The sequence below is a fragment of the Ixodes scapularis genome, unplaced genomic scaffold, assembly GCF_016920785.2.
Source record: "Ixodes scapularis isolate PalLabHiFi unplaced genomic scaffold, ASM1692078v2 PGA_scaffold4__175_contigs__length_147842914, whole genome shotgun sequence".
Lineage (NCBI taxonomy): Eukaryota > Metazoa > Arthropoda > Arachnida > Ixodida > Ixodidae > Ixodes > Ixodes scapularis.
The window spans coordinates 17,520,038-17,592,126 of record NW_024609879.1 but is presented as its reverse complement, the minus strand read 5'-3'; the positions used below and the strand labels follow the sequence as shown (position 1 = coordinate 17,592,126).

The 72,089-nt window shown below is 46.5% G+C and overlaps 2 protein-coding genes and 1 pseudogene across 2 annotated transcripts; 1 reads left to right on the top strand and 2 right to left on the bottom strand.

Annotated features, from left to right (window-relative positions):
• Positions 1-48,406: 48,406 nt before the first annotated feature.
• Positions 48,407-56,381, bottom strand: LOC115330958 (thyroid adenoma-associated protein homolog). The gene is given in 6 exon segments (XM_042293510.1): positions 48,407-48,508; positions 48,546-48,638; positions 49,161-49,229; positions 49,231-49,284; positions 50,804-50,911; positions 56,163-56,381. Coding segments are annotated over 6 exon segments (645 nt in total).
• A 27-nt stretch (positions 56,382-56,408) lies between these two features.
• LOC120849448 lies at positions 56,409-57,277 on the top strand (annotated as a pseudogene).
• A 301-nt stretch (positions 57,278-57,578) lies between these two features.
• LOC120849456 lies at positions 57,579-61,930 on the bottom strand. Its single transcript, XM_040221673.3, has 2 exons — positions 61,688-61,930; positions 57,579-58,307 (listed from the first exon to the last, which is right to left on the bottom strand). Exons 1-2 carry the CDS (start codon positions 61,928-61,930, stop codon positions 57,579-57,581), a joined length of 972 nt encoding a protein of 323 aa, XP_040077607.1.
• Positions 61,931-72,089: the final 10,159 nt, after the last annotated feature.

Genomic DNA, 72,089 nt, shown 5'->3' with positions numbered 1-72,089 from the left:
GCAGCCATACGATGCCGTTTGGTGTCCGAGTAGAACTGATACGACCTGTACCAGGAAACAAAATGGGTTGCTGAGCATGCTGCCGGTTGTGCTGCCGCCAAGCCCACTGAGAGAGTCCGGTGTCGCTGGCGCTCTTGTAGCTTTCAGGCGAACCACGTGATGGGACGTCACCGATGTCGACACAAACGAAGACTCGCTGATGAGGGGCACGAAAGGCTCGACGATGACGCAGCGATCGCCCAGAGCAGAAGATTCGGAGCCAAGCCCGTCGTTCCTATCGGGACTTACGATGCCGTTTGGGGTCCGAGTAGAACTGATACGACCTGTACCAGGAAACAAAATGGGTTGCTGAGCATGCTGCCGGTTGTGCTGCCGCCAAGCCCACTGAGAGAGTCCGGTGTCGCTGGCGCTCTTGTAGCTTTCAGGCGAACCACGTGATGGGACGTCATTGATGTCGACACAAACGAAGACTCGCTGATGAGGGGCACGAAAGGCTCGACGATGACGCAGCGATCGCCCAGAGCAGAAGATTCGGAGCCAAGCCCGTCGTTCCTATCGGGACTTGTCGCTTGAAATCAGCCTTACGATGCCGTTTGGTGTCCGAGTAGAACTGATACGACCTGTACCAGGAAACAAAATGGGTTGCTGAGCATGCTGCCGGTTGTGCTGCCGCCAAGCCCACTGAGAGAGTCCGGTGTCGCTGGCGCTCTTGTAGCTTTCAGGCGAACCACGTGATGGGACGTCATTGATGTCGACACAAACGAAGACTCGCTGATGAGGGGCACGAAAGGCTCGACGATGACGCAGCGATCGCCCAGAGCAGAGGATTCGGAGCCAAGCCCGTCATTCCTATCGGGACTTGTCGCTTGAAATCAGCCTTACGATGCCGTTTGGTGTCCGAGTAGAACTGATACGACCTGTACCAGGAAACAAAATGGGTTGCTGAGCATGCTGCCGGTTGTGCTGCCGCCAAGCCCACTGAGAGAGTCCGGTGTCGCTGGCGCTCTTGTAGCTTTCAGGCGAACCACGTGATGGGACGTCACTGATGTCGACACAAACGAAGACTCGCTGATGAGGGGCACGAAAGGCTCGACGATGACGCAGCGATCGCCCAGAGCAGAAGATTCGGAGCCAAGCCCGTCGTTCCTATCGGGACTTGTTGCTTGAAAGCAGCCATACGATGCCGTTTGGTGTCCGAGTAGAACTGATACGACCTGTACCAGGAAACAAAATGGGTTGCTGAGCATGCTGCCGGTTGTGCTGCCGCAAAGCCCACTGAGAGAGTCCGGTGTCGCTGGCGCTCTTGTAGCTTTCAGGCGAACCACGTGATGGGACGTCACCGATGTCGACACAAACGAAGACTCGCTGATGAGGGGCACGAAAGGCTCGACGATGACGCAGCGATCGCCCAGAGCAGAAGATTCGGAGCCAAGCCCGTCGTTCCTATCGGGACTTGTCGCTTGAAAGCAGCCATACGATGCCGTTTGGTGTCCGAGTAGAACTGATACGACCTGTACCAGGAAACAAAATGGGTTGCTGAGCATGCTGCCGGTTGTGCTGCCGCCAAGCCCACTGAGAGAGTCCGGTGTCGCTGGCGCTCTTGTAGCTTTCAGGCGAACCACGTGATGGGACGTCACCGATGTCGACACAAACGAAGACTCGCTGATGAGGGGCACGAAAGGCTCGACGATGACGCAGCGATCGCCCAGAGCAGAAGATTCGGAGCCAAGCCCGTCGTTCCTATCGGGACTTGTCGCTTGAAAGCAGCCATACGATGCCGTTTGGTGTCCGAGTAGAACTGATACGACCTGTACCAGGAAACAAAATGGGTTGCTGAGCATGCTGCCGGTTGTGCTGCCGCCAAGCCCACTGAGAGAGTCCGGTGTCGCTGGCGCTCTTGTAGCTTTCAGGCGAACCACGTGATGGGACGTCACCGATGTCGACACAAACGAAGACTCGCTGATGAGGGGCACGAAAGGCTCGACGATGACGCAGCGATCGCCCAGAGCAGAAGATTCGGAGCCAAGCCCGTCGTTCCTATCGGGACTTGTCGCTTGAAATCAGCCTTACGATGCCGTTTGGTGTCCGAGTAGAACTGATACGACCTGTACCAGGAAACAAAATGGGTTGCTGAGCATGCTGCCGGTTGTGCTGCCGCCAAGCCCACTGAGAGAGTCCGGTGTCGCTGGCGCTCTTGTAGCTTTCAGGCGAACCACGTGATGGGACGTCGTTGATGTCGACACAAACGAAGACTCGCTGATGAGGGGCACGAAAGGCTCGACGATGACGCAGCGATCGCCCAGAGCAGAAGATTCGGAGCCAAGCCCGTCGTTCCTATCGGGACTTGTCGCTTGAAAGCAGCCATACGATGCCGTTTGGTGTCCGAGTAGAACTGATACGACCTGTACCAGGAAACAAAATGGGTTGCTGAGCATGCTGCCGGTTGTGCTGCCGCCAAGCCCACTGAGAGAGTCCGGTGTCGCTGGCGCTCTTGTAGCTTTCAGGCGAACCACGTGATGGGACGTCACCGATGTCGACACAAACGAAGACTCGCTGATGAGGGGCACGAAAGGCTCGACGATGACGCAGCGATCGCCCAGAGCAGAAGATTCGGAGCCAAGCCCGTCGTTCCTATCGGGACTTACGATGCCGTTTGGGGTCCGAGTAGAACTGATACGACCTGTACCAGGAAACAAAATGGGTTGCTGAGCATGCTGCCGGTTGTGCTGCCGCCAAGCCCACTGAGAGAGTCCGGTGTCGCTGGCGCTCTTGTAGCTTTCAGGCGAACCACGTGATGGGACGTCATTGATGTCGACACAAACGAAGACTCGCTGATGAGGGGCACGAAAGGCTCGACGATGACGCAGCGATCGCCCTGAGCAGAAGATTCGGAGCCAAGCCCGTCGTTCCTATCGGGACTTGTCGCTTGAAATCAGCCTTACGATGCCGTTTGGTGTCCGAGTAGAACTGATACGACCTGTACCAGGAAACAAAATGGGTTGCTGAGCATGCTGCCGGTTGTGCTGCCGCCAAGCCCACTGAGAGAGTCCGGTGTCGCTGGCGCTCTTGTAGCTTTCAGGCGAACCACGTGATGGGACGTCATTGATGTCGACACAAACGAAGACTCGCTGATGAGGGGCACGAAAGGCTCGACGATGACGCAGCGATCGCCCAGAGCAGAAGATTCGGAGCCAAGCCCGTCGTTCCTATCGGGACTTGTCGCTTGAAAGCAGCCATACGATGCCGTTTGGTGTCCGAGTAGAACTGATACGACCTGTACCAGGAAACAAAATGGGTTGCTGAGCATGCTGCCGGTTGTGCTGCCGCCAAGCCCACTGAGAGAGTCCGGTGTCGCTGGCGCTCTTGTAGCTTTCAGGCGAACCACGTGATGGGACGTCATTGATGTCGACACAAACGAAGACTCGCTGATGAGGGGCACGAAAGGCTCGACGATGACGCAGCGATCGCCCAGAGCAGAAGATTCGGAGCCAAGCCCGTCGTTCCTATCGGGACTTGTCGCTTGAAATCAGCCTTACGATGCCGTTTGGTGTCCGAGTAGAACTGATACGACCTGTACCAGGAAACAAAATGGGTTGCTGAGCATGCTGCCGGTTGTGCTGCCGCCAAGCCCACTGAGAGAGTCCGGTGTCGCTGGCGCTCTTGTAGCTTTCAGGCGAACCACGTGATGGGACGTCATTGATGTCGACACAAACGAAGACTCGCTGATGAGGGGCACGAAAGGCTCGACGATGACGCAGCGATCGCCCAGAGCAGAGGATTCGGAGCCAAGCCCGTCATTCCTATCGGGACTTGTCGCTTGAAATCAGCCTTACGATGCCGTTTGGTGTCCGAGTAGAACTGATACGACCTGTACCAGGAAACAAAATGGGTTGCTGAGCATGCTGCCGGTTGTGCTGCCGCCAAGCCCACTGAGAGAGTCCGGTGTCGCTGGCGCTCTTGTAGCTTTCAGGCGAACCACGTGATGGGACGTCACTGATGTCGACACAAACGAAGACTCGCTGATGAGGGGCACGAAAGGCTCGACGATGACGCAGCGATCGCCCAGAGCAGAAGATTCGGAGCCAAGCCCGTCGTTCCTATCGGGACTTGTTGCTTGAAAGCAGCCATACGATGCCGTTTGGTGTCCGAGTAGAACTGATACGACCTGTACCAGGAAACAAAATGGGTTGCTGAGCATGCTGCCGGTTGTGCTGCCGCAAAGCCCACTGAGAGAGTCCGGTGTCGCTGGCGCTCTTGTAGCTTTCAGGCGAACCACGTGATGGGACGTCACCGATGTCGACACAAACGAAGACTCGCTGATGAGGGGCACGAAAGGCTCGACGATGACGCAGCGATCGCCCAGAGCAGAAGATTCGGAGCCAAGCCCGTCGTTCCTATCGGGACTTGTCGCTTGAAAGCAGCCATACGATGCCGTTTGGTGTCCGAGTAGAACTGATACGACCTGTACCAGGAAACAAAATGGGTTGCTGAGCATGCTGCCGGTTGTGCTGCCGCCAAGCCCACTGAGAGAGTCCGGTGTCGCTGGCGCTCTTGTAGCTTTCAGGCGAACCACGTGATGGGACGTCACCGATGTCGACACAAACGAAGACTCGCTGATGAGGGGCACGAAAGGCTCGACGATGACGCAGCGATCGCCCAGAGCAGAAGATTCGGAGCCAAGCCCGTCGTTCCTATCGGGACTTGTCGCTTGAAAGCAGCCATACGATGCCGTTTGGTGTCCGAGTAGAACTGATACGACCTGTACCAGGAAACAAAATGGGTTGCTGAGCATGCTGCCGGTTGTGCTGCCGCCAAGCCCACTGAGAGAGTCCGGTGTCGCTGGCGCTCTTGTAGCTTTCAGGCGAACCACGTGATGGGACGTCACCGATGTCGACACAAACGAAGACTCGCTGATGAGGGGCACGAAAGGCTCGACGATGACGCAGCGATCGCCCAGAGCAGAAGATTCGGAGCCAAGCCCGTCGTTCCTATCGGGACTTGTCGCTTGAAATCAGCCTTACGATGCCATTTGGTGTCCGAGTAGAACTGATACGACCTGTACCAGGAAACAAAATGGGTTGCTGAGCATGCTGCCGGTTGTGCTGCCGCCAAGCCCACTGAGAGAGTCCGGTGTCGCTGGCGCTCTTGTAGCTTTCAGGCGAACCACGTGATGGGACGTCGTTGATGTCGACACAAACGAAGACTCGCTGATGAGGGGCACGAAAGGCTCGACGATGACGCAGCGATCGCCCAGAGCAGAAGATTCGGAGCCAAGCCCGTCGTTCCTATCGGGACTTGTCGCTTGAAAGCAGCCATACGATGCCGTTTGGTGTCCGAGTAGAACTGATACGACCTGTACCAGGAAACAAAATGGGTTGCTGAGCATGCTGCCGGTTGTGCTGCCGCCAAGCCCACTGAGAGAGTCCGGTGTCGCTGGCGCTCTTGTAGCTTTCAGGCGAACCACGTGATGGGACGTCATTGATGTCGACACAAACGAAGACTCGCTGATGAGGGGCACGAAAGGCTCGACGATGACGCAGCGATCGCCCAGAGCAGAAGATTTGGAGCCAAGCCCGTCGTTCCTATCGGGACTTGTCGCTTGAAATCAGCCTTACGATGCCGTTTGGTGTCCGGGTAGAACTGATACGACCTGTACCAGGAAACAAAATGGGTTGCTGAGCATGCTGCCGGTTGTGCTGCCGCCAAGCCCACTGAGAGAGTCCGGTGTCGCTGGCGCTCTTGTAGCTTTCAGGCGAACCACGTGATGGGACGTCACCGATGTCGACACAAACGAAGACTCGCTGATGAGGGGCACGAAAGGCTCGACGATGACGCAGCGATCGCCCAGAGCAGAAGATTCGGAGCCAAGCCCGTCGTTCCTATCGGGACTTGTCGCTTGAAATCAGCCTTACGATGCCGTTTGGTGTCCGAGTAGAACTGATACGACCTGTACCAGGAAACAAAATGGGTTGCTGAGCATGCTGCCGGTTGTGCTGCCGCCAAGCCCACTGAGAGAGTCCGGTGTCGCTGGCGCTCTTGTAGCTTTCAGGCGAACCACGTGATGGGACGTCATTGATGTCGACAAAAACGAAGACTCGCTGATGAGGGGCACGAAAGGCTCGACGATGACGCAGCGATCGCCCAGAGCAGAAGATTCGGAGCCAAGCCCGTCGTTCCTATCGGGACTTGTCGCTTGAAATCCGCCTTACGATGCCGTTTGGTGTCCGAGTAGAACTGATACGACCTGTACCAGGAAACAAAATGGGTTGCTGAGCATGCTGCCGGTTGTGCTGCCGCCAAGCCCACTGAGAGAGTCCGGTGTCGCTGGCGCTCTTGTAGCTTTCAGGCGAACCACGTGATGGGACGTCGTTGATGTCGACACAAACGAAGACTCGCTGATGAGGGGCACGAAAGGCTCGACGATGACGCAGCGATCGCCCAGAGCAGAAGATTCGGAGCCAAGCCCGTCGTTCCTATCGGGACTTGTCGCTTGAAAGCAGCCATACGATGCCGTTTGGTGTCCGAGTAGAACTGATACGACCTGTACCAGGAAACAAAATGGGTTGCTGAGCATGCTGCCGGTTGTGCTGCCGCCAAGCCCACTGAGAGAGTCCGGTGTCGCTGGCGCTCTTGTAGCTTTCAGGCGAACCACGTGATGGGACGTCATTGATGTCGACACAAACGAAGACTCGCTGATGAGGGGCACGAAAGGCTCGACGATGACGCAGCGATCGCCCAGAGCAGAAGATTTGGAGCCAAGCCCGTCGTTCCTATCGGGACTTGTCGCTTGAAATCAGCCTTACGATGCCGTTTGGTGTCCGGGTAGAACTGATACGACCTGTACCAGGAAACAAAATGGGTTGCTGAGCATGCTGCCGGTTGTGCTGCCGCCAAGCCCACTGAGAGAGTCCGGTGTCGCTGGCGCTCTTGTAGCTTTCAGGCGAACCACGTGATGGGACGTCACCGATGTCGACACAAACGAAGACTCGCTGATGAGGGGCACGAAAGGCTCGACGATGACGCAGCGATCGCCCAGAGCAGAAGATTCGGAGCCAAGCCCGTCGTTCCTATCGGGACTTGTCGCTTGAAATCAGCCATACGCTGCCGTTTGGTGTCCGAGTAGAACTGATACGACCTGTACCAGGAAACAAAATGGGTTGCTGAGCATGCTGCCGGTTGTGCTGCCGCCAAGCCCACTGAGAGAGTCCGGTGTCGCTGGCGCTCTTGTAGCTTTCAGGCGAACCACGTGATGGGACGTCACCGATGTCGACACAAACGAAGACTCGCTGATGAGGGGCACGAAAGGCTCGACGATGACGCAGCGATCGCCCAGAGCAGAAGATTCGGAGCCAAGCCCGTCGTTCCTATCGGGACTTGTCGCTTGAAATCAGCCTTACGATGCCGTTTGGTGTCCGAGTAGAACTGATACGACCTGTACCAGGAAACAAAATGGGTTGCTGAGCATGCTGCCGGTTGTGCTGCCGCCAAGCCCACTGAGAGAGTCCGGTGTCGCTGGCGCTCTTGTAGCTTTCAGGCGAACCACGTGATGGGACGTCATTGATGTCGACACAAACGAAGACTCGCTGATGAGTGGCACGAAAGGCTCGACGATGACGCAGCGATCGCCCAGAGCAGAAGATTCGGAGCCAAGCCCGTCGTTCCTATCGGGACTTGTCGCTTGAAATCAGCCTTACGATGCCGTTTGGTGTCCGAGTAGAACTGATACGACCTGTACCAGGAAACAAAATGAGTTGCTGAGCATGCTGCCGGTTGTGCTGCCGCCAAGCCCACTGAGAGAGTCCGGTGTCGCTGGCGCTCTTGTAGCTTTCAGGCGAACCACGTGATGGGACGTCATTGATGTCGACACAAACGAAGACTCGCTGATGAGGGGCACGAAAGGCTCGACGATGACGCAGCGATCGCCCAGAGCAGAAGATTCGGAGCCAAGCCCGTCGTTCCTATCGGGACTTGTCGCTTGAAAGCAGCCATACGATGCCGTTTGGTGTCCGAGTAGAACTGATACGTCCTGTACCAGGAAACAAAATGGGTTGCTGAGCATGCTGCCGGTTGTGCTGCCGCCAAGCCCACTGAGAGAGTCCGGTGTCGCTGGCGCTCTTGTAGCTTTCAAGCGAACCACGTGATGGGACGTCATTGATGTCGACACAAACGAAGACTCGCTGATGAGGGGCACGAAAGGCTCGACGATGCCGCAGAGATCGCCCAGAGCAGAAGATTCGGAGCCAAGCCCGTCGTTCCTATCGGGACTTGTCGCTTGAAATCAGCCTTACGATGCCGTTTGGTGTCCGAGTAGAACTGATACGTCCTGTACCAGGAAACAAAATGGGTTGCTGAGCATGCTGCCGGTTGTGCTGCCGCCAAGCCCACTGAGAGAGTCCGGTGTCGCTGGCGCTCTTGTAGCTTTCAGGCGAACCACGTGATGGGACGTCATTGATGTCGACACAAACGAAGACTCGCTGATGAGGGGCACGAAAGGCTCGACGATGCCGCAGCGATCGCCCAGAGCAGAAGATTCGCAGCCAAGCCCGTCGTTCCTATCGGGACTTGTCGCTTGAAAGCAGCCATACGATGCCGTTTGGTGTCCGAGTAGAACTGATACGTCCTGTACCAGGAAACAAAATGGGTTGCTGAGCATGCTGCCGGTTGTGCTGCCGCCAAGCCCACTGAGAGAGTCCGGTGTCGCTGGCGCTCTTGTAGCTTTCAGGCGAACCACGTGATGGGACGTCATTGATGTCGACACGAACGAAGACTCGCTGATGAGGGGCACGAAAGGCTCGACGATGACGCAGCGATCGCCCAGAGCAGAAGATTCGGAGCCAAGCCCGTCGTTCCTATCGGGACTTGTCGCTTGAAAGCAGCCATGCGATGCCGTTTGGTGTCCGAGTAGAACTGATGCGACCTGTACCAGGAAACAAAATGGGTTGCTGAGCATGCTGCCGGTCGTGCTGCCGCCAAGATCACTCTAAAGCTTTCTTTTTACTTCTACCTTCCGGAGCGAGTAATATAGGAGCCTAAAGTACATCATTTTACCCGGCCAGGTGGCACAAGCTGCGGCCTGTTACAAGGTCTGTAGCCAATATCACTGCATTGGAGCAGAAGGGGCGTTTTCAGCGAACTATTTTCTCGACTGCGGAGGCATTCGAAGCGGGCGCATCAATCTTGTGAGGGGGAGCTCCCACTACAGTGAAACCTGTTTAGAACGAACCCACGTACATCGAATTATTGTCGACATCGAACTCACGAAAAATTGAAATAAAAATGCATGTAAAAAGCCCTTTTTATAGCGATCAACATATTGGCTATATCAAACTTTTCCCCACGGGAAGTTCTTCCAAAAACGCGCAAACAATCGTCTTCTAGCCAGCCCCTTCCCCCTCCCCCTTCCCCCAAAAGAAATAAGAAAAAAAAAGGTAAAAAAGAAAAACAATTCCAAAGCTCAAGCCGCGAACAAAAGTGAGCGAAGAAAAGTAATTCCGAAGGGGTACAGAAAAAAAAAAATTCAGCGCGAAGCGCTTGCTTACGAAGAGAAGCGATTCAGAACGAGAGATAAGCTAAAACATTATGCACGCATGCGCAAGTTAAATGAATGGATTTCTTGAGTGCTAAGTGGCACGAGTTTATTAGTTTACTTTTGGCGATATGGCGATATGAACCGTGTATAAAGAACGCGTCGGGGAATTTCGTTGTAAAGGTTTTTTTGCTATATCGAACTACTTGCTATATCGAACTGACCGCGGCGTTTCCTGTTGTTCGTTATAAACAGGTTTGACTGTACCTTCTTGACTTGTAACCGACTCTATAAATACATCACCTCAATTAGAAAATACAAACATACAAGAAAACATAAAGGGTTAGGACAGGCAATCCCTCCCTTTCAGTTAGAAATAATATTTAATGGGTACAAGGAGCAAGAAATTCACTCCCAACACGTTTTCATTGATTAAACTATAAAGTACTACATATCTTGTTCACCGCACAGGAATGCATAGCATGGATTCCTGCCATCAAATATCAACTGTCGAATTTGGCAAGACTGCACTCACCTTGCTTGCTCTCGGATACGACGGTTTTGACGACAAGCCCCAGTCCTCTGCTGGCGGTCACTCGCCTTCCGGGATCCTGAGTTGGCTCCGAGCAGTTCAGCAGTTCCAGTGTCCAACGCTGAACAGCCATCTTCTCGGACAATCCGACGACATCGTCCATCATCTGAAACAGAAAAGAACTGTGTCAATGACTGGTGCCTTAGTTGGTTCACTGACATAAAAAGAAAAAAAATGCCAAAGGAAAACCTAAGGTAAATAAGACAAGGACACGTGCTACAAGCGGCAGAGAATGTTAGCACAAACCAGCTCAAAGCATCTGGAGCAAAAGCTCGTGCTGCCGAACCCAGGGACCCTAGAATAATCCCGACCCCTGCCCATTTTCCATCTGAATGAGCATCGCATCGGCATGCGGTCGTGTGTCGCTAATGCATGATGCATGTTAGAGACCCCAGATGGCAGCGGTATTAGAGTGGCTAAATTTCTCCTCCACAGTGTAGACACCAGGCGCCAACTTGGGCTCACTAACTCCCTACTGCATACATAGACAGATACATGACGCAACTATACTTTTTCTTATATGAGTTGAGACAGACGGTGAAACGACCATCGTAGCTATATCATTAAACTTCAAAGAGGAGCATATACCAACATGCTCGGAAAGAACAAACTAAATCATATTTTTGCGGTGCATAGTACTTATATGTGAGTGAATCATCTCTTCAGCAAGGTTGGAAGACAGATCCTGTAAAGACTGCTTGTTGTGCTTACTAAAAATATAAGAAAAATAAATAAATAATAAACAGCGTGATGAATTGAGTGGCATTTGGATATGTCAACACGCCTTATCTTTGCTTTGCTGCTTTTCTTGCTATATTATGCAGTTATTTTTTGTACCACACAGAATCTAAAGCAACAAAATGATAATGTTAGAGACAATCAAAGAACGCTAAACAATGGAATGGAGGTTACATACGTAAAATCCTGCCGAAGCTGTAACGATAGATTCTCTAGACGGTGATTTAAAAAGCACGAATGATTAAGAAGAGATGAAGGGTACAGGACAGACCGCTTACTTACAAGTTGTAACTGTCAGTTTAATAGAGTATGTAGAGAAACACAAGGTGGATGTGAAAAAGGAGAAAAGAAAGATAAAAATAAACTCACTGCCGCTACTAAGACAATATATTTAGTTTTAGAAATAAAAACAAAAATGATTTTAACTTCACCTAAAAACAAAGTACTACTTGTCAGGTAAAAAGTGTCTATAAAACAAAAAGAAAACAAGAATAAAAAGAAGAACACACAGCAACAGACTAAAAAGACTTCAAGAAAAACACCGCTAGAACTGAGTTTGTTTTTTTGTGCTTCAAGTCTTCAAGGAAAACAACGAAGGAACTGAAATTCTTCTTGTGTTAGGGTCACTGATGGAGTGCTTATGCATTTTTCACCACCAGTGAGGATGACTTGAGCCTCTTACAGTTCTCTAGTGTTTTTGTCTCAGAACCGCTACTCAACTTTGGAGTGGCAGTAAAAATTATTAGAATTTTACTAGAGCCTGAAGGTCAACTCACAGTGTCAGTGTGTCCATCTGGTCAAGAAGGAGCTCCAGCACCTGCCAAGACACTGTAGCCACAAATTAGGACAGAAGAAATAGTATCATCAACATTGTTTGTTTGCTTGAAGTTTCAAACATACATTTTCAAGTGTTGGGCAGCCTCTCCAGCAAAGCAGAGCATAGTCCGGCTGCTTGAAGCTCGCCAGAACTGCGCAAGCCTAGAAGAAAAGAGATCGCTTTCCTTAAGAAAAATCAATTTAAGTCCTTGATGCTGCATTAAAATACAAAGAGGAGAGGATAAATAAAGAAGACATAAAAAACACAAAAGGGTTGTAGCGTGCGGACTACATAAATATTTAATACATACATATATACATCTGAAAAGCGTTAAGCAGCCAAGTGGCTGAGCTGGGACAAACGTTGTTTCCACTGGTGTCTAGTGCTGCGCGTTTTTTTTTTCGTCCACTTCTCGCGCCCGCTGGCCACTACAATATTCCCCCCCTAACTTGGAGGCGCAGTGGCCAAGCGTTTTCTTTTTAACGCAGAGACCAACAGTGTCACACCTAGTTTTTTGGGGGCCCCTGGACGGAGGTCGGATGAGGAGGTGGGAAATGCGGTGTTGCTGTTGAGTCCAGGTGGGCGGCTTGAATCGGTCGATAGCTGCAACTTGCTCTTCGTTCTTAACAAGGATCGTGAACATCTCTGTATATCTCTGTATAACGGGGAATGGACTATCATATGGAGGAAGAAGTGGCGTCTTCACTCCTTTGTTTCGAAGAAAAACGTGTTTGCACTTCGCGAGATCAGTACTGATGAAAGTGCTCCGTGTGGAAGGAACTCGTGAAGGTACAGGCCGCAAGTCCTGCACCAGGAGCCGCAACCGATGAACATAATCTTCCGCGCTGGCAATCGGGGGATTGGTGGCTTTGTGAAAGAATTCTCCTGGTATGCGAAGGGAACATCCATATACCAACTCCGCTGCGCTACAGTTCAGATTGCTCCTGAACGCTGTCCGAATGCCGAGCATAACCAAGGGAAGCGTCTCTGTCCAGGGAAGTGTTTTATCTTGGGATTTGATGGCCGCTTTCGATTATCGGTGGAAACGTTTGATCATCGCATTGGACATCGGATGGTAGGCGGTAGTATGTATGTGGTGTGCATCCAAGAGCTGCGACAGATTGTGGAAGAGCAACGATTCAAGTTGTCGTCCGCGATCTGTGGTAATGGTCTCGGGTCTCGGCTTATCCACATTTCGGCGAGCGTGCGGGCGACAGTCTGTGCTGCTATGTCTTTCATGGGGGCGACTTCTGGCCATCGAGTAAACCTGTCAAAGCAGGTCAAGAAGTAACGGCAGTCGTGCGATGGGGAAAGCGGACCTACAATATCGACATGAATGTGGATGAATCGCATGTCAGGTGGGTTGAAAGCGATCAACGGGGTCACTGTATGACGTTAAACCTTGCTGATTTGACATTGGATGCAAGTTCTTGTCCACTCTCGCACGTCTGTGTTTATGCGTGGCCAAACAAACCGAGATCCCACGAGTCGTGTAGCACGAATTACGGGATGAGACAGTGAATGGACAGCCTCAAAAACCTTCGCGGCGGAATGCTAGGAGTACAAACGGGCGGCGACGGCCAGTGGACATCTCGCAGGCCACAGTGACAGAAGAACCATGCATCTGGATGTGCTCGAAGGTGAGTGTTTTAGATGATGTTCGTAGTGCTAGAGTTCCGTGTCTTCTCGCTGGGATGCCGTAAGTTCCGTGTAGGATATCTCGGGACAGTCTGAGATGCAGAGGTTGACACGTAGCCTAGTATGTGCATCGGCTGCGGTGTTGTCAAAACCTTTCACGGATCGAATATCAGTAATTAATTCTGATATGTAGAGGAGGTGTCGTACTTCCTTTAGCGTATGTGCCGAGCTGTTTGACGTTAGTACCTACGTGAGGGGTTTGTGATCAGTGAGAACCAGTCTTGGGTAAGTTACTTTTAAATAGCAATTCGTTAAAGTAACAGTTACTTTCAGAAAAAAGTAGCGAAGTTACCATTACAGTTACCGCAACAAAAGAGTAACTCGTTACAGTTAGTTACTTTTCAGTTACTTTTCTATAACAAAAGAAAAACTAGAAAACGCCCCTTACAACGTTTTATTGCATAAAATTAAAAAAAGTACGCTTTTTACTTCATATTGTAACTTAGCAGCAGTAGCTTCTCGAAGTTAGTGTTTGAAAGCTTCCACGTCAGAGTCATGGCGCAAATCAAAATACGAAACATGCGCAGTACCCTCCACGTGTATTATTCTTTCACGGTTGATTCACCCGATTAAAAGCGCGTTTCCACAGAAAAAAGAAAAAAAAAAACACAGCATAGATAGTGCTTCAAGACACTAAGATGCAAGTGTTCAGTCACAAAGTACAAGCGCGTGCGTAAAGATAACTAGATATTTTTTAATAAAATCTACACGTGGCTATATTCGGTTCGTGACTCGCGAGAAAAAACGTATTCACAACTTTGCGCAAGGTCAACTTGACACTTGAAATGTCGGAATAGACGATCTGGAAATTGCAAGGAATGGGTAAATTGCACCCTCATTCAGTGATATATTACTCATAAAACACAGAAAAGTAACGACAAAAGTAACGTCGTTACTTTCATCGTTACCTCAGAAAAAAGTAATAGAACTACAGTTACAAGTTACATTTTTAAAAAGTAACTCGTTACAGTTACAAGTTACCAAAGAAGTAACAAAGTTACAGTAACGCGTTACTAGTAACGCGTTACTATTCAAGACTGGTGAAACATAAAATTGGCGGCCTTCGATGAAGTGCCGAAAATGTCATATGGCGAGGTAAATGGCAAGGAGCTCTCAACCAAATGTGCTGTAGCGAGCTTCGGTGGCACTTAAACGATTCGAAAAAAATGCGAGAGGGTGCCAGGTGTTCTTAACCTGTTGTTGGAGGACAGCCCTGACGGCGGTGTCTGAGGCGTCGACGATAAGAGATATATGAGCACGTCACTTCTGAGGTGCATCAGCATGGTGACATTTGCGATGGCCTCTCTCACTGCCCTAAATGCGTCCTATGCTTTCTGCGTCCATTGCTGCGGTGTTGCCGTCATCTTTGGGTTTTGGAGGACGTTTTATAGCGGTTGAGACATATGGGCGCGGTGGGGTACAAACCGACGATAAAAGTTGACGAGTCCAAGAAACTCTCAAAGTTTCGTTGCCGCTGGAGATCGGGAGAAACTGCGAATTACTGCCACCTTGTCAGGAAGTGGTTGGATCCCCCGAGAATCGACGTGATGTCCCAGAAAACTGAGCTCTTTGACACCAAACTCACACTTCGTCGTATTTACAACCAGGTTATACGTTGTCAGTCTTATGAACAGTTGCCGAAGGTGACTGGCATGCTCTTCAGGCGTGGTGCTGAAAATCAGGATGTCGTCCAGATATGCGAAGCAGAAGGACATCCCAGGCAGCACTTGGTCTATAAACCGCTGGAACGTTTGAGCAGCGTTGCGTAGGCCGAAAGGCATTCACACCAACTCGTACAATCCAAACAGTTGTGATTAAAGTCTTTGGAATGCCTTCGGGTTCGATCGGAATCTTGTGGTATGCTTTAACCAGGTCTATTTTACTGAAGATCGTAGCACCCTAAAGGTAATCCGCCAAAATCTTGAAGATGGGGTATTGGGCAGCGGTCGGGAACCGTAGCTTGGTTGAGGGCCCGATAATCCCCACATGGCAGTCTTGGGTAGTAACGTGTTACTAGTAACGCGTTACTGTAACTTCGTTACTTTTTCGGTAACTTGTAACTGTAACGAGTTACTTTTTAAGCATGTAACTTGTAACTGTAGTTCTATTACTTTTTCTGAGGTAAACATGAAAGTAACGACGTTGCTTTTGTCGTTACTTTTCAGTTCTTTATAAATAATATCTCATTGAACGAGTATAATCTAGCTATTCCTTGCACTTTCCAGATGGTCTGTTCCGACATGTTGAGTGTCAGTTGGCCTTGCACAAACTTGGAAATACGATCTTTCTCGCGAGTCATGACCCGAATATATCCCCGTGTAGATTTGATGAAAAAAAAAAGAATCTAGTTATCTTTACGCAAAGCTTGTACTTTGTGACTGAACACTTACATCTTAGTTTCTTGAAACACTATCTCTGTGTCGTTTTCTTTTCTGCGCACGCTTTTTAATCGGGTGAATCAACCATGAAACAACAATACACGCGGAGGGCACTTCGTATGTTTCGTACTTTGATTTGCGCCCTCACTCCGGCGTGGTGTCAACAGTGGAGGCAAAATTTACTGTTGTTTGCGCGGGGTTTGTTTCTGGCTTGCCCTGTACGTACTGAAATATGTCCGAGGACTCCATGAACCCAGCGCAATCGTCAACGAGCAAGCAATGTGGTAGTGCTACCAAAAATAGGGATATTCATGAGAACAAAGAACTAGCATGAACGGCATACAGACAGTATCTTGCTGTGGTGAAGGGGGTTGCTAACAATTTGACCGCAGTATGCAAACTTTGCAACAAGGAGTACTCCGACAACAAGTCTTCGTGTTGAAATCTGAGAAAGCACATTTGGTTTAATTTCGGACTTTATTCTTTTTATAATATTGACTAATTTTCAAGCTAAACTATAAAGTTCGAATATACTGCTATGGTGGAAGCCTGACTGATTCGTGTCTATATTTTTTTTCAGACACTAGTTTTTCCTAGCTTTTTGTGTTATCGAAAAGTAACTGAAATGTAACGTCGTTAATTTTTGAAAGTAACTGTAACTGTAACGAGTTACTCTTTTGTTGCGATAACTGTAACGGTATCTTCGCTACTTTTTTCTGCAAGTAAGTGTAACTGTAACAAATTATTTTTAAAAGTAGCTTACCCAAGACTGCCACATGGTCGCCAGACACCCCCCTTCTTCGGCATCATATGTAGAGATGAGGACCAGGGACTCGAAGATGGATGCACATGCCCGAGTTCAAGCATATGCTCAAACTCGTGTTTGGCAATCTGAAGTCTTTCTGGTGGTAGGTGACGTAGGCGTGCAAAGACAGGAGGCCTGTGGTCTTAATGTGGTGGGTAAGATAGTGTTGAACCGACCTTTGAACCGTGTTTGGCCCAAACACAGACAGAAACTCGTCTGCGATGCTTTTTCACTTTAAGTCGGTCTCCGCACGTGGAAGAAAACGACTCAGAGGTGGTGCTGGATACCAACACTTGGACGCTAAGTTGCGTCTCGGTGTCGATGAGTTGGTAATGCCGTAAATCAACGGTGAGACCGAGTCGTCTTAAGACATCCACCCCGATGATGGCCTGCCTCACGTCAGCGATCATGAAGATCCAACGAAATGTCCGCTGGAGACCGATGTTCAAAGTCAGTGACTTTTCTCCGTAGGCTTTTATTCTGGATTCATTCACCGCTTGGAGCGGGGGAGTTTCTTGTCGATATCGGTGATCCTCTGATGTAGGATCACTGACTTCGGTGCCAGTGTCTAGTAAGTAAAGAACTTTGGTTGAACGGTCGGTCACGTAAAACAGACCCCAGGCAGCACCGAGTTCTCGGCCAAAACTTGGCTTGCCTCTGGGAGTTTAGGGCATTAAAAAGCCAGAAGAACCCAAAGTAGAGTCAAACCTGACCTCCCTTGGCAACCGTCTGGGTATCTTGGCCCTAATTCGCCAATCAAATGCCAAACTTAGGCTTCACTGCCGGATAGTTCGGCTGTCATCTGGCATCTTCGGGCATAAATCGCCTAACAAATGCCATATTTAGGCTTACTGCCCGGTAGTTCGGCAGATCTTTGGCATTTTGGGCCAAAATCACCAAACTAATGCCAAAGTTAGGCTTCACTTTTTGATAGTTCGGCTGTCACCTGGCACATTCGGGCCAAAATCGCCACAGATGTGCCGGAGTTAGGCTTACTACCTTGTAGTTCGGCAGATCTCTGGGATTTTTGGGCCAAAATCGCCAAACTAATGCCAAAGTTAGGCTTCACTTTTTGATATTTCGGCTGTCACCTGGCACATTCGGGCCAAAATCGCCACAGATGTGCCGGAGTTAGGCTTACTACCTTGTAGTTCGGTTGACATCTGGCATCTTTGGGCCCAAGTCGCCAAACGAGTGCCCAAGTTAGGCTTCGCTTCCCGATAGTTCGGCTGTCATCTGGCAGCTACGGGCCAAAGTCGCCAAACAAGTGCCAGAACTAGGCTTACTGCCTTGGAGCACGGCTGATGAGGTATTTGATGTACGCGGGTGGTCTTCATTTTAATTAAATAGAAATCAAGTTTTATTCGGCTGGCAACTTTATCTTATTTTGGGTGTCTCTTGATTTCTCCGGTCCAAAGGTTGGCTGAATATTTCGACGTGGCTGGACCAGGCTTTGCAAACGCAAATTGTGCCGGATGTTGTACTCGCGCGTAGGTACACAAGCCAATATCGGGACGCGCCGTGAGACTGGTTCGACATTAAGGCGTGTTCACACCGGCGATGCGATCTAGTCGCGCCATAACTTTCATCGCAAAAGCGACCATCGCGGGCAAAATGTGACGGGAGTTGAGCAGTCGCTTGCTGACCCGACTTTTTGCGATGCACTCTAGTCGCGGAGAGGCCGAGCCAATCAACGGCGTTAGGAGCGAGAGTTTTTGAGAAGCGACTCGCCGACGAAGGCGTTGGACTCACTTATCGCGCACGCCAGATTGACCATCCAATTACTTTTTTTTTTCTTGCGATGCAATTTAAGCGGATCGCGCGACTGCTTACATCCCCGGTGTGAATCCGCCTTTACAGAAAGTGCTGCCATTGAGCTAACACTGCGCAAGGCGGATGTGCGCACGTCTCCACAAGAGATATTATTATTAGGCGGCGCATTGCAAAAGCGAGCTTGGCTCTGAGCGTGTTTTGCATTGTGATTGAACACTGTCAAATCCTAGTGATAACAGAAGAGCGGAAACGACCGGGGCTCCGTGGCGCGGCTCCAGCATCACACTTGGGGAATGAAAATGAAATCCCGGAACTTGTACTATCTTAGCGTGTTGATACTTTTTAAACATTAAAACGTGGAGACACAAAAGGGACGATACAGACAGGACAATCTTTCAACTTTAAATCAAAAGGGTGGAGCGAAACGCGTGACCGGGCGTGACCTCTCTACGTAGGACGCGTAGGACAAAAACGTTTGGACGAAAATTTGTCACGTGACTTTCTCTGTCTCGCTGATGGGATCTCTGGGGCTGTCGTTTTTGCCGTTTGCCTAGGCGGGCTACGTAGGTCCGGTTTTCGAACTGCGCTCTTCAGTGTTCTGTTGCTTTCGTGCGTTGCAGACGTGGTCGTGTTTTTTCGTCGTTAACGGTCGGAATACGTCAATGCCAATTTTTCGGTAACAACCATTTTTTTTACCGGAGTTCGTGGAATTCTTGTCATGTGTTTGTTGGACACGCTTCGACAAAAACTGCTCTTCGCCGACAACGAGACGTCAGTTGAATGTGCGCAACCTTCTTTCTCGAATGTGTTTGTGGGGTGCCTGAGTTGGATTATGCATCTATCAAGAATTACATGATATCGCTCTTTTATTAGTAAGTGCACTGCAAGTATGATACTGATAGTCGTCCTGCTTTTATCTCAATCTCCGCGGTTTTTGTGTGATGAGTTTTGCTTGGCATGAGGACAGTGTTAATTGTATTTTATAATTTGCTTTTCGTTTTACAGAGAAGTGTGACCTCTGTAAATATGTCGAGAATACACTGTGTGCAATGACAGTGGTTTAATAAACTTCTGGAAGCGATCGAAACATTTTTTTTGTTCGTATAAGTGATTGGATATGCAACAAATGACATGCAACGTACCCAGGCAGCACAAAATTTTGGCCCGACACTGGCCAATGCCTGATTTTTGCTCGGCACCTGCCTGGCCAGCCCGGCCACTGGAAAGCAGCTGGCCAAAGGTCCCCAAAAGATCACTATTAAGTCCCCGGCCACAGAGTCTTAGTTTTTCTATTGGCAACCAATCACCAAATTATGTTCGGGAAGGGCTTGGCCACCAAGTCTTTGTTTCCTCCCTGGTCACCCGCCTCAAAAAGGTGACCAGCACTCATCCGGCCAATGTTCACCAGCATGAACTTGGTCAATGAAGACAAAAAAGTGCCCGGTAGAAGGCAGAGTACTGATCGCTCTTTTCATCCCCGGCCACCAGTCCTAAAAATATCCTCAGCACCTGTCCGGTCAATGTTGACTGGCAGCAACCTGGTCAACGAAGACAAAAAAGTGTCCGGTAGAAGCCTGGGACTCACTACTCTTTTCATCCCCGGCCACCAGTCCTAAAAATATCCTCACCACCTGTCCGGTCAATGTTGACTGGCAGCAACCTGGTCAACGAAGACAAAAAAGTGTCCGGTAGAAGCCTGGGACTCACTACTCTTTTCATCCCCGGCCACCAGTCCTAAAAACATCCTCAGCATCTGTCTGGTCAATGTTGACTGGCAGCAACCTGGTCAACGAAGACAAAAAAGTGTCCGGTAGAGGCCTGGGACTCACTACTCTTTTCATCCCCGGCCACCAGTCCTAAAAATGTCCTCAGCGCCTTTCCGGCCAATGTTGACCGGCAGTAACTTGGTCAACGTAGACAAAAAAGTGTTCAGTAGAAGCCTGGCTACTGACCACACTTTTTATCCCCGGCCACCAGTCCTAAAAACATCCTCAGCACATGTCCGACCAGTGTTGACTGGCAGTAACTTATTCAATGATGAAAAAAAAAACTGTCTGGTAAAAGACTGGGTACTGACCGCTCCTTTTATCCCAGGCCACCAATCCGAAAGATGGTCACCCTATTTGGCTTGTTTCAAATTGGTCAACAAAAGAAAAATAGTGTCCCATAGAACATGGGTGTGCGGAGTGCTGCTTTTATTCAGGACCACCAATCCTCTCTGGCATTACATTGCCCATTACAATACAGTATACAAGCCACAGGCTTGGTAAGCAATGACTTCCACTTGTTCTGCAAATATTAAGTCTGGTCACATGTTAAGTCTGGTCACATGGCTACATATTTGCCCAGGCCAGGTAAGACTGGGAGAAGGTATTAACACTTGAGGAATCCAGGCCGTGGCGCGTTCCATACTATAAAATTGGCTCAGAAAACTTCATTTGGATAAAAATTATATTTTATTATTTGAACACACATTATATGTACAAAATGTGAAAACATTAAAAAATGACTGTGCCTTTAACAGAGCAGTGAATTCTGGACTTGTTGTACACAACAAAAATGAACCAGAATATGAAAAAAAGCTTTCTCTGGTATTCTTTTGCCAATTACAAAATTCTTCATAACAACAGCTTTTCTTTAATCACAGATTTCTGGCCAAGATAAAACCAGAAAACCTGAAAACAAACACACAATAAGCACATGTATTTCATAACCAAAACCTGGCTGGCAGTATTGCTATATCAAATATAACAGAAAAGTTCTATCACTTAAAAACCAAATTATATAAGCTACAGTCACAAAATATTGGGTGAAATCACGGTCAGAAGTCGGGTCTCTCTCCACCTGAGGAAACCTCAAGGTGACTGGTAGCAGTAAGGACGTCGTCAAATGGCTACAAAAGAAGCACATTGGGCTATTGGCAGCGCGTTCAGAGCAAAAAACAAACAAAAAAAAAAAGCTCTCCTAACTAAGCCATGGTTAAAAATATTGGGTGAAAAAATGGAGGAAAACACATATCCGACTCTTTGAGACAACGAAAGAACTTTATCGAACGAATCACACTTCCCGCCGTGGTAGGCCGACGTTGTCACAATCACGAGACCTACACTCGTCGTCGAAAACACACCGCTAGCTTTTTGAGGGGAACGAACGGCATAATCGTACTATACACAGTGCGACGGCTTTGTCCCGATCACGATATCTCTACACGTCGTCGAAAACGCACCGCCTCTTCTTCCACGGCACGATCGAGCACCAGTTGCTCAATCCTGCGCACCTTCCTTCAACTACGTCCGACAGGCGTAGCGTAGTCTCGCTTTGCCCAGCTCGAACACTCACCGCGACGCCGCGCAGTTGACGATGCGATGCAGTTCTCACAAACGCTCTCCCGTGCACGAAAAACACAAAACAATCACATGCCGATGCCTCGGTTGATTTGTGGGCGTCTAACTTCGTTGAATGTCTCACGTGTACACAGATTTCCACTGACCCGTCACATAGGGTTACGTAACTTTGGCTACGGAGGCCAAATAAAACGAGATGCGGTGCTTCTTCTTGGCTCCGTAAGGTCCAGAAACATACACCGATCTATCTTAGGTCCGGTCCAAGGCCAATTGTCCGGTCTTCGACATACCTTTTCCGATTTTCCAACAAAAAAAACTAAAAAAAACTAAAAAAAAAAAAGGCGCGCTGCTTATTCCTGCTCACCGAGCAAACATACAGATGAAGCAGGTGAACCGGAAGTGATCTCGTCCCAGCAAGTTCCGCCAGTTCCGCCAGTTCCGCCGGTTCCGCCATTACTTGTTTATGCATACCCACGACCCTGTACACCGACTGCGTAGGGTGAACACGAAAACTGGCGACTCTTGCATAAAAGAGAAGTGACGGGTGCTTTAATTAAAATATATTCATGTTCGTCCTAATCCCCGAAAATCTGACTAGATTCCCTGCGCGGTGATAGTTGTCCGCCAGGTGGCGCGAACTACCTCCCATTGCAAAAAGAGAACTTATAATTTTATTATTCACCCATCCACTTGATCGTGTCGCGCTGATGCCGGTGCAATGGCCGGTGCAGCTGGCTGATGGTGGACTCATCAGGCCTAGTTCAACTTCAAGCGGTTCAAGGCGTTCAAGGTTCGACGATTTGAGAAGCTTTGTTATCGGTTTGTGCACATTTCAAGCCACCCAAGATAGCACGCGGCGGCGTCCAGAGACAAGAGGCCATGAATACGCTGATCAAGGAGTAAGTCCATTTTCTACTCGGTGTTTTGTTTTGCAAAGTGATTGGAACACAATGGGCATAGGGTTAGTAGTAACGGCTCTGTTGACAAGCTCTGCATTAGCGGTGCTTCGGAAAGGCGGCCCCGTCCGTTCGTGCGAGCGTGATGACGCTGTCGTCGCAGCCCGCTTGGTTCGCAAGGTCGGGGAAGCTCGGGCCACTGGCTTGTCATTGCAAAATCAGGCGGTCGGCGGCATGTCAGCGGCATGTTAGCGGCTCTTGTGCACTTTTTAGATTCTGCTGATTGTTAATGGGAAGTGGGGATTTTGCCGGCAACCGTCATGACAAACCTACGAAGAAAAACTGTCGCGAACGCCGAACTAGCATGTTGTTTCTTGTATAACACGAATTGTAAAAGTAGAAATATCCGAGCCGGCAGTAGCTCGGGAGAAAGAAGAAGACACCGTTTCGAACGGACGTGTTTTCATGATCTCCAAGGAAAATCATCAATCGGCCTCAGGCCGAGGAAACCCCAGTACTTCAAGTTTAAATGGAAATAACGATCTTCGAATGATGCACCCGGAGAATACTGTGGCGACACCCGTAGGCCCAGGAAATGCCCAGGCTCAGGCGGTAAGCCAAGAGGAGTACCGAATTCTGCTTCCACGATTTCCGCCGGCGGCTTTGTGCCTTAACTCTGTGTTTCTTCATGCTGACCTCACTGGTCGTCCTTACCGTGCGATGGACTTTCGCGACGGCCTGAAAGATGTGATAGATCTGAGTGAGGTGCTGTCCCTCGGGCAGTTCCAAATGAGCCACTTCTGGATGGCAACGATGGCAAATCCTGCAGCCACGGAAATGCTAAAGGCGGTGAAAGAACTCAGGGTAAAAGGAAAAAAGTGCCTCATTATTGATCCCAATTCGAAAGATGTCAAGATCAAACTTCTCTGGCTACCGTTGCACTTGGACGAGAAAAAGGTCGCTGAAGCCTTGGCGCCTTTTGGAACGGTGCGGAGTGTCGCGAGAGAGAAGTGGCGCGTTCCCGGGATGGAGAACATGGAGACAATGAACAGAGAGGTCTGCATGACTCTTCACGACACCGCGACTTCAGAAAGCATTCCTCATCTGTTAAAAGTTGCTGGATCGCAGACCCTTGTCGTCATGTCCGGACGGCCGCCCTTGTGTCTGAGATGCAAGAGAGTTGGCCACATTCGACGACAATGTCGTACTCCAAAATGTGCCCGATGCAACAGATACGGACACCAAAGCGATGAGTGCTATTCCAGCTACGCAAGCATACTTCGAGGCCCCGGCGCTGAAGCAGATTCCAACTCCGAGCTGTTGATGGACATCTCAGAGGTTGTCGATGCCAGTGGAGACATCCTTCCCACCCAAGGGGTAACAGCAGAACACACGCCCCCAAGTCCCAATGAGTGTCAGGCGTCGGCTGAGAAGAACATCGAACCGCCTCAAATCGGCGTAGCGACGGAAGGCGAAGCTCCATCTACACAGGAGTGCAACGACGAAAGAACTCCGCAACCATCGGAAGCACCGAGGCAGTCGGCGGACCCCGCAGGCAAGCCCACGGATTACGACAACGAAGACGACCCTGAAGCCACCATGGACACAACCCTCAGCACATCAAAGGACACTAATGAGAGCAAACGAAAAAAAGAAGTACCGCCAGACACCATCGCGAGTAAGCGGAAAACATCACTTGCGCGCTAGATGATAATATAACCCCTCCTCCCCACCCCCACCCCCCTCACCCCCATACCTCCCCTACCTCCTCCCCATCCTCCTTCTCACGAGGGCATTCGTTTTATGACCTTGAATGTTAGAGGCTTCAATTCCCGCAAAAAGCAATATCATTTAAAGCGCCTCCTTGACGATAAGGATTTTGACTTTGTGGCACTGCAAGAAACAGAATTGTCAACAGAGGAACAAGTAGAAAATGCCTTGAATATTTTCCTCCATCAGTACGAAATATGTGTTAGCCATGCTGTTGGTTTCTCTGGCGGTGTCATGTTGTTTATTAAGAAGTCTTTTCAGTTATCTGAATTAATGGTCACGACAGATCTTTGCGGGCGCTTCATCATGTGCGACTTTCGAGTTACTGACGTATATTGGCGTGTAATATGTGTTTACGCACCAGATGACGTTAATCAAAGAGTAGCGTTCTTTCATCATCTACGACCCTATTTAATTTGTAACAAATTGGTAGTTCTTCTAGGAGATTTCAACTGTGTTTGTGAGGAAGCAGACAGGACGCCTACTAAATCGCGCATTGACAAAAGTGCACAAATGCTGCTAAATATGGTTGACGAGAGCAATATTTTTGACGCAGCTTCATTTCAACAAGGAGGAAAGCAACTGCAGTTTACGCATTTTCAAAACTCCTCTCACGCACGCTTAGATATAATTTATTGTTCCGTAGACCTTATCAACTGTCTAGGGAGTTATACGGTGGATCCAGTATTTTTCACTGATCACTGTGTGGTCTTGTTAACAGTAGGGAAGAAGATAAGAAAAAAGGAAATAAACTGGAAGCTATGGAAACTCAACTGCCAACTACTAAAAGACGAACATTTTCTGGCCACTTCTAACGATCTCTTAAAACAAGTAGGAGGAATGACTGAGCACATTTTTGTTAAGTGGGAACTATATAAGCAAGATTTAAAACAGTTAGCAATTGAGAGGAGCAGTATTCTGAAATTTGAGAAGTCAGAAACAGAAAAAGCACTGCTACGTAATTTACGCGTCTTGGTCGAACTTGAATGCACAAACCCCGGACAGGGATTTGAAGACATAACTCGCATGAAAGCCGAATTAGATACATTGTACCAGGATCGTTACCAAGGAGCTGTTGTGCGCACGCGCACAGATAAATATCTTATGGGAGAACAGCCTACAAAAAGAGCAATGGAGGAGGAGAAGAGGTATGCCATAACTAAAGAAATTACGGAAATAGAAGATAATAACTTGATAATCACAGATAAGGAAACCATAGCCCACGTCTTTGTTAAACATTACCGAAAGATGTTTGGGAAAAGTGCTTCATCGATAGATAACGACTACCTTAAGGAACTGGTAGCTTTACTGCCCCAATTAGATGAGGAGTGTAGAAAGGGGCTTGAGGAACCCATCAGCTTACAAGAAATAGAAAAAGCCATTGATGACCTTCCGAAAGGAAAAACTCCTGGTCCAGATGGTATCACAGGGGAATTTTATAAACTGCGTAAAAATGCTTTAGCTCCCATTTTGTTAGAAATCTTTCAAGAGGCTTACAAGGCAAACACGTTACCCCCCTCTTTTTTGCATACTCATACTATTCTCATACCAAAGACTGACAACAAAACCAAACTCCTGCACGTGAGTGGTTATCGGCCCATCACGTTATGCAATGTAGATTATAAGGTCTTCGCAAAAGTTTTGACTAACAGATTACAACATGTTATTTGTGATTTAGTCGGGGATCACCAGACTTGTGGGATTCGTGGGAGGGCTATACAGACCAATGTTCACATTGCGAGAAGTGTACTAGAGTGCGTCACGAGTAATAACGACCAAATTGCGATGCTCCAAGTTGATCTAGCGAAAGCATTTGACCGTGTTTGTCATACCGTTCTGTTCATGATTTTGTCGCACGTTGGTATTGGAGATATTGTTTTTCAGGGTGTCCAAATGTCTTACCGCAACTGTTCCACAAGTTTAATCATAAATAACAGTGTCACAGAGAGCATCCCAGTGCGTTCTTCAGTTCGCCAGGGCTGCCCCCTTTCTCCTTTACTGTTTACTTTGTATTTGGAACCCCTATGCCAAAGTATAATTAGAAGTAAAGACGTCTACGGTTTCACTTTATGCAAAACCGAAATTAAGGTCTTGGCTTATGCAGACGATATTGCCTACTTTTGCAAAGACAAGAAAAGTGTGACCAAGGCAGTTGAACTCACACGTAACTTTTGTGAGGTTACTGGGGCTTCAGTGAATTTAGAAAAGTGCAAAGGATTCTGGCATGGAGCGTGGGCCACGACGCCTGAACATTACGAAGACATACAGTGGAGTTGTATTCCCTGTGACTATCTCGGAGTGCCCTTAAGACACTTCCGGAACAGCAGGACCTACTGGTCTGGAGTGGCGAACGATTTAGAAAAACGAACGAAAGGCTGGTCCCACAGGAATTTGTCAATTTTCGCCCGTTCCACAGTCTGTAACGTATTTTTGGCGGCTAAACTGTGGTACGTTCTACAGGTACTGCATTGTGCCCGGACAAATATACAAAGACTGCATAGGGTGTTCGCCGTTTTCGTATGGAAATCTGTTTGGGAACCAATGCGTCGAGATAACTTGTTTCGCCGGGTACCTGACGGAGGGATCGGACTTCCGCATATGTTTATTCGCCAATTGGTTTCCCGCTTTCTTTTTCTAAGAGACCAAGAACATCCCTTTCTTCGAGAAATAGTACAGAATAGACTGGCAAGCTCTCTTACTGACTATATTGTATCTTCGGGTGGATACCAAGAAACTGTACTGGTCGGATATTTAAAAGAGGTGGTCGAGGCATTTCAGTTTTTATCGGTAAGATTTACTAGAGACTACCTAACGAGTGTAACGCGGAAGAAGTTGTCAAGAGATCTTTTAAGTATTTTGTTTCCTCTACCAATTTACCGAACGATGGCTGACGGTGGACCCAGTTGCGATGTCCTAAGCCGAGTCAAAAAGATGTGCATCCCACCCGCAGCAAAAACTTTCTTTTTTAAACTACATTGTTTAGTATTACCTACAAAATCATGGCTCAGAGAAAAGGCTTTATTTGTTCCATGGTCAGAAAATTGTACGCTATGCAAATCGCCAGAAACAGTTGAGCACGTTTTCATCCACTGCTGGGATGCTGTATTTTTCTGGGATGTTCTGCAGCGCACTTTAAAAAAAGATATCGATATCACTTTGTTTACCATTCGTTTTCTACCTGTGTCCTCTAGAGACGCCTTCCCTTATGACCTTGTAATGCTGCTTTCATTATACAGCATGTGGAAGTCCCGTATGGACATTAGAAACGAGAACTTACACCCTAAGACTGTAAGACTTCATTTCATTGAGCTTGTTACCCGCATCAAAAGTGTTTATGAAGCCCAAACTGTTGTACCTGAATGGGTATCTTTATTTAATACTCTTCAACATATAAAGGATTTTTGATGTAAAAACAATGATGTTAATAAGATATTGACCTAAAAAGGTATTCTGTATACTCATCGTACTTACTTCCATGCAATAAAGAAAAAAAAAAAAAAAAAAAGCCGGCAGTAGTTTAGTGGTAGAGTGTCCGCTTCTCACGCAGAAGTTCCGGGTTCGATCCCCAGTGGGTATACTTTTTGTTTTTTTTTTTTGTTTTTTTTTTGTCAAGCTTTTTGCGATATTTGCACATTTTCTTTTAGACAATTATCGCTGAACATGAATATATATTTTATTATTTGTTTCCACCGATAATTGATTTTTTTATACTTATTAATGTTTTAGTGATAGTGCTCGTTTTTATAATTGATTTTTTAGTGGTAATTGATAGCTTTTTGCGATATTTACACATTTTCTTTTTGACAATTATCGCTGAAAATAAATATATTTTATTTTTTATTTAAACCGATAATTGATTTTTTTTAATAATTAATATTTTACTGATAATGTTTTTTTTATAATTGATTTTTTACTGGTAATTGATTATATCATATGCGTGAATGACGTTTTAGCGAACAACGCCATTTGAGTGAATAACGGAGGCGTGTCTTAACCCACTCCCCAGCACTGCACTCGCGCCGCTTTTCGGCGGCAGTCTGCAGCTGCTCGTTACAAAAATGTTAGCTTTCGATTGTTTCGATCTCGCCAGAAGTTCGTTCATTTCTAACTTTCAATGAAAAAACGGTTAAAGTGCGGGCGAGCTGGTGTAAGTTATACATGACGATTGAAAACCTGAGTCTGTGGTTGGAAAACGGAAAAACGTGATGTAGAAAGTATGGTGCCTGGATCGCGTCTATGACTGGTGTGTTTAGCGTCCTATCCCGCCCATACATCAAAAGTGGTCCCCAAGTGGCAACAGATGACGTCACAGAAGCCGGAGTGTCATGCTGTTGACTGTCGCGATCCTGGCGGTTGGCCATAGAAATGCTGGCGAAAAGCACAAGCGAACGCGAGTGTCGCTGTCGTCACGGCGTCCCAACTTGCAGCTGCTGTAGCTTCCGTGGACTGTCACAGTGGAGAGCGACCTGCAGCAGGACAGGCGTCGCCACATACACCACAACTATTGGGACGCCACCAGGTTCGCGACCAGCGACAGCATGACACTTTTATGACGTCATCAGGCGGAAATCGAGGGACCACTTTTTTGGACACGGTAAACACACCAGTCGGAGACGCGTTCCAGGCACCATAGTAGAAAGACAAAGTGACAGAGAGCATCTCTTCCATTTTTTAACCACAGTCTCAGGTTTTCAATCATCATGTCTAACTTTCGATTGGTGTTTCTCGTTCAGAAGTTCATTTGCGTTACAACAAAGCAGCTGAGTAGTTGGGCAGTGAAGTTTCGACAGGGGCCTTTGCTTGGCACGTAGCCAGGATTTTTTTTTTTTTGGGGGGGGGGGGGGGGAGGGGAGGGGAAAGGGAGGAGGAGGAGCAGGAGAGGAGGAGCGCGCCCGCCCATGACAAAATGCTGTATGAGGGGGGGGGAGGAGGTCCCAGGAAAATGGAAGATTGCGGGGGGGGCCCTATGGTCCCCCCCCCCCCCCCCCCCCCCTGGCTAGGTGCCTGGTCTTTGCACCCCAGCCTTGCTGTGTCAACATTAACAGGGGCTGACAGTAAAGTGGCTAAAGACTTCTTATTTTGGCTTGAAATAGATAGCAGAAGCATCACAACATCAATTGAACAACATCATCATGAACCTATGCCCTAAATAGACCTCTTGCTTCGCTCCTAAGTGTAGCGTATTCACTGTTCAGTCTGTGGTCGCGTCTCGTGAGTGACAGTGAGCTCCTTTTTCAAATCGTGCAACGAAAAGATGTCACGCGCTGCGGGTCAAGTGCAGACGTTTTGCGTCTCGCTGAAAGTTAGACGTGCCTGTTTTGCTAGATGTATTTATTTTGGATCTCTGCTACAGTTTTTTGTGAGTTTAGTGCATTATGCTTGTATCAGAAACCTGCATTTGTAAGTAACTTTTTTAAATATTTGTTTAGCGGATTTCTCCATCCAAAAATAAACAAATCTGGCAGTGGTTTGTTAGTGGTTGCTGGCGGGGCCCCCAACATTGCCCAAGCTGTCTAAAATAGGTTCTAATATTCTGGTAGAATGCATATTCCACACTTTTTCTCTATAGCTACCACGTCATGCACTTTAGATGAAGGGAGCGCATACGTCGTCTCGGAGTGTTGGCTGGTGAGGAAGCTAGAGCAAGTCGTCTCCTACTGGCCACCTTACAAGCAAAAGCAGCAGGTCCTCAGTGCAATTTTAGAGAAAGAACAGATTACACTGACTTGGTCGAATCACCCAGTGAAGATTCTTCACTCCTACATTAGGTTGGCGATTTTTTTTTAAATTGAGCGTATAATTGAGATGATCGTTTCTCATGCAGCCACACTGCAGCACGCTTCAGACCATCTGGTCGCAGCTGCCTGAGCACCCAATTTGGACTGACAGACCGGATGTAGCCCCAAGACAGGAAAGGGCGAGGAGGCCTGCTGGCCATATGGACAGCGACTCTTCGGACAATGCCTCAAGAGAAAGAGTGTGTCCCGGTATAAGGCTGTTCATTATAAATTATTATTCAATGTGAATCAAAACTTGCATGAATAACTTTAGCTCCTTATGCAATTGTAAAATTGCTAAATAGTTATAGTCAGTAACAGGTCAGTAACAAAGGGCAAGGGAAACGAAGGCTGGATAGGAGAAAGCAGACTGAAGGTAGAAGAGGTTTTTGTCCTCTCACCTTCAACACCCCATCTGTTTTCTCCTTTCCCACCTTCGTTTTCCTCGCTCTTTGATCTTGATTTATCACTGAGTGTAGGTCAGTCTGGTTAGTGCACGCACATTGTAAAATTCAGTAGTTAAAATTGAAAGAATGAAAGCACGAAAGATGTATACAGACAGCTGAGAGCTGTCAGTTAGCAACATTTAATTCTGGATGGAAAATTTTGTGCAGTGCCTGAAACAACCAACAGTGGTTCAGCCTTGAGCAAGCTTCCCCTCTGAGCAACATGGAACTGTCCGAATCATGTACTGCGCCCCTTTCGGCCACCGCCTCGGCCATGCGCTCTGAGTGGGTATTTCATTTTGCTGCAGACTGTACCACATCAGTTAGAATTGCTTGTCCTTGAAACCTTGCAAGCCAGTCCCCTAGTTACCCTAGTTACACGTACACTTTCAACTATCGTTGAGTCTACGACATTTATCAGCCTCAACTTTGACTGAACTCAACTCAACTCTAGAACCCAGTTAAAGCTAGCACGAAACTGGTTCTTGTGCCGTGTGATCAGTCTAATTTTTATAGTAATTTACTCGGAGACACACGTTTTATTTATTTTAAAGGGACACTGACACCCCCCAAAATTTTTTTTTTTATTTTTTGCCAGGCGCTTCATTATGGTGTCGGAGGACTACCCAATTAATATTTTGCAACAGAGTAGCGTATTTTTTTAATAAAGCCAAAAGACGCAACTGCTCGAAACCGAAACCGAAACCCGACGGAGGTCGGAGAAGTGGAGAGAAGAGAGTGAGTGGCGGAAGTCACGTGGTTACACGCGACCGTGTTTTTTGTTTTTTTTTTCCTCCTCCTTCCCGTAGCAGACGACATGCGGCGTACCGGAACTGTTCACCGTGCGATTCTTTTGCAGTTATGTATGTTCCGCTCGTTGTTCTGTACTCCAAGATGAGTTGTTTTGTACATTGAGGAGTTGGAGATGAGTAGTGAGTGCCCGTGTTGAATTTTGATCGGCTCCGAAAAGAATACACCCAAGATGTTGCGCGAAGAGCTGGCTCACATGCCCTGCGTCCGAAACAGAAGTGGCATTGTGCGACAGAGTGTCCGAAAGATCAAAGGGATCGGGACCAATGGCTGGCTGCAATTCCTGTAGACCATTTACGGGCACCTCGGGAAGCGGACGCTACCTGGTTTATATGCTCCTTGCATTTTGTGGAAAGTGATTACATTGAGTTCGCAGGTGGCAAAAAGGAAATCCCATACCATTTAATTCAGCGATGTGTCGTCCACAACATTTGTTTCTTATTTTTTGTTTCTTCAGTGATAATTGTTTAAAAAGAAAAAGAAATGTAGACATCAAAAAATATTTAAAAAAAAAAGAAAAAAAAAGGGTTTCACAGGGGATCGAACTCGTCCCTACCGCGTGTGAAGCGGACGTCTCTCCCACTGAGCTACTGGGGCATAACGGAATTGGGTAATCTCTTTCCTTAGTAATAATTCAGCCGATAAACTGTAAGTTGGAAAGTTTGCTGCCGATTTTCCTCTAGCAAAAGCACTCCCGGGTCGAAGTCGGGATGCACCGCGCATTGGCGACATTCTCACGTAGTAAAGAAATCGTACGCGTGCATACTCAACTCGAAGTAGACACGTCGTGCTTGACGTTTGCGCGAATTTCAGCCACGAGAAGGGAGCGACGGCTCGGCGACGTCTTCGTGCAAATCGGCTTGGTGATCGGGTGTGTCGTACGGCATGAATACCAGTTCTTTTGATCAGTCCCAAATTTCTCTTTTAAAGGCAGACAAAATTCGCCGGTACCGCGAACGACAGTTCTGAAATAGAGGTCCCACGCCTGTCGTCCGCTGCCATCGCCGTCCCTGCGAGTCCCATGATACGCGAACCGACGCACGCACAGATTGCTTCCGGTTGTCTGTGGAACTTTTTTTTCAATCAACGTATTTGTAGCTTTTTAGAAGCCACAAAAAATAGGTTTCATATTTTTTTCTATTTTTAATATTGAGTGTGTGCCTTCAGTGACCCACGACTTTGATTAAATTTGGTGGTCGCATCGATACCTTAGAAAAAGGCCCGTGACCGCGAAAAAGAGAGTGAGCGAGACTCGAACCGGCCAGTTCTTGATCGGCGGTTTTCGGGCGGAAAGAAACCGAATTTCGAGCCGCAATTTCTGTTCTGGGTAGTTGAGCTCTCATATGTCACGTACAACTAAAAACCTCAGCGAGCGTAAATACCCTGTCAGTGTCCCTTTAAGTAGATCATACTATATGTTTGATACCTTGTTGCTTTTTAGCGGCATTTACACGAGTACCAAAGCAGATTCAGGGCTAGGTTGCACATCATTTAGGCTAGGTGGTGCAAGCTACTTCCCGCTATGATGGGTGCCCCACTACTATTTGTCTATTTATGCAGCAGGTTCCTCCGCCATTTTTGCTCGTTTGGAATCTTGCCGGCTAGCCGGGATGCTATTATTGGCAGCTCGGACGACTAAATTTATTCCTTCCCGAGAATTCTGCTGCTACGATTCTTTCTAGACGCCTCCCCCTGCATTTCGAAACAGTAAGTGCCTCACAAACAATGGTTGCTGGCAGCGGTCCCGCGAACAGGTGCCAATTTACCTTCGTTGGGGAAGTCCGTTCGGTTGAACTGAGGTGGGGGAGCTCAGTCAAACTCAACTGTCATTAGCGGCTCAATGACGGTTGGCGCTGCCGTGTAACTTTGGCTTATCGCGATGGACTCGACTGTTGTTGGATTCAATGGCAGCTGAGAGCGCCCGTGTAACTGGGTACTAGTGCACTAGCTGTCCAACGAAGCTTCCAGACAAAAATGTCCCCAGCCTGCGCCCAGGGTAGTTCTCTCAGCCATGAAGTGAACAGGTGTTGACCATGGGGTCCCCAAGAAATGTCAGTAGTCTATAATGCCTTGTTGGTGGTCTTTGATTTCTGACTTTATTGGGCTCAATCTTTCATACTTTCAAATATCATATACATAATCTATTTTCACTTACGTGGTACAATCGACACGGCGAGGACTCGAATCCAATCACGAAGCCTGTGATTGGATCCGAGTCCTCGACGAACTCTGACAGAGCGCTCATTTGCAATATGACCTAAGTTCACGCCGAACGCTGACGCAACTGCCGTGTCCATTACATGCTCAGAGTATGTGAGCGAGCAATGGTGGCCGGGTGTTGGTACAAACTTTTGAAAAGGCTCTAAAAACAAATTTATGAAAGCTTTTATTTCAGACGACCATGCGATTGAGCTTTTTGTTCGCTGTTCTAGATAGCTCGGAAAATGGCACTCTGAAATAAGAAATAAAAAAAGTGCCTTAGTTGTTCACCATACCTCTAACACAAGAACATTTGGGAACATGGTGCTTAGATATGCTGTAGCTTTGGGTTAAGCGATATGGCCTATTCTAGGCTCTAGGCCTGAGGCCACAGATGTGGCCTCAATCCAAACATTTTTGTCATCAGAGTTGTGCATTCTTGCGGTAGGATATTACAAAAGCAGTCTGCATGAATTGAGCGTCAGTCCTGCATTCCTTTTAATGGATTGCCAGAGAAGTGTCAGAAATGTGGGTAAGAGTTCATAAGTCCTACCTTTGTTTCAGGGAGCCATTGCAAAGGCTACACTGTAAAAAAACACTGCTTACATACCTATAGTTTTTGTAGCATTGTTTTCTGTATCTACAAAACAGTTTCACTCTTTCTGATTCGGTCTAAGCATCTCTCTTTTTTCGTGTTTGAATGTCTTCTACTTCAGGTTCAGTCCTGCCAGCTTATCATGTATCAGGTTAGTTCGGGCTCATTATGAAATATCTCAAGCTAATATAGCTGGTCCCACTTTCAGAACACATTCAATTTTGCTCTTGGTTTTATCTCTTGTGCACTCCTGCTTACTTGAGGCCGTCTTTTTTTTCTGCTCCCTACAGGGCTGAAGAAAGCCGCGTCTAGCACAACCTGGATGCAGGGAACTTCTCCGAAGGGGTGAGAACATTTATGACATCTTGGCTTGTTAAAGAGCACGTAAACAGAGGATCGGGATTGGCTGAAGTGTGATGTTGTTGCTTGCTTTTTAATAATTTCTGCAACTCTGCATGCACCACCAAAGATAGGTAATTTTGTAATTTCACGGCATCCAGTCCACAGATAGCAGTCGATGCGGAATGCTAGCCGTGGCTAGCTACTAGTTCAAACTTTTCTTGGAGGAAGCAACATTAGTAACCTCATATTAATGCCTTGCAATTTCAGCAGGATGCCCATGGTGCTATCGTTTTATCCATGCATGTTTGATAAACAACTTTTTCATCAGTGCACATTTTATCAACACTCATTACGCAACCTTAACTGTTGCGATGTTTGATTGGCACCGTGATAACAAGCTACAATTCCAAACATGCCGCGCTTTGTGCAGTCACCCCTTGCTTTGCAAGGGGAAAATAAATCTATTCTTGGGCTTGAACTTGCAGTGAGCCTTCTTAGAAAGCTATGCTAGCAATCAAAAGGGCGGATATGGGGCGCTGTTGGCCGAGCTTCGATCCTAAAGAGGTCTGGCGATATTCATGTTAACAAAAATCAATTTCAAGGCTGTCATGAAAAGGAAGCTATCTATGAAATGTGGCAAGATGTGTTGCTGAAACAGACAGTCTTCATCGACAAAGCAATTTGTCGGTGAGACATTCTTTGATGAACTGATTGCCACCAGGGGGTCTAGACAACATCTGAAATCTCTAAGGCCTGCATGCTTCAAATTTGACAGTGCATAGGTAGTCCACTGCAGTGCACAAATTGAACACGAGTGCCGCATCTGCATTCGGCAGGGTCCTTGGTAGAGTTAGAAAGGGTTGCAAAGTGAACAACTTTCGAACATTGCCATGGTTTGAATTTACAAAGTTGCTTTCGATGTTGATAAAAGTAGAGTTCAACAGTTTCCTCTTTCTTTTTTGCAATTTTGATTCTAAAAATATTTGAAGATTTGAAATTTCTTGGTTTAAGTTAGAATTATTCGAAGATTAAGAGTTTTGTTCCAAGTATAAGTTTGTAAAGTTAGAAGTCTTCAAATCGCACGAGGGTCCCAGTTTCAGTTTTGAGTGATTTCTTAATTTTCTGATGTGTGAGCTCTGTTTAACTGAGTTTAAACAAAGCTTGTGGAAAACAGAGATGGGTACAGCTGTTGCTACCACCAGATAGCTTGCTGCATTTGCTGGGCAGGTCGGCACTCGGCCACTTAGCTTGCCTCTTTGAGCTGTGAGTCAGTCTCATGCGACAGCAATTGCTATCTGCACAGTTCAAGCGTGGTTCAAGCGTTGAAGCAGTTGCTATGTGTTCTGAACATGTAGGTACCGATTGAATCCTGTTTCGTTAGAAGTTCCTCAGATCAAAAGTTTAAGCTTCGTCAAACTTTTGGACTTCACGCGTTCGAAGTTCGACAAATCTGTAGAGAAATAATGACTAAAATAGTCGAATTTTTTGACATGATAGGTTCAGTGTTATATTTGTTAGTGCCAAAGTTAGAAAGGTTTAACATCTTTGAATTCTTCAGACCTCAGGTTTGGAAAATGTTTGCTTCATCTCTAGTTCTTGGTCTGATCAGTGAGAACACGAGCCCCAGCCGAATGCTGATGCAGCACTCGTGGTCTCTCTGCTTTGTGCTGGCCTATGTGTCAGCATATTTGAAGCAGGTCAAAATGCTTTAGGGGGGGGGGGGGGCGAAGTAGAGAGGAGGTGCCTGCAAAACTAGAATTTCTGAGTGAGTAATGACCTGGCAACTACTTAGTAACCAATTTTCTGCATCTTATTCCGACAAGTGAGAAGCTAAGACTAATTGGTGTGTGGTAGAGTAGAACCGGATTTGGGAGGCACAAAAGGGGGCCCTGTTAAGAGGCGAGCTTCTTCTTGCCCGCCTCCCTGGTGGTCATCGTAGCGCTTTTTGAATGACGTCGCGTGCTACCCATGTGTAGATTGAACTACCAAGAGCGCCGTTTTGCTCTGCAAGCTGGCTTTCACTCAATGCAGACAAGCCCTTGAGGGAAAGCCAGCTTGGAGAGCTGGCTTTCCCCCAGTGCGCCTGCTGGCAATAAGGCCGCTTGAAATAAAAAAGCCAGCTTGTAGAGCAAGCTGGCTTTTCTCTTTCAAGAGGCCGTGTCGACCACCCGGAAGAGAAGAAAGAATTCTCTTCTGTAAAGGGTGTGGGGAGAGGGTGAGCGGGTGAGACCTTGAAAAATGAAGAAACGGCCACTGACTATCCGCGTGACGCGTCCCTCGTGACATACAGACGCTCCTTTGAGAGCAAACAACTTTCCTAAATGTGGCGTTCTTGTTTGTTGTCAAAATCATTAGAACTTTTATAGACACACACGCCTCCCTGACGTCACGCAGCTGCGGTGGTGCTGTCGATGGCACTGCGCATGCGCAGAAGCCTCAGTTCACTCGAATTCAATTGCTGCGCGTGCGCAGTGCCCACACCTGGTGTGGGCAAACGCGGGTTTGTTAGTAAACATTGTGTCGGTCTATATCGAATTACTGAGTATGTCAGTCTGGTAGAGAGTTTTTGCGAGTTCAATAAACGTTGTTGACTGTAATTTTATGTCTAAACTCAATGCTTTTTATTTTCTCAGCTGCCAGCAAGGCGAAGTATACGGATTTGAGCGAGGCGACGGTTCAAGATATCGCAAACAGATGGCTGTGGTCATTTGTCGACCGTGATGGTGGGCGAAGCAAGAAGCAGGATGAAGAAATGGAAAAGGTTAAATAAAAATTGTCCCAGAAAATCCTCAGCCTTTTTTGTTTTAACAATACAAACCAGTTCTCAGTGAGTTTGTGCATCCCGACATTTGATCTCAAGTGGTTGATCTTAACTGATACACCATCCACAGCTACTGCAAAGTGTGCAGGCAAAATGTCAGGCACAGGCTCTTGTTCTGCATTGCGTCCATGAGTTAATTGCAGGGCTAACACCTAACTGCAAGTCGCTCACTAATGTGCGACCTCGGCTGTAGGGCCAGCACCCAATCGCAAAGGTACGGCCTATGATTAGTTGCGAGGGATCGGCCTGTGTCCAGCTGCATGTCATCGGCCTGTGCCCGATCAAACTTCTTCGCCTAGCACCTGACATCTAATGTACGGCTAATGCCCAGTTGCTTAACTCCGGCCTGCCTCTGATCACAGGACACCGGCCGATGCCCTGTTGCTAAACTTCGGCTTGCTTTCGGCCACACGGCATTGGCCAGTGCCCAGATGCTAACCTTCAGCCTGTGTCCTGACACAAGTCTTCAGCCGGCCTCCATTTGCTAAACTCCGGCCAGCTTTCAATCGCAGGTGATTGGCCAATGTCCTGTTGCGCAACTTCGGCTTGCTTTCGGCTACATGGCATTGGCCAGTGCACGGATGCTAACCTTTGGCCTCGGTCCATACCAAAGTCTTTGGCCGGTCTTTATTTGCTAGCCTTCGGCTTGTGTCCTGCTACAGGTCATCGGCCAGCCTCCAACAGCCAGTCCCCTCAAGTCTTTGGCCAAGACCCACAGCCATGTTCGGGCATAGTAGTTTGACCAGCCTTAGGCCGGAGGAAATGTGACTGGCCAAAATGCTTCAGCCATTGCCCGGCCGTTCATTTTATGCTGCCTGGGTACACATGGTTGCACGACGTTCGGCCAATACGGAGCAGACGCATAGTAAAGTATTCGCACAATATTGCGCGAATGCTAGGCCGGGGCGAAACAGCTGTACGGCAATACCTGCCGGGTATCAAACGGTGGTGCAAAGCTGGACATTAAAGCGATATAAGAACCGACTTGGCGGCCGGCACTGGCACGGTACTGCAAAGTATTGCCGTGCTGCTTGGGAACGGAGGTGATGATATCTTACAATCGTGTTTCGAACGCTTATTTAATTTATTTCTCCTCTGGGACGCGTGAAAGAGCACTTCTGTGACACACCAGAGATATTCGAAACTTGGGCTGGCCTCTCGGCTTTTTTTGCCACTTTTGGCACTTATTTGGCACTTCAGTGGGTAGCCAGTGAAAAGCCAAACTTCGGCATGCCCCGAATAGACAAATTAAGATTTACTGCGGCAGTTATGGGTCAAATCTGGCACTTACTTTGGCAGAACTGTGGCGTACCAGAAAAAAGCCGAACTTGGCATGTCCGAAATACCCGAATCAAGTGCTGCTTTGGCAGTTATGGCTCAAGTCTGGCACTTACTTTGCAACAACTGTGGCGGACCAGAGAAAAGCCAAACTCGGCGAGGCCGAAATACCGAAATTAGGCGTTGCTTTGGTAGTTATGGCTCAAGTATGGCACACTTCGGCACTCCTGTGGCGTACCAGAGAAACGCCAAACTTTGGCGTGTCCGAAATACCCAAATTAGGCTTTGCTCTGGTAGTTATGGCTGAATTATGGCACCAACTTTGGCGCTCCTCTGGCGGACCAGAGAAACGCCAAACCTTGGCATGCCCCGAGTTCCCAGATTAGGATGTACTATGGCAGTTATGGCTCAAGTATGGCACCAACCTTGGCACTCCTCTGGCGGACTAGAGCAACGCCAAACTTTGGCATGTCCGAAATACCCAAATTGGGCGTTGCTCTGGCAGTTATAGCTCTAGTATGGCACTACTTCGGCACACCTGTGGTGGACCCGAGAAAAGCGAAACTTTGGCACGTCCCAAATACCGAAATTAGGCGTTGCTTTGTCAGCTATGGCTGAAGTATGGCATTAACTTTGGCACTCCTCTGGCGGACCAGAGAAACGCCAAACCTTGGCATGCCCCGAATTCCCAGATTAGGATTTACTATGGCAGTTATGGCTCAAGTATGGCACCAACTTTGGCACTCCTCTGGCGGACCAGAGCAACGCCAAACTTTGGCATGTCCGAAATACCCAAATTGGGCGTTGCTCTGGCAGTTATAGTTCTAGTATGGCACTACTTCGGCACTCCTGTGGTGGACCCGAGAAAATCCAAACTTTGGCACGTCCCAAATACCGAAATTAGGCGTTGCTTTGGCAGCTATGGCTGAAGTATGGCACCAACTTTGGCGCTCCTCTGGCGGACCAGAGAAACGCCAAACCTTGGCATGCCCCGAATTCCCAGATTAGGATTTACTATGGCAGTTATGGCTCAAGTATGGCACCAACTTTGGCACTCCTCTGGCGTACCAGAGAAGAGCCAAACTTTGGCATGCCCTAGGATCGGCCAACTAAGGCTACAGCTAGGTACCGTACTTTGGCACTGATGAGTGCCATGGTGCAAAATCCTAACTGCGCCAAAGTTGGGCCCTTATGTTTGCCAGACCTTTGCCCAATTTGGGCATTCCTCTGGCGTGCTACCTGAGACGGCTTGATGATGTAGGGCTCTCGATGTTTGCCGCCTTCAGCGAGTGCTCATTCCGTTTTCCGAGAAGGAGCATGGCTCTCGGCACTGGCGAGCAGCGTTCCCATAGCGGAGGTGATACCAGCACTGCTGTTGCTGAGTAGATTCACTGGACGAGGTGGTGGTTCGGTTGTTGACATTTACTCGACGGTTGGCAGTAGTGACTTCAGTACTGCGCGATGATCTTGAGGGTCGTTGTTGAATATTTCGAAACTGTCTGCTGAGGTCGTCGATCTTCTGTTCCATGCGCAGATAGGCTGCAAGGAGATCCGGGGCTTGTGGCTGTGTGTTGTGATCAGACACATATAGGCGTGACGTCGGGTTGTTCGTCTGTGGATGGACGAATGATATTCCAGGTTACTAGACGTCCATCATCTGGTCTGCCATGCGAGCCAGTGTCATGACGGACTCTGCGGTGGTAGTGGTCAGGACGAGCCTGATTTGCTGCGGCAGACGTTGGAGAAAAAGTTTTCGGAAGATTGACGTGCTCATAGTCCCTCTCTTATCACCAAGAAGTTGCTCTTTTTGTCGGAGAAGTTCTGTGGGTTTTCTGTTTCCCAATTCTTCGGCTGTAAGCAGCTGCTGTATTTGTCGAGGCTCAGGATCCGTCGTACGCCGCACGAGTTCTGTACATAACGTCTCGTAGGGGTGTTCTTCAGGTGAAGAGCGCAAGAAGTCACGGACGATGGCTGCGGTTGACTGGGAAAGAGCGGCAACCACGTAGTCAAACTTGGTAAGGGAGGATGTGATGCGATGTTTACGAAATATCGACTCGGCAGTTAGAAACCATAGTCCTGAATCCGAAGACCATAACTCTGGAGACTTGATAGGGGCTGCAGTCGCCTGTACCACGGTGGGCGTTTCAGGAGAAGCCGCGTCGTTACGAACGTCCATTGTGAAAAGTCAATGTGCTGAGTAGCTCACCGAGAATACAGCTGAGACTAGGCAGCTTGCAGAAGGTCAATGTCGTTTAGATTGGGTCACCAATATGTAGCGTGCGGACTACATCAATATTTAATACATACATATATAGACCTAAAAAGCGTTAAGCAGCCAAGTGGCTGAGCAGGGACGAACGTTGTTTCCACGGGTGTCTCGTGCTGCGCGTTTTTTATTCCTCTTCTCGCCCCCGCTGATCACTACAGGGTGAACAACACGTGGGCATAATAACAGCGGTATTGGCATGCAGAATTCCAACCGATATATACTGTGTAACGAAACACTCAAGGACAAAGGAACTAATGAAAAGCATATCTTTTATGATTCTGTTACTTCATGCAATTGTTGTGATGGTTCAAAACATCAAGGTCTCAACTGCAGTACAGACTAGGCTCTACTAATCAAATTATCCGAATATAAAGACAAAAAATATATACTCGTATACATTTCTAAAACACAGTTCTAAATACAGGGTGTTTTTTTAGGATTTACAGACTGTTTTTGAAAAAAAGACATCAAAGCTACACAAATGCAGTTTGTGCATGTGAGTTATACAGCCAAGGGGACATAATGCAGGAAACTAATTGTCAGAATAATTCTGTTAATTAACAAAAACCTGTTAATTAACTTTTTAATTACTGAAGATAAACATATTTTTCCAATTACAAACTTGCCGAGCATCATTGAAAACCACTAAATCAGCTAATTTTAGAAAGACTTGGAGCAAGTGAAAAGTGTAGTGGAGCTATAAAGTTACCACTTGAGCAAAAGGTGCAAGGCTGTGGGTACGGAAATGCGCCCGCATAGTTTTTCAGTTTTTCATCATCCACTTTTTCGCGTAGTCAGCTTTCTGCCTGTTGCACGAGCGGGAACTTTAGCGTACTACCATGCTGCTCACATGCTCCAAATCTTTCTAAAGTTCACTGATTTAGTGCTTTCTAATGACGCTCAGCAAGTCTCTAATTGGAACCATGTTTGTTTGTTGTTTTTTGTTTCAATACAAAACTTAGTTAATCGCCTGACTTATCGTGAGAATTAGCCCCCTTTACTATGTCCACCGGGACATATTTCTCACCAGCACAAACCGCATTAATGCAACTTTCGCAGCTTTGTTAAAAAAAGTCTGTAAAGCGTAGAAAAAACTGTGCACATTCAACTTAGATAATTCAAACTAATATATTTCATGCTTTCGATAAACTTAAACAAACTGAAAAAAAGATTTCGTTGTCCCGCTTTGTTTCTAATGCATTTATAAGCTGCTTAATTCAAACAGCGTCTTCGTTTAATTTATACTATTTGTTCACTGGGCAGTTAGCCCCGTTGAGTGCGCTTCTCAAAAACGAGCACCTGTCTACTGCGGGAAAGCAATACCCAGGAAGAGCGAGGTCGTTGCTTTTCCGCAGTACGCATGTGGTCGGTGAGAAGCGCACTCGATGGGATTAACCCACCCCGATTATGCAAGCAGAACTGTCCCGACAATTTGCTTTCATTGTTCATACTTTTTTTTTTTTGTTGCTGTTTTCTGGGGGTTAAATTTGAGATTAAAGAAAGAATATTTGCATATAGGAAGCATATTTATAAATTCCCTCGATTAGGATAGATGGGCAATTTCATGTCAAATCTGTCATTTACATGCCACCGCAATGAGGGCATTGGACGTCCTAAGGCCACGGTTCATAGGTATAGTTATAATAGAACTAACTGAGCTTAGAAGTCAGCAACTGGAAGGTTGGGAAGAACTTTACGAGTTTAGCTTCATTTTTTGTTTAAGCATGGACCAACGGTAGTGAAAGGCTTGAAGAAAGTATTCCATATTCAATTAAACAAGTATTTGGCCAAAACCACAATTCGCATCGAACTTCACCAATATTTTAAGTGTGTGCCTGCTTATAAATAGGCCCGTGTAGACAGAAGCGTAAAAAATCTGCTTGGTATGTGTAGCTATTTCTGTAGACAGTCGCTACGTTGCCTCACATCATATTTAGATGACTTTCTGATACTTCAAACTCCTGATATTTTAAACCAAAGTCTGTGGCTTCTTAAAGTTAGAATTAACGAGAGTCAACTTAAATGAAGAGTATAAATTAAAGCGAACCTCAGAGTACGAAGCGGCGCTTTCCTGTTTCCTCCCGGGACCTTTCTACATTGTCTCGACGATCAGGGTGGAGAAGGACCTCCAAACACGGACACAAGCATCACAGACGCGTTGCGCGGTCGCCCTCTTCACAAACTGAAGTGTCACGAACATGGCCTCTTGTGACCGTGATGACAGGGCGCACAAAAGGAACTGGAAGCAGCTCGTCGCTTCCGGCGAAAACAGTGGGGGGAGCTGAAGCCCGAGCTCAAGAAGAACTTTGTGCGTGGTCGCCGTGAAGAACTCCTCGCACGTCGCCACGGCGTGCCGCTGCGTCGGTGTGATGTTGGGGAGGACAGCTCGAATCAACTTCGATGCGATTGAGCAACCTGGAACGTGATGTCGGCACGCTTGTCGGCAAGCTCTGTTCTCATCAATCGATTCCTCCAAATCGACCGACAAAAAAGAATTCGTAAAGGTGCAAGTTTTCGTGGTCGTAATAGCCGTACACTTGCAGTGCAGGCTGTGATCATCGCAATGAAAAGACTCGGAACTGAACTCGATTAACGGCGCTTAGAAGCTCTAATGGAACGATCAAGTTATTCCTCTCGTTATAGTACACGGAAAGATAATGTTTACACCTCTTAAAAGTTTTTTTTCTTTTTTTTTTTATAATAGCCCCGGTATTTTTTGTTTGATGTTGGTAGGGATAAGTTCTTCTAGAATCTCGCAGAGATCTTCGAAGACGTGCAACTTTGCTCGACAGAAATGTAAAACGTAACAGGCTGTCCGCCGCCCCGACTTGAGAGGTACACATTCACTCAATGCAAAGTTTTCCGGGAGACTATGAGAGCAAGCCAGTACCCCGCTGAGGTAGGCAGCCCTGGTGGCAAGGCATGGGTTACATCTGCAACAAAAAGAGATTGGAGATATGTTGCAACTGACACAGGGGCTAAGAATGCGAAAATAAAAACGAGGCTGACATTTATAAATGAGGTTCACCTAGAACGAACCATTCGCATATGTAGCAGGCTCATCAACCCTTTGCATAATAGTAGAGTGCACAATGTGTTGCACAAATTAAATATATTTATTGCACAAACCTTCGTTGTGTGCAAAAAAAAAAATAGCACAAATCAAAGGGGTGACGCAGAGATCAACCACTCGGCAATCTCTTTCGCAAACGACGGCAGATACTAAATGTCCGAAACAAAACCCTACGGTTAACTGTCGAGCGACAAGAGCAAAGCGATTCGGCCAACTCCGACTTCAAGAGTGCAGCACACTAGTTGCTGTACTCTGTTTCATCTTACGATGGACTGCAGTGGACGCTACCCGAGAACCTATTGCACGACGATACACCACACACGTCGCTACATCCGTCCCGGAGGTCACACAATATTCACACGCCATTAAAGGGGCTTCGATGGATAGTGGTGATCTCTGCGGTTTATCTTAAGATGAAACAGACTAAGGTACAGTGGCCTAGCCCTGTAAATGCAACGTGACACAAAGAATAGGCACTAAAATCAAGACACTGCATATCCGCTCACTCCGAGGCCTGCCACACTTTCTCCTCTAGCCTGCAACAGACGGAACCAACAAAGTCCTGCTCGGCAAAGAAGTCCCTGGAGTGGTTTACAATTTGCAGGACCTGTGAGTACACAGAGATTATCACACCATTAGGCTTACGCGGATTAAATTAAAGACGGCAACTACAGAGAGTGCTGCAATGTCCCAGACGTTTGAAACCAGAGGTGATGGACAAAAGGAGGGACAACATGTAACGGGTTTGAAGTTCAAACATTCAAACGCTATGTGCGATCTAAGCAGGCTCGCCTGTTTGTAAACTTTGGCTTGTCTTTGTCGACGGTCACCTGAAGAAGGGTTCCGTGGACGGCGTTGCTCTCCGGGGGATGCGCCGCGCCAGGTAGGGAGAGGATGGCGCTGAGGAGGAACTCCCTGTGCTCGGCGGGCGCCACCAGGGGCACGACGGCGCGCGCTGCCAGCGCCCGTACCCTCCACGAGGGGCTGCGCGAGCAGCGGACCACATGGGGCGCAAACGCGTCCAGCGGGAAGCCGCCCTCCATCACCGAGAGAAAGAGACGAGACAGGAGCAGCAGGACCGGAAACCTGCTCGAGCCAAGGACCCTAAGGGAACGAGGAAAATAAAACGTATAGTTGTTGACAAGCTTAACATTAAACTTCCACAACTCCCAGCCGATCCGAACCACCTCCATTTTAAATTTCCCCAGGGATGAATATCACCGGAGCATCATCAATAAAGGAATACTCGGTTTATCTTGTTAGCACGTACAAAGAATGCGATTCCGCGGCATCCTTCGGAACTCGTGGCGGACATTGAAGTTTCTTTTTTTTTTTTCCTTCTTTGGTAACAGCATGTTATTTTATCACAAACTCTGTCCTTTTTTATGTGAGGGTGGGCACGTGTTGAATATCTCGTTTCTTCCCACAAACTGTTTCAACGCGAATGCTGGCGTTCACGCTTGGACAGTTAGTAGATACCACCGTGACAGCTGATAGACCCAAAGCTTTGGGTCTATCCACTATAATTGGCGCAGATCCTTTTAATCAGACTGCTTCGGTCGTAAATCAGCTTACCTTTTTTGAGAAGTGTTTTTGAAAATACATCTTTTGTAAATAAATATTGTCCGGCAATAAAAAAAGAAAAAAAAATCCACTCAGTAATTGGCGCAGGAGTACAATGTCGAACTCACAATCACTGGGTCGTGGGTTCAATTCCCGTTGGGGCGGATTTACAAATTCATTCTTTCTTTGCTATTTACTACCCTTTTATACAAATTGCTGCGGATGAGAGTTCGAAACAAGGGACAGCTGCACGCAAACCCACACAGAAGCCCCATTAACACACATACCGTGAGACTTGGATAGCTGTACATTCTTGCAAATACGTAGAGACAACATAAGGATCCGTCTCACCAACAGTCAATGAAGGAGAGATAAGAAAGATAAATTTAAGCTTGTTTTTTCTTTTGAGGGTGGCATTAGAATCCTTCCGCATCTTTGGTTTGGAACACCGATTTCTGGACTCTACAATCCGTATATCAGCCACAGACACATTTCTATTGATGCTAATGACTGATTGATTGGGGTTTAATAGAACATTTCTGTCTATGCTGGCGACTGATTGATTGGAGTTCAATGGCACATTTTATTGATGCTCCTAATTGATTGGGATTTAAGGGGAGGCACTGCTCTTTGAAGCAAAAGTATGCTAAGAAAGCACATCTTTGAAATTGTGTTTTTTGAAGATTGGCAGGCACTTATCATCTTGTCCTGAAAGATTCTCTCTAAATAAATCTCTCTCTTCTTGAAATATTGTCTTAAAAACAAAGTAGAATTAGTGTGTGCATGCTTTTTTATATTATTTCTGAGTGAACTATTTATACCCTTTACTATTTTATGGAAGCCATATCTCAACTTCCACATGACTAATCTTCGTATTTTTGCTTTCTCTGGTAGGCGTATGTGTGACATGCGCAATAAGAGGTATAAATATATTAAATAGGGCATCAGGCTTTTTTTTAGGTGCCTCTTAGGCATCCTGCAATAAATCATTCTAAACTGGAAAGTTGAAAAGTTTCCCGAAACGTTTATAAAGCCTCCTAGAGCTTTTATTTATACCTTATTGGATTCCGCATACCTTTTAGTTCACTGATATACGTTTATTTCTTAATTTCACTATTTCAATTCGTCTTAATTCTCCCCATAATTCTTGCAGATAAAATTTTCAATATTAAGGAAACTAATTAGGTTACATCAAAACCAAGTACATATTTGCACTCAGAGTGTAAAGGGAAATAAGCTTTGTAAATTTCATTTGAATTGAATCACAAGTTATATTTAAAAAAATTACCGCTTCTCCACGCGGTGAACGATGTTGATTGGGGCAAAGCTCTGGTGGTGCTGACGATACTGATTTTATTATTCATAGGTAGTGCTGATGGTGCTGATTTTTTTTATTGCTCATACCTAGTGCTGAGTTCCGGGTTGCGTTTCCACTTCATTATTACTGCTTTATGGTCGGTGAAATGCAAAGCCAGTAGTTGTTCTAGCGGATCAGCTTGCATCCGCAAGAAGCCGTGGAAACGCAACTCCACCGCTTAAGTCAACGGTCCATGTCAGAAAGAGAATATATGGTGTGGAACGTGGTTATATCCGTATTTGAGCATTTGACCGCAGCGCCCCCTCGTCTATAAACGTTGAGCCAATGCCTGCAAAGTTTAACGCGATTATATACAGATTTGACCGCAGCGCCCTCTCCTATATAGACGTTGAGCGGCTACATGCAACGTTTCATACATGACAGAAACCCCAGCTCTTGAGTTGCCACCACACACCAGAGCCCCCTACTCGTCCCGGAGTCGTGGCCGAGTGGTTAAGGCGATAAACTAGAAGTTCATTGGGGTCTCCCCGCACAGGTTTGAATCCTGTCAACTACGATGACAGGATTCAAACAGCTCTATTGGCGCTACTGATTAATCGATTGGGGCTTAATATAACATTTGCATCAATGCTGGTGACTGATTGATTGGAGTTTAATGGCACATTTATATTGATGCTACTGAATGATCGATTGAGGTTCAATGAAACATTTCTATCTATGCTGGTGACTGGTTGATAGATTTTAGCTGCACACTTCTATTCATGCTACTGATTGATTCAATGGGTTTAATGAAACATTTCTATCTATCCTGATAAGTGATTCATTAGAGTTTAATGGCACATTTCGATTGGTGCTGGTGATTGATTGATTGGGGTTTAATAGAACATTTTTATCTATGCTGCTGACTGATTGATTGGAGCTTAACGTCATATTTTTATTGATGCTGCTGATTGATTGATTGATTGATTGGGGTTTAATGAAACATCTCTATCTATGCCGGTGACCGATTGACCGGAGTTTAATGGCACATTTATATTGATGCTGGTGATTGATTGATTGGGATCTAATGAAACATTGTTATTTATGTTGGTGTGACTAAGTGGGGAGTAGTAACACATTCCTATTAATGCTGGTGGTTGAAAGCTTGAATGGGCTTTATTCGCACACTTCTGTCGATGCTGGTGATTTTGATCGGGGTTTGATGGCACATTTCTAATAATGCTCGTGATTATAATTTATTGACCAATAAGGTTTTAATTACACATTTCTTTCAATGCTAGTGCTGGTGCCAGCCGTCGACGCAGCTGCTTGGAGCGGAGAAGCTGGGAAGCCTTTTTGAATATTTAGTGGGTGTTCGAAGCGAGCACAGAGATCCCTCTAGTTCCCCTACCGGTTTCCTGCCCGACACGACCAGTTCACCTTCGGTTCTGAAAGCAAACCTCTGGTAGTTCAGTCTGTCTCTCTAGAAGAATATCCAGGAACAGGCCCAAAAGCATGACAGAATGTTTTTAAGCCAGAGATTTCCAAGCGCTGTGATGGCATCTTTTTTTTTTTTCAGTTCTCCCATTCCATCGCTTCTCACCGGTGGTGCAAATGGTTGCCCGCTCGGTTCAGCTGGTCCAGCAAAAAGTGGAAGAGCGACAGGAAGCGGAAGAAGAAGACGTGCGCCGTGAGGCACGTCTTCTTGGTGTTAAGCGCAGCAGGGACGAGCCCCAGCGCCGCAACGGCGCTGGGGCTCGTCCCTGCTGCGCTTAACACCAAATATCACAGTTATCAGCGTGCTGAAGAGCAGCGTCGCCGCATTCCTCACCTGCGGGCGGCGTCCCGTCAAAGTGGGGTCAGGAAACGTGCGAGTCAATCCAGAGAGGAACTACGGTTTCCTCTCGTTTAACCCACAGTCGCTGCATATGCTCCACTTCAGAGTACTAGTAACCACCATATTGTAACAATATAAAGTAAACCAACCGTCCCAGAGGCTTGTAAACTGTAGCGAAAAATCGTTTTAAGAATTTAATCTCCGAGAAAGCACTGGCAGCGTTGGATGCTGCAAAAAGGTGCCGTCAACAGCTTGGTGGTTGTCGCATCTGACGATGGTAGGTTTGACACTTCCCTGTCTGTCTAATAATAAAAAAATGAAGGCTTGTTTTTTTTTCCTTCGAAAGTTGAATTTGTTTTTTTTTTTTTACTGTTACCTATATTTTTTTACTATTTTCTTCTCGTTGCCTTGAGATGTATTTTCTATGTACACCGACATTGTTGCGCATTAAAATTAATCACCTCGCCTTTTTGGACCCTTACGGACCAGTGGTGTCGAAAAAACGAACAGACTCACGGCCGAGACGTTGGCCTCGAAGCCCAAGAAAGCCACCCTGACTCCGTCCGCGACGTAAAGCATAACCACTGTCTCCCAGCCGCGCCTTCCGAAACCACGCAATCAGCACGTTTATGGCGTGCACCTGCGGAGGAGGGCGGGCAACTGAACTTTGTCTTTACTTTAAGCTGCCTTCACACTGCTTGTACATCGTACAAAAGACGCGGCGTTCGCCTCGGACACGATGACGGAATTATTTTTTGCTTCGCACGTGCGTATGCTTCCGTGTCACTGTCCATTGTATGATGGATAAGCAGCGTGAACGCAGAGCCGTATATGTGTGAACGCGGCCTTATGGCACTGTGCTGCCGACGCTAAGAGACAGCGGGGTAAATCGGAAAGCATAAAAACTTCAACGCCAGGGCATTCGTCATCTGCGCACGCGTCATCATCAACTAAACTAAGCAACAAAGTGCAGTGAATGCGCCGTGACCTTGCGCTTTTAGTCCGTGTTCTCGTGTCTTCTATCCTTTGGCTCGCACCAACGTACGGTGAAAAGAACATCGTTTTCACGAGTAACTTCTTCAAAACGCTAAGCCATGTGGAGTGCAAGTTTGTCTGCTTCTTGCGTGGGGCTCGCACCAACGTCCGAACGCCGAGCAACGATTGGCTCCGATTGGAAGGATAGTGGGTTGGCCTGAAGGAAGCTAGCATTGAGGTCTACCCACTGTCCTTCCAATCGGAGCCGATCGGAGCTGGGCGTTCTAACGTCGGTGCGAGCCCTGCACAAGAAGCGGGCGAACTTGCGTGCCGCATATATGTACATCTCGTAGTTAGTGTTCCAAGTCTTCTGCGGTTACCGAAAGGCAGCTATAAATGCACGCTACCTATTATTATGACAGGTCGGTGACAATAAGGTAGGAACCGGAATTCCGGCAGACTATTTGGTGTTATTGTCCCAGGTTCCTGGCCTCTTTTTATGTTGACTATTGTGGATCTAATAAAAGTGTAGGGATAGATAATGGTAAGCCTATTTTTCGGAGAGTATGAGATCAGATGACCCAAGCAGCCAACCTGGGTATTTCTCAGTTCTGCAGTTTAAACAAAGAATGTGTTATAGAGTCAATTTTAATGAGGGAAGCAACATGCTTCCCCAACACACAGGTCAGATCATCTGATGAAATGACATGATACGTCACATGACACGTGTGAACATAATATTACGTGACCTCGTGATGTTAAAGGACATCACGTGACCTCATGAAGTCACACACACAGAGCATGCGCACAGCTCATTCATGACACAGTTTGTCTGTCTCCGAGTTTATCAGATATGATCGAGACAAGCATAAATATTTTCATGGTAATGTCCACATTTATGTTCAGCTACGTACAGGGGTCCTAATCTGGACCCTTGGCGAAAAAGTCGACAAGAAATCTAACGACCGTGATCGTCCAACGCCGCACATGACCTTGGTGCCGGCCAACCAGAGCCACCAAATTTCTGGCCAACTTTCTCGCCAAGTCTCCAGATTAGGGCACTGGCATCATGAAAACAGGTGCTGTCACAAGTGATGAGAATTTTTCTGTTGAAGCCTCCGGCAAATGTCACCAAAATGGTTCAAAAATTCGAGCAGCTGAATTAATGTGATGCTGAATCCGACCTTCGGTTCCACGGCTGAGGTGTCCTGGTCAGCGAGCTTCAAAAACGCAGCCATATATTGCTGGAAAGCAGCAGACCCCAACACCTGTGGTTCTGACACCAGCACAGCCTAGAAACGGGAAAATAAGACAATAAATATGTTGCATGGTTCGAAGAAGCAGCCAACAATGAAATAAAAGTGCTTCTTTATTTCAATGATTACTGGGAAGCGCAACAAGAACGTGGACCATATCACAAGTAACGCAAATCGTTCACTCGGTTATCTACGGCGTAACTTTTTTTTAGCCCCAACTAACCTAAAACTTCTGCTCTATAAATCTTTAGTCCGATCAAAGCTAGAATACGCATCATCAATCTGGGACCCTAATATTAACTCTCTTATTTTACAAATAGAAGCCATCTAGAACCGTTCGGCGCGTTTCATTTTTTCGAATTACTTCCGTACTGCCAGTGTCTCTTCAATGAAATCTAATCTTAACTTGCCCGATCCTTCATTGCCTCGTAAAATGTCTCGTCTTTGTCTCTTTCATAAGATTTATCATTTTAACTGTCCCCTCAGTGATTCTCTCTTTCTGCGACCATCGTACATTTCCTCCCGCAGCGACCACCAGTACAAGGTTGGCGTGCCAAGCAGCTGCACTAATTTACATTTCTACTCCTCCATTCCCAAAACTTGCGTCGACTGCAACCACCTCCCCTGCACCATCGCCCTGATAACTGACACCGTCCGCTTCAAATCTGTGATCTGCATCCGTTTTTTGTAACCCTGCTGTTGTGTTTATGTTGATGTTTATTATTATTTTTGTGTTTATTTCGCCCACTCGTCTCTGCAATGCTTCGGCCTTGAGAGTAAATAAATGAAATGAAATGAAATGAAGAATGTTGCGTGAGTTTGGAAAGGAGGGAAACAATGGCAACATTAAAAAGTTTGCATTACTTCGGGGATAAAAAGAAAAGTAATGCAAAAGTATTGCAACACCTCGAGAGCAAGCGAATCTCACATCAAAAATGCTGGAGGAGCCCAAAAATAAAACGGCAGCACAAAAACAACACAAAAAAGAGGCCGCATCTCCACCTGGTGAATGATGTTGATTGGGGCGAAGCTCTGGTGGTGCTGATGATACTGATATTATTGTCTATAGGTAGTGCTGATTTTTTTTATTGCTGATAGGTAGTGTTGAGTTCCGGGTTGCGTTTCGACTTCATTATTACTGCTTTATGGCTGGCGAAATGCCGAGCCAGTGGTTCTTCTAGTGGATCAGCTTGGGTCCGCTAGAAGCCGTGTGAACGCATCTCCACCACTTAAGTCAACGGTCCATGTCAGAAAGAGAATGTGTGGTATGGATCGTGGTTATATACGCATTTGAGCATTTGACCGCAGCGCCCTCTCGTCTATAAACGTTGAGCCATAGCATGCAAAGTTTAACGCGATTATATATGCATTTGACCGCAGCGCCCTCTCCTGTATAGACGTTGAGAGGCTCCATGCAACGTTGGAGTGTAGCGTAGTGGTTAAGCCGTCATCCTCGTAAGCAAGCGGTCCTGAGTTCTAACCCCCGAGCGGGCGTACATTTTTTTTAGGGGCGAAGCTCCTTAGGGTCTAGCCTTGCCCGTCCGGCGTCCGTGCTCACATCGATTGCCATCCCATCTATCTTCTTAAAAAGAAAAAAATGTTTGCGCAGTCGACAGGATTTGAACCTGAGCGGGGAGACCCCAATGGATTTCTAGTTCATCGCCTTAACCACTCGGCCACGGCTGCAGGACGAGAAGGGCGCTTTGAGATGGGGTAGCAACTCAAAAGCTGGGGTTTCTGTCATGGATGAAACGTTGCATGTAGCCGCTCAACGTCTATAGAGGAGAGGGCGCTGCGGTCAAATGCGTATATAATCGCGTTAAACTTTGCATGCATTGATTGAACGTTTATAGATGAGAGGACGCTGCGGTCAAATGTTCAAATGCGTATATAACCATGTTTCATACCACACATTCTCTTTCTGACATGGACCTTAAGCAATGGAGATGCGTTCCCACGGCTTCTAGCAGATCCAAGCTGATCCGCTAGAAGAACCACTGACTCTGCGTTCCACCGACCTTAAGGCAGTAATAATGAAGTCTAAATGCAACCCGGAACTCAGCACTACCTATAAGCAATAAAAAAAAATCAGCACTACCTATGAATAATAAAATCAGTATCATCAGCACCACCAGAGCTTCGCCCCAATCAACATCATTCACCACGTGGAGATGCGGTCATTTTTTTTTCTCTTTTAGCGCCGGAACTGCCGGAACTTCGTCAGCGATCCGGAATTACGTCATGCTGCGCTCCTTTGACTCCTCGTGCACCGTCTCCGGGGGCGATGTACGAGAGCCTGACTCCGAAAACTCGGAGTGACCTGCACCGGAAACCGGAAGTCGGTTTTTGCCATCTAGTGGAAGGAGCGCTGACTCCTTGACTCCTGGAGCCGCTATTGAACGTCGTCTGCTATTTAAAAACGCCACTGGCTATACAAAACAACGAGGGCTTTACTGCTCATCTGGTTGTACTGATACCAGAACGTGTGCCGTTCCCGCAGTATCCTGCGCTGCAGCCGTGATGTCTTGCAAGCATACTAAAACCTTTTTTTATAATTTTTTTTATTTAAATTTTTTCTCATGCTGTCGTCGTATAAAAACTGGCAAACAACTTTGTACCAGTTCAAATCATTTTTTATCTTGATGAAGGAAGAAGCTGAAGATGCTTACTACGAAGCGAAGCATATATGAGGGGCCCGCACGTTCAACACGTCAGTAGAACACGACGCACGAATTAGATGCAACTACTGCATAAAAATTTTGGAGAGTGGTCCGATCAATCTCTTTGTACAAGTTAGGCTCTAAAGCCTTTCAAGAGCAGAAATTTAATCAAGGGAATTATGTGTCGCCACTTTGTACTGGTCGGTTCTTATCTTCAGAGCATCCAAACTCAAACAAAACCAAGAATTAAGAGGTGATCGAAGAACCAACTCTCATCTGCCATTGACGTGCTAAACTGACAGTGCCCAATGAAATAGTTTAATTATCGCCATTAGTTTGCCGAAAGTGAGACTACTTTTTAAACCACCAGAGGACGCGGAATTTCGAAAAGGGTCTGTCTGTACCATGGAGCTATTATAATGTCCGCTAGAGGTTCAGCTGGCGCTAGTCGGTATGCCACTTCCGGGATGCAAGTTGAAGACCAGTCTACTTTCGTGGTGCTCTTGTGCATTATCATTTGAAAACGCGCGTGCATTTTTTCTCTTCGCCGAAAAGTAACATGGATCACTTTTATTTGGGTCATACCTGATAGATGTACTACCTTTATTATCATTGTAGAAGTGAAATTGCTTTAGTTAGTATTTTTCTTCGCCGGTGAAAGATGTTAAACTTCGCTATATTTAAGGCACTCACCTCTGTTTCATAGCAGGCCTGTAAAAACGAGCAACGATTCTAAGAAACATAATGGTAAAAAGGAATCTAAATTGTGTTCAAGGTTCGCCACCATTCAGGAGACAATTATGTATTGCTAAAATGTCAGTCTTCTGGCTATATGAAAATTACACCGTCGCGCATTTTTACGAGCGGTTAAAAACACTCCGAACATAAAGAATAAAGTAAGTAGTCTGTAAACAGTGTTTGTTTTTAATATTTCCCATACCAGGCAACTTTTATCGGGTTCATTTCTCTGACTTTTTTCTATTTTCAAAGATTTCGAGCGTGCGGGTAATGTAAATTTGGGCGCAGAACAATCGACTTCGCACATATGCATCAGCAGAAAGTATAACGCAGTACTTATTGATTGCAAATCGGAATATATTGCGTGGCCTCCAATTTCCTTCGATCCTCTAGCATGTACAGAGATTTACTGATTCAGTGTAACTGAGTAGTTCCTGCAGTTTCTTTTGGATTCAGATGTCCTTCGTTCGTTTGACACGTAAATACTTCAGGCTGAAAAGCGCCGACGCCGTGTTCGCGCTTACAGTGTCCGACAGTGCACAGAAAATGCACCGTGAAGGTAGCACTGCGTTTAATGCTATGAATTTGAAAGAAAAAACTAGCTGACCATTATTTTCATTTACGTGGCTGAGAACGTTCCAAGTTATTTACTAAGCTATACACTCCGTGCGAGAACTGTAGGGGGCGTGGTGGGGCTGCACGCAGCGCCACTGGCGGCGGAGCTGGTGTTGCATCGCGAGACTCGTCCGGCAGCTTGCAGCCGCCCTTTGCGCCAGGACGCTATGGCGGCGCAGGCGTCCGCAGTCGGAGGCTTGGTACTTCGAGCCGGTTTAAAGACGTTCTAGTAGGCTCCATGTTTCTCGATGCCACTACGAAAAAGGGTGACAATCTCTACGAGAGTAGGCACGTCTCCGACGTTAACGAGAAAGTATCGGCGTCGTCGTCGGTCCTCAGGGCAAGGTGTGTGCGAGAGGCGAGCGTCTCTCAAGAAGCTTACTCCATAACAATCAAAGTAAGTGCCCGTTCTTTCATGTTCACAGAATTATTTATTCGTTATTACTAGTACTGTATCCTTCAGTATCTTAGAGCTATTCGACATTATCGACTGCCTAAATGAAATCTTGGGAGTGATGTTTACCCTTTCGGGTCACGGCAATTCGCACGGAGTCTTTTTCGCGAAATGTTTCGCTTCAATTTGTTGCGGTGTGTAACAATCTCTTTCTTTGTTTAGCTTGCCTTCATTTAACTGCCTTCTAGTTTCTTCGCTGATTTCTGTGCACTCCAGCTCTTCTTCGTCGTAGCCGACTCGATCGTATCGAGCGCCGAGGGATATGGGTAGACAAATCTCGTGAGTGGGTGCTACGATCACAAAAGCCACAAGAACCTTGCTATTTGATCAAAAAACTTCTGCAGCACCTGTATGGCCTCGGCAACTCCGATCGACTGCTAGACTCAAGCCCACTGCGAAATGTTACCTCGCCTTTATTATTAAGCGGGATCATTTTGCTGCTGCCTAAAGTCGGACCGCACATCCGATCAGAGTTGCAAAGACATTTTCCTCACACTTCCTATTTTCGCGAGGGAGGCGAACATTAACGGAATAAATTTACCAGCATTTGCTGCACGGTTGTCTCACTCATCCCATTCCAACCCTTGGTCGACCTAACAAAAACAAATTCCTGCACTTTCTGTCCTGCTGTTGCATATTTTTGAGCATGATCTTTTTGTTGCGAGAAAAAGTCTAAGCGCACAGGAGAACGTGTAGTGCTGATGATATTCATAATGACAATGTTGCATGAACTTGACTGGGCATTAAGGAGTCTTACATCCACGTTTTGGTTTTGTCATCAGCTGGACAACAGCAGGAAGATAACAGAGGCGCACTGCACCTGTAGAGGTGGCACATGCGGCCAGTGCAAGCACACGACAGCAGCGGTGGCATATGTGAACAGGGAGGACACTTCCACAAAGACGTTTATAACAAATGTGTGGAAGAGGCCATCGGCAAAGCAGCTTAAAATGTACAAAAAGGGTGTGATATTCTTAGAAACGTTCGCATCGAAGCTACCGGATGGCAGGTTGCAGGGACAACCGGTCCCAGCTTCCATTGTTAACTCTAAATGCCGTTAGGCATTATGCTTCGTCAAGAGGAGCGAGTGAAGAAGAACCTCAAAAGTCTCAACAAGGTTCTACATCGTGTCGGACAACCACGCGTAATATTTGGTGCAGATGGCATTTTGAGTGAGGAGCTATGTGACGACATTCTTCTCGCTGTCATGGTCAGCGAGGATGAGTGCAAAGAGATTGCACGAGAGACAATAGTTCAAAGTGCATGCCCACAATGGCACCGTTCGAGGGCAGCAAGAATCTCTGCAAGCTCCAAGGCTCACAAAGTGAAAATACGTACAGCTGACTTCGATACCCTGGCCAAACACCTTGCTCACCACGGTCATTCAAGAGTGCCTCATGTTCTTATGGTGTAGCGAAAGAACCGGAAGCCAGGAAAGAATACGAGTCCTCGGAAAAGAAAAAGGTGATACAAGTAGGACTTGTTGTGTGCGTCCCACAGCCGTGGTTGTGTTGCAGCCCCGACGGACTGGTGGAAGAGAACGGGGAAATCCGCCTCCTAGAGATCAAGTGTCCTTCCAGGTACGATACCAAAGCCTGTAATTGATGAGAACATTAACGTTGACTACCTGCAATACGGGGGAAAAAAACTGAAGCTGCAAGAAAGCCATGTGTGCTACACACAGGTCCAAGTCAGCATGTATATTGTTGGTGCGAATTGTGCGACTTCTATGTCTACTCACCCAAGGGGCCCAAGTGTGTAAAAGTAATCAAGGAGACGCTGTTCTTGAAGAAAGTTGTGCCAAAGCTGGAATGATTTTTTTTCAGGCACTCTTTTTTAGCTGAGGCGGCAAAGCCTCTAATCAGCTAGAGTAGTGCTGATATGTGCAAAATTGTTCTGTATGGAATACGAAATTCAAATGTCTTGTCGAAATAACAGAAATGAAACGTGTGTGACCATTTATTTCTGAATCATAGTGGCAACGTGGGCAAGTTGGTTCACGCTTACGATAAAATACACGGCGTGCAAAACGACGAAGACTGATTGCACAAAATGACAAAGACTGATGAAAAAGGAACAGGCAGGACAAATGCTAATTTTCGTCCTCTCATCCTGTCTGCTTCCTTTTCGTCGGTCTTCGTCTTTTTGCGCACCGTGTACTTTATCGGAAGCACAGAATTCTGTTCGAAACTCTCACAGAGTCTTAAAGACGGGACCTTGCAGGTTCGCGAGCATGCTACATACATGTAGAAGTTTGTCTATGTGGCATTTGAGTTCTGGCGTCAAACTCTGGCTCAAGATTGGGAAAACTCTTAATCCGCTGAATACATCTCTCAACATAAATTCGATGAGATGCATCCTTGTATGTCTCCTTCATCTCTGCCTCCGTAAACTGTTCATTAGCTTTTGCAAATGGTGGCATAACGAGAGTCACATCTTTACTCTCCAAGTCACCCTTCACGTGTGGAAACCCTTTGTCGGCCATAACCATATCACCTGGTTCTAGCAGGTTAACCAACCGAGAGTTTGCTATGATGTAAGTGTCACTTGCTCTTCTGCCATAAACATCTGAAAGAAATGTGATGTACCCAGATGACGTGATGCCAACAAGATATTTCAGCGTGAAGTCACTTTTGTAATTACTCCAGCAGTTCACTCTGTCAGTGACTTTGCTCGGTTTCTCAATCCGGACTTCACTGCAGTCGACGATAACCCTACAATTAGGATACTTCGACTGGAACGATGCGGGCATTGATGCATGAACATCTCTAGAAAACCATTGGGTCCATTCCTGCGTACTAACATAGAGCACATCTAGAATCGTGTAGAAGATGCGCGACGCACTGGTTCGGTGGATACCAAACAATACACCCAAGGCAGAGAAGGTCAGTCCATGCTTCATCTTGACCAGAAAAAGCAGGAGCTTGCTCTTCATACCCAGCTTTAAGTATCGCTCCCCACGCACCTGGAACGAAAATACTTTTTTTCGTAAACACAATATAGTTTTTTTTTTTTGACCAGACGTTTTTGCTCGAAGTGCGGTGAAAGCTTAACCGAAGTCCCTTGTAGCTGCCAAGAGTATCTAGCAAACTCCAATGGCTGAATGCCCACTAGCTCTTGGCTTCACTACTACACGAAGCTCGCGTCACTCTGTGGTGATAAGAATAATTGCCAGTAAATTGTCATCTTTTACGAGAGTAAAACTGTTGTCTGCGAATTCTGTCTCTGATCGACTGAATCCTACTGCTCTTTTTCCAAACCCCCAACCGATCCGACCAGCTCGCCAGTCTCATCTCGGCTGTCTGAGAACCATGCTGAAAAGTGACGTATGGCAGAAGTACAAATGGCGAATGTAATGAGACACGGAGACCGAGGCGAATGTAATAAGACACCGACACGCAGACTGGTTGTGATGAGTGAGAGCTAATGTTCTGCGATTAGTTTAATCCCCACGGACAGGCTCGGCGATCAGTGACTACAGCAATGGTGCAAATCTGCTGAACTTGTGGGACAGCGTCCTTCTCGTCGACTCATTATGTTTAGGCTCAAGTATTCACCATGTCGCGAATGCGGACAGAATAAGAGAGGCTTTGGCGCGGGCAGTATTTATTGAGATGCAACTTGCATTTCTGAAGTGTTGCGCGTGATCTTTCGTAGCTTTGCTGTGAATTAACGTGTTTTCATTCCTACACTGATGGCACAGAAGCTAAACACAGCCGCTGCGGAGTCGCTAACTTAGATGATTCCCCTTGCCGTGACAACATGACTTAGCATTGTAAATAAAGAGCATGCGTCCAATTATCTATCGTTTTAGGTCCCACGGCTACATCCATTTGGTCACAGGGTTTGCTTGTAATACGACAAGCATCGTCTTGTTACTAGGTGACAAGTGTCTGCAACAGACCACCGCAAGCATCCATTCTGCACCTTAACGTAATGAAATACAAGTGTGCGCTAGCCTTCAGAGCTAGGCAATTGCTGTCCACCGTAATCGGATAGAGACTTTCAGCTGAATGCAAAAACGCGCACTGTAGGTACACTGCCTTGCACTTCCCGCACCGGTGCAGGTGAATTGAGAACACCTGCCAAAACCTCAAAATGTTTATGGTAGCTGCATCACCTGATCCCGTTTGCTCGAAGTGCGGATATCTTTAACCGTGTTTAAAAGTTAACCGAAGTACCTGGGAGGGTGATTCCAAGACAGCGTGACTGGCCGTGGAGGGAGGCAGAGGGGGGGGGGGGGGGGGGGGCAATTTTCTGCATCCCTACACGACCAGTCACAATCTTAAAATGTCCTACTTTGGTTTACTTGTAACCATATTTAAAGATGTTCATGCTTCGAGCAAATAGAACCAGATGGTGCAGCTACTTCAGAAGTTCTAGCATTTTTTCTCGTAATGAGGATAGCTTTCTGGTAGATTTAAGACATACAGTCGGCATCAAAATGAACTGGCTCATTAGAACGCTGGCCGGAGCGGCGAATATTCTTTTGGGGCGCTTCTGTCTCGATAACCCATTGAAAGAAAGGCTGGAAGAAATGCTGCGACCATGTGTACTGGGGAGGACGGCAATAAAAATAAGCGGCGCATAGGATGCACTTGGAGCTGCTCGTTGCACATCGGCTTGCGGTTTCAATGCACCATTGCCATTCATTTTTGTGCGCTTGTGTGTGTTGTTTAAGGTTACTTGTCACGTTAGGGCATGGAACTCGTAGAGATAGCTTGTAGTTTTGACTTCGCTTAAAGAAAAACAAAAAATACTAGCAATTCAAGTTAAAGCAAGTAGGCAGGTGAGCTTGTTAAGGATAGGCATGATAACCCTGGAGCGAGGGGACAAAAAAAGACGGACAGACACGAAGCTCCAAAAAGCTTCGTGTCTGCCCGTCTTTTTTTGTCCCCTCGCTCCAGGGCTATCATGTCTAGCAATTCACACCGGAAAAAATTCACAAAAGACAATGAACACAGAAAAGCGACAATGAATGGCGCATGGCACTCCCAGATGGCGCATCAAATACAACAGCCAGACTGCAAAGCGAGGAATTCCTGATGCGTGTCTTATCATTGCTAGCGTCCTCCCCCGTTATTGAAATCGCGGCACTCTTTTCAGTCTCGCTCGCTATGGCTTACCGCGACAAGGGAGCCCCATGCGGAACTTTTGCCGCTCCGGCCGGCGTTCCGACGAGCCAGCTCATTTTGATGTGATGCCGACTGTACCTCTAGGTGCTGTTTTTAAATGGGTCATGTAAGCATATGTCTAGATAAATAACTGGAAATGACACGGGCGAGCAGATGGACTCTGAAGATTGCAGGATCTTGAGACCAAGGAACAAAACAAGGTGCCCTTCCTGGTTTATCAGGAAGTCCCGTGACCTTCCTCACACGTGTCGCATTAGTTGCCAAATCGCCAACACTAGCCAGATGCTACACTGTGACTCGCAACAGTTCAGAACTTTGAAAAGCAATGAGGACCACCCCTGCCATGGCTATTGTTAAGACCGGTTCACAGATTTGCAACCGATTTGGGTTAGTTCAGACGCGAAAGGCAGATGCAGAATGTTGTGGAGGAAGTTTGCACGAAGCCTGTGCTCACAGTTGTGTTGACAAGCAATAAACCGTAGCTGAGAACCAACGAGAACTCATGATTGGCACTTGGGGCCCACTAATAATGAGTGATATCCACCGAAAACATGACAGAATACTTTTTTGGCGTACCTGCAGAAGTAGCTCTCAAATATCCTGTTAAGTCAGCGAGAAATGTATCTCAGTATTTGTACTATAGGCTTCCAGCACAAGTATCTCGGCATTTCTATTCCGGAATACTTTTTTAGTATCTCTGCACAGCCCTGGTTTCTTTCAGTGCGTTGTAATACGACAAGCATTGTCCTGTTACTAGGCGACTCGTGATTTTCGCAAGCATACATTCTACACCTAACGTAATAAAATGCAAGTGTGTGCTAGCCTTCGGAGCTCGGCGATTTTCGTCCATGGTGATTGGACGCAGACTCTAAGCTGGGTGCGGTGTGCCCAGTCAGGTATTAATTTTACGTGAGCCCGAACAGAGTGACGATGCAGTGCTCGGGCCTAATCAATGTATTGCACTCAGCTAACACACTGAAAGGTTGATCCTTTTGTCTGTCACATGTGACCCGCATGACCTTGCCACCAAGCTTTTTGAAGGCAAGAAAGAATGAAGTATCCTGCATTTACTCTTGAAACTATGCAGAGAGTGAAACTCTAGGCTTAGTAGCATTACGTGGGACATACTTGCTTCAGGCTTCTGTTAACATGCACATAAACTTCAAACCCTAAATTGCTGTGTCACCCCTTTGAGTGAGTTTCCATTTACCTTTGACAACAAATTCAACAATGTCAGGAACACCATGGCAGTCACACCGGTAAGGTCCCTCAGAGCATCAACCCTTTCATTGTGGTTCACCAATGACTGGTACCCATAAAAACCTTTCGGTTGATGATCTTGGAGGCACACCGCAGCGATACTTGCATCAGCAGTCGTAGGTCGTTCGTGCGCTAAGTATGCAACCTGGTTAGATGCCTCGCAGGCACCAGTCCACAAGACGCAGGATATCATCAGCACACCCTGATCCTGAGGCTCCGATGTTCATGATGTTTGAGTTGATACATAAAGTCGAAGCAATGACATGTTGCAATATTTACGATTAAAGCAAAACTCAAATGCAGTTTAGTCTCATGTTAGCAGAGGAGAACCTACCTCCACACCTTCCTGATGACGAGCTTCATTATGTTCTCCAGTGACTGCATGCAGGTTCTTCAAACTCTGGTGCGAATGCTGGAGATGCTGGCAGATCTACAGGAGCCTCGGTCACCACTGTTGGTGGCGCAGCTTGCAGCAAGTCTGGCATCGACGTTGAGGTCTGGGGCAGAGCTGCAGTAGCTGTCCTCCGCTTCTTGTATCTAAGAAAAAGAAATCGCACCTACACTTCTCTCAATAATCACAGTGAGGCTGCATAACAACAAATAAGCTCCTGGCTTCTAGATAGAGCAAACACTGCAATTTTTCTCGCATTCCCACCCAACTGTGCAGCAGTTGCGTTTGACATTGTCTTTCCGGGACCTACGAGAAACCAGCGTCATAAAACTGCTTCCCCGACACCATCGAAAAGAAAACAAAATTGCCGCGTCTGTAAGGATGCTAATAAAAAGCAGCCGACAGACCGGAACAAGTAGGCTCAAACACAGCAATTTGACAATGTTCTCACCTTTCATAGCGCCTGGATTTATACTCAGGGAGCACCAAACGCTTGCAATATTCTTCGGAGAATATCGTCGGCGCATACGACGGGGACAAAACATCCTTCGAGGACGCACCTCCGACGAAATGAACGCTGCATATTCGTGAGTGCCGGGTCGGCTCCCAGTCCGTTCCGTCGGCACTGAAATACGCGAACGATAGTAGCAGAAGAAAAACCAAAACACAACGCGAGACGGAGAAGATACGTTCGTCATTACGATCCATTGGTAGACAAGATCAGGAGCCGAACTTACTTCTTCCGCCGCACGAGTCTGATCCACTGTTGCCGCTGCCCGACGAAGCACGGGCGAGTTGAAAAACTGTAAAACGTCGTCCCCGTGGGGAACGACGTATACCTATTAGTACAACCGACGACGCGGCAATTCCTAATCGCAATAAACCGCGCGTTTGCGGTGCAGTTTGGGCAGGGTTCTAAAAGTACACAGGTACAAGTAACTGGAAACCGATATCTAGGTACTTTTGCTGTACCTGAAGTACAAACCTAGGTTCTTTAATTTTTCGGTATCTGTATTTGTATTTTAGGTACATTTTCCAGTAACTTGTAACTAAGTGAAGCTACTTTTTAAAGGTACTTTTCTATTCACCTCGTCAAAATGGTAGAAACTATAAATCTTAAATTATTAACACACTATCATGTGCAGTGATTAACGTTGAGTTGGGTACGACATTGGAGGCACTGACTTGATCGAAATACGTTTTAGCGAACGAAGCCCCGCCTATGATGTTTCATCGAATGACACACTTTAGTGAATGTAGGTGTTCATTTGAGCGAACGGTCGATTAGCGATGCGGTTCTAGCGACGCCAATTTATTTAATCACTTTGGAACTCCGTTTGGGGAAAGTAGCGACCTGCTTCCTTCATCTCAAGCCAAAATTGACATCATTGCGTGTTTGAAGTTCCTCTCTGACAGCTATACAAGGAAGGAGATAACTTGAACGATGTGCGCAGTTTCTGTTGTCCGTATCTTGTCCAGGTGGTGACACTGTTCTGCCATAAATACAATATAAATATAATTGCAAATAAATTATAATTACAATCGTAAAGCAATGTAACATTGCGTATGTAATACAGTTTCCACTCAATAAATCGGACTCAAATTTTGCAGTTACCAAAACTAAATAGTCCCCCCCCCCCCCCCCCCCCCCCCAAAAAAAAAGCTCCTTTTTTTTTTTTTTTTATTAACGAGAGAAAAAATAAAACGAGGAAGCTTAAAGCCTTCCGCTCGTCGTCGCGAAGGTTCGGTGCATATGCACTCGACTCATGCGTTCCTTCATGCGGCCGACGTCTTCTGGGCCCGTCAGCGTCAGCACCGGCTCTGAGGGCAAAACGTCAATAAGCGAGCTTCGGCGGTTTCGGTGTGACATGGTAAACAGTGGAAGCTGTGGCCTCGGTGAACCAATTGGAGCGTGGGGACAAGGCACATGAGGACTCAACACCGATGTGGACATCGCATTGACACCAATAAAGCACATTTATCGAACTCGTTTTTGAGTGTATCCTTAGTATAAAAAGCTTTACTTTAATATATTTTAACGAATTCGGTAAAATAAATAAAGACAGTATCTTTAAAGTAACTGTAGCTGTGCCTAGGTACATCTTTAAGCAAGTGCCTAGGTGCGTACCTAAGTACCTTTCATAAGAGTAACTGGAACTGCATCTTAGGTACATTTTCTAAGTAACTTTTACAACCTTGAGTTTGGGCGTCGCGGCGGCAGTGGTGCCAGCCTCTGAAAGCGGTGGTGCGGCGCTGTTTTCTTCTGCTCGGGCGGCTCGGTTCTCGCAGCCTGTCCTCTCTAATGGCCGTGCGGCGGCGCGCCGGTCGCCGCGCACGGAGTGTATAGTAGTTATAGTTATTCAAAATATTTGCTCTTTAAATTTAGCGGATGAAAAAAAATATGCACCCACTTTTCCCCGTGGAAATATGTTACCGGAAGTCAGTTTTCGACTGGTTCCAAAACGAACTTTTCCCAAAAGACTTTTTGACGGCAATATTTACCCCGTGAGATACATTGTGTGAGGAGCGATGTTTTTATTTTTGCACAACCTTTAGAACTAAAATCAGCATATAGGGCGGCAACTGTGTGACGTGCTGGGCTAGTTGGTTTGAGGTGAATATCTTGTGGAAGAAACAATGGCAAAAATATTTGGACAAGAGTAAAAGAACAAACACGACAGGAGGGCGCGATACGGCGGCTTCACTAAACGCCTTTCACTTCCGCTAAGACGTGGCTTTGTTTGCGGCTCAGACCGGGTCAGCTTGGCCACCTCTGGTTTAGGACGAAAGTTCACCAATATGCGGCCCGGTCGAAAGTACGTCACATTAAATTAGTGTTGGACAAAATACTCGACAAAATTATTTAAGGTAAGTTACTAAATACCTGCTTCAAAAACTATTTAAATTATTACTCAAGTTACTTTCCGTGCAAAATAACTTGAGTAGAGTGCAAATACTTAGTAATGTAATTTAATTACGTTTGAAGATACTTCTGCATCGAGTAATATCGACTTCGTTGACACCAGAATTCTTTACTTGCAAGCAACAGGAGCAAAGAAAACAAAATCGCAGTGCTCTCCTATGCAGCCTACAATGAGTAGTATCAAACTGGTGAATGTCACAAAAACCAAAAATGGGCCGGTCTATGTGTAGTCATATCGCAGAAAATCACATATTGTGGTTGTTTTATTACGCGCACCTAGGGTGCATTGTTTTACTAAGCGCTGAAGTCGATATAGTCAATCCAGATTTTATATTGAACCTGTCGATTAGTTCTTAATTGGTCTATGTTTTTCTCCCAACTAAAGAAAGTGAAATTATTGGCACGTTCTTAAACCTTAAAAGTGCCAGATCCCAAACATAAATCGACTGCAAATTAAACCCATCAAATTTGTAATTCTCTCTGTCACGTACATTCTAACCTCGCTTTAACGACTTTTGTTTTTCCAACAGAAATGCAAAAGGCAAAAGTAACGATGCTGCAGAAAGGTGGCGAGAAACATAATCTCAAAAACTAAAGGCCAATATCAATTTTACTTGCACTGTCTATGGGCCTTAAGGAAACAATTCATGAAAGACTTGCCAGCTTCCCTAACAAATACAAGCTTCTTTCTAACTCACAATTTGGTTTTCGAGAGCACAGATCAACAGAAAAGGCATTATCAACACAAAAGGAACTGATTGATGGTGCACTTGAGAGCACAAAACTCGTTCTAGGAATATTTATTGACCTCACTAAAGCGTTCGACGATATAAACTATAAAATACGAAACTACGCATACTTTTTATTCATTATAAACGTTTAAAAAAAAAACTTAAATATTATTCTTTTTTTTAGTAAAGAAACGACAATCAGAACGTTTCACGCGAATTCAAGGAAGACTGACACAACGGAAGTCTTATCGGCACCGACATCACAATGGCCGCCCTCGCCGAGCTTTGGCCTCCGCGACGTCCGACGATCATTCTAATGGCGGTTCTGGCCCCGAATCATAAACCTTGATACAATATTTGCTGCTACAATACTTTCTAGATGTTTCCCCCTAATGTGCCGGGACTGCGTGAGCACTCGATTTGGTCTCGTGATAATTAAAGCCCCTCTACTCTGGGGAAAGTGGCGCAATTCACCGTTGTGGAAATGCTCGAGACACGTGCCGCGCCACTTCTGGGAAGAACATGGCGTCTGAAATCTAGCACAGTACTACAGTGTACTAGAATACTTGGGTAGTGTTGGGACCGGAGCGGCTCGGCAACGGGAGCTCGTGAGGGCGCGTGTATTGACAGTTCGTGGCGGCGCTGTAGTCGAGTTATCCGGCTCGCGCAGCCCGCCTTTTTTTTTCTTTTTTTCTTTTTGCTCTTTGAGCGGTGCGTGTAGCGAAAGCTAGGAGCGCGAGCTCATAGCGTTGGCAGCTGCCCTTGGTGCACGGGAGCTCGTGCCGCCGAGATGTGCCCTAGAGCAAGGAGCTCGCGCTTGTAGCCTTTCCTGCGGTACAACACAAGGTGAAACAGAGTATAGGGCACGTAAAAAAAATCGGTATTTTCAAATCTTTTTTTTTTTTAATAGGGAGTTTTAGAATAGCGCACGCTAGAGCTTTGCGCACGCAAAGAATAGCGTCGTCGCCACTGCGCATGCTCCGAACGCAAACCAGGTTTTGCGCTTTGCGTGCGCAATTTTAGCGTGCGCTATTTCTCGGAAATAGCCTGCGTACGCAAAGAGTTTTTGCGCTTCTCCAATGAGGATTCGCGATGACAAGTTGGCTAAAGCCAAGACGAGCACAGTTAAAAAAATGGCGGCTTGCAGGATTATGTCGGCGGCTGCTTTGGCGGCGTCGTGAGTGCGACGTCGGCGGCATCTCGCGACTGCGGTTTTCAATACGGGACGACTTTGTACTCGGTTTGGCAACGATCACCGGCAACTTGATGCTCGCGTCGCATTCTCATGTTTAAACAAATCTAAAATTCTACTCTGGACAAGGAATCTTTTTTTTCTGAAGTGACAGCATTTCATGTGTGATATAAAAATTGTTACTTTATCTTGGTGGCGTTTGGGCTTTTGCGTCGCGACAGAGAAACGCTATTCTAAAACTCTCTTGAGTCGCGTGCGCTAATACAAGCGCTAAATTTAGCGCTAGCGTGCGCTAAAATTGCGTACGTTATTCTAAAACTCCCTAATTTTTGCGGTAGGCAAAGGGTTAATGAAATGTTTGATGGGCCATGTTGCAATTGCAGTTTTAAAGGGAGCCATCATTAAAGGCCACCCTAATTTAAAAAGTTCGCGAACAAACAACGAGCTTTCAGCGAAAGTAACAAGGCGTTCGTTTTTGTTGTGTTTGTCCGTCCATTTTCATTTCTTCCTCAAGCTTAATTACCTCTACCAACCCGCTTGTTCTGTCCTGAGATATTCATCGCTAAAATTTTGCCTTTCTTCACTTAATTAAAAAAAAACTGCGCGCTCAAAGCGCGAATGAGGTTGTGCTGATATTGATGCGTAGAAGAATGACGCAGTTGTTTCTGTCCCCTCGTCACTAACTCGACAGCGTTTCTTCGGTGGGCTCGCCGGCGCCAGACATCAAGACGACTAAGTTACTAATCTACGTATTATTTTCATAACGCGGTTTCTGAATCAAGCGAAGAAAGGCAAACTTTTACGATTAATTTTGCGAACCTCGTTGCCTTTTCGCGAATTGTCGAAATTGTGTTTGCCTTTAATAATGACTCCTTTTAAAACTGCAATTGCACCATGGCCAATTAAGCCGTTAATAAACAAGTTAGCTAACAGATCTTGGTTCATTATTAAACATTGCAACGGTGTTTCACCCATTTATTGTCCACCGAGCCCTACAGATATAACGAAAGACGGCATCCACATATCTGCCACATCCTTTTTTTGTAAAATATGTAAAGTTCTGTAAAGAATAAAACAAAAACACCCTGAATGTCTGCGTGAACCAGATACGCCCCCTGTGGAACCATGGGTTTTTCCCTTCGAATACCCAGCTCAGGCGAGACTTACCTGGTTGTCAGAAAGCAGCTGTCGGTTAAATGTATTGTTGTGAGCGTGTAGGTTTCAGATGGTTTACCCTCAAGAGGATAATGCGCTGCATATTGTAACCATGTATGCGCTGCATATTGTAACCATGTATGCGCTGCACATTGTAGCCATTATTTCAAAGCCGTGCTGTAAACTATTACAACTCTTTCCTTGCCTGATCTACGTGTGCTCATGTTTTCTGCTCAAAATGATGTGAAATAGTTTCTTGTTTTCTTAGAATCTTATAAAGCATTACTTGTTCAGCCCACATTGTCTCAGTTTATGGACTTAAGTTAAATGTTAAAACGCGTGATAAAAATTGTCACGGCTTATAAGCCATTTCTTACAACTGAACGTCGGGTGATTCTCGGATGGTCGTGGCAGCCACGAAGAAATAGAAGATTTTTACCCCTTTGCGATCGTCGCTTGGGTGGTTCGTCGCATAAATGGACACAAGAATGAGTGACAAGCGAAGCGAGCTGATTAAGGTCAAGAAAAAGAAGACGGGCAGAAAAGAAGACAGAGAAGTTAACCTGGGGTATTAAAAACATACTAAAACAATCTCGAACTTTAGTATGTGCCGTTTCGTTCCGTTATAAAATAAGATAGGAAAAAAAAACAGCTTCCGAGTTTTAGATATCATTTTCAAATATCTAATGTTCGGCATTTGCGACCAAGGAAATGGGCATTTCATTTAAAATGCTCACCATCCGACAAACCGAAATCGCTTCTTTAAAGTCGCAATTGTTTTTATGTAAAGGACGGGTAATGTAGCTTGTACCGTCCAATACATTGAAGCATCATGTTGCTAACGATCGTGCCGCAGCGTAATTGATGCCGCGGTACGACCGCTGGAAGGTCGTAGCTGAATCAGAAATCCTATGTGCACTCCACCAAAGCGGCACCAAAGATTCATATTTTCGCGCGTGCAGCCGCGCATGCGCACACCTTCCGGATAAGGCGCCGGACGCGACACCTGTCGCGATCAATACCACGCGCTTCAAGCGACCCCCTTCGGTCCCAACACTACCAAAGTATTCTAGTACACTGTAACAGTGCTGCGCCCTGCCGCCATGATCTGCCCAAAAGCTGCACGTTGCACGTGCCTCGCGCATCGACGCACTTTGCGCTACTTTTGCTGATAATCGATAGCTCGAGAAGCATCCAAGTAGTGGCCCATGTCCAGTCGCTGCAATGACGACGATAGCCGAACCACAACAATAGGGAGTATTCACTAGACGCCATATTTGTGGGTGTTGTTTAGAGCGCATGCGTAGAACGAGCTCACATCAATAGGCTGCTAAGACCGGCGCTCTTGATGGCGCGGAATGCACGCAGCAAAAGAACTGTGGAAGCTCGGCATCAGCCCGCGCTCAGCATTCCCGCACACAGCTATGGCCGCCAGTGAATACTCCCTATAGACCGATCTCACCAGCCAGTTTTACTACGCCACCGCTGCCGCAGTGCATCGAGCGAACTTTAGTCTTTCTGCACGCGCGACAACCTCGCAACAGCTCTGCGCGAGTAGAGCACGAGACGGCCCGAGCCCTCTTGTGCACTGTCATCTGCCTCCTGTGAACTCCACTTATGGCGGCGTTACGCATGCGCCGAACGTTCAGCGAGATTGGTCTATTTCCTAAACTTAGTGCGTGTCCTGTGCCTTGCCAACCCTAGCGCGTGGCTATGACCAACATTGACGGCATATAATTAGAGGTGCCGCGAACCACCCTAGGTTCGAATTCGAAAGGTTTCGATATTTCCGAACCGAACTGATGTTGGAATCGAAACGTTTCGATATTTTCGACCGTACGGAGGTTCGAAATCGAAAAAATTCGCAACTTTAAAAAATTGTGGAGTTTCGAAACCGAAAAGTTCGAAGCTTTCACGGTTTCTACAAGTTCGGGTTTGATTTTTTCGACTGTTTTTTTACTTGAAACTTGAGAAAAATCGAAGCTTTCGAACCTTCCTAACTTCAAATTTGAGAGATTCGAATGTTTCGAATTTCTTCGGATCTGAAATTCGAAAAAATCGACCGTTTCGAATTCTTCTAGACATAAAGCTTGATAAATTTAAAGATTACCGAATTTCTTTCTACATAAAGTTCGAAAAGTTCGAAGGTTTCGATTCTCTTTTAGGGCTAAATTCGAAAAAAAACCTCGAAGGTTTTGAGTTTCTTTCAAGTCCAAGTGCGCAAAGTTCGGAATACGGTTTCCATGTTCCACCACCAGTTTCAGTTTCAGATAACGTTTTCACGCCTCACTGATTTTCACGAAATCAGGTCTAGAAAAGTTCGGGTGTGATATTTAGACTGCGCGAAGTTGGTCAGGCAATGAAATAAGACGACGAGTGTCCCGGATGTGCTGGAATATTTGCCGGTGCAGAGTTAGGTGTGACCATAGATCAGTAATTGTGACCGCCAGTCCGGGGGGGGGGGGGGGGTGTAAATAACGTACATCACGAAGTAGTGATCACACGAATGCACTGTTTAACGATACTGATCCAGTTCGAAACGGCCAGGTTCAGGCAGGTGGTTGAGGCTCAGACAAACCTTGAAGCAATCTGGCAAACTGCCTCCCTACCCCGTTGCACGCTGGTGCACGCTGGTAGCAATCCGATCGAACGCCGCCCGAATGACGCTGGCATATAGTAAGTTTAGTTTGTGCATGATGCAAAATCTTGAGACTGGGAATGAAATCTGAAAGAAAAAGTGTAAGAAGGCAGAAAATAGGGGACAGGACAACGCCTCAAACTTAGCTGTGGGAATGAAATTTGAAAGAAAAAGTGTAAGACAGAAAAAAGGGGACAGGACGACGTCTCAAACTCTGCTCAGGACAACGCCTCAAACTCAGCTGTGGAAATGAAATTTGAAAGAAAAAGTGTAAGGCAAAAAAAAAGGGGACAGGACGCCGTCTCAAACTCAGCTCAGGACAGCGTCTCAAACTCAACTCAGCTGAAAACTCAGCTCAGGACAACGTCTTAAACTCAACTCAGCTGAGTTTGAGAAGTTGTCCTGTCCCCTTTTTTCTTTCTTCTTACACTATTTCTTGCGAATTTCATTCCCAGTCTCGGGATTTTGCATCATGATCAACATGCACCAGCTCGCCTGCACCTTGGCAATTTTTTAGTTTGTAATTGCTTTGGAGGTTTATTTTCCGGGACGGAAGAAACGCCGACTAAAAAGCGCAGAAGCTGACACAACTTGAGGTCGAGGAGCGTTCTACCATACCAGTGGCGTCGGGAGAGGAAAAACGGGGGGGAGGGGGGGGAGGCTCCAGTTTCCCCGCTCCAGATATTTCGGACTGTTAAAGAAAGCAATACGGGGAAAGAGGGCATGGTCGAGCTTATTTTAATCTCAAATTATTTATGCATATGTATCGCTACTTTCGCTCTTCACTGCATAAAAGATCGCGTAGATGGTCATTGTTAGAAACTCGTTGTCAGAAGGCACTACTCGTCACATGCTCGGTGGTTGGGAAGTTCAAAGTTACGTTTTTTCGACCTAAATAATTGTGCCATTGATAAAAAAAAATAATAAATAAATAAACTTAACAATAAATGCAAAAATAAAAAGCTGGAGAGAAAAAAAAGCAATCAAGAACCCGCCGGAAGTTTGTATTATTGCATATTCAGAGGCCCAGAACTACGAAACAAGTTTCTCCAACCAAAATGTGTACAGGCTAAAAGAAACAAGTCCAAGGAACGTGAAAGGAAAAAAAAGAAAGAAAAACGTTTTTACTTTTTTATGACGAGCTGAACTTAAATAATTTTAGAAATCTTCCCCTATAAGTTAATTTATTCCTCCACGTGAAAAAAATTAAATAAATTATTTTGTATTCTGCAGATGGTAATTATATGCACTGTCTGCGGTGCTAATTTAAATGCGATACCTCAAAAAATTTAGACGAAAAAAAAATTACCAAGTTTAGGACA

Bases quoted from the DNA above. Each gene is read 5' to 3' on its own strand.
- LOC120849456 (XM_040221673.3), bottom strand. From the start codon at position 61,930: ATGATATCCTGCGTCTTGTGGACTGGTGCCTGCGAGGCATCTAACCAG. The intron at 58,308-61,687 runs GTAAATGGAAAC...TTTTCGTTCCAG, and splicing joins TGTTGAATTTGTTGTCAAAG to GTGCGTGGGGAGCGATACTT.